General features: G+C 37.0%; 1 protein-coding gene, 1 non-coding gene and 2 pseudogenes across 3 annotated transcripts; 3 read left to right on the top strand and 1 right to left on the bottom strand.

The window, feature by feature from the left end:
- The first annotated feature begins 11,247 nt into the window (after window positions 1-11,247).
- On the top strand, window positions 11,248-13,488 carry LOC100950965 (annotated as a pseudogene). Its single transcript, XR_152754.2, has one exon. The product of XR_152754.2 is annotated as a heat shock cognate 71 kDa protein pseudogene (transcript).
- A 22,170-nt stretch (window positions 13,489-35,658) lies between these two features.
- On the bottom strand, window positions 35,659-36,883 carry LOC100950649 (annotated as a pseudogene).
- Window positions 36,884-42,373: 5,490 nt separating this feature from the next.
- LOC111725782 lies at window positions 42,374-42,508 on the top strand. The gene has a single exon (XR_002773761.1). It is a non-coding gene; the product is annotated as a small nucleolar RNA SNORA70 (small nucleolar RNA).
- A 24-nt stretch (window positions 42,509-42,532) lies between these two features.
- Window positions 42,533-42,937, top strand: LOC100941295 (60S ribosomal protein L10-like). The gene has a single exon (XM_012805375.1). The coding sequence runs from the start codon at window positions 42,571-42,573 to the stop codon at window positions 42,871-42,873; it is 303 nt and encodes a 100-aa protein (XP_012660829.1). The 5' UTR covers window positions 42,533-42,570; the 3' UTR covers window positions 42,874-42,937.
- The last annotated feature ends 29,152 nt before the right edge of the window (window positions 42,938-72,089 follow it).

Genomic DNA, 72,089 nt, shown 5'->3' with positions numbered 1-72,089 from the left:
CTGTATGATTCCACTGCATGAAATTAAGAACAGATGAAACTATTCTGGGCTGATATAAATCAAAAAAATATTAAAGAGGATGACTGGAAAGAAGTCCCATGGAATTTAGTGAAATATTATTGTTCTATTACACATTTTATTTTGTGTGGGGATGACATACATATTTAACTATCATTCTGCAAAGAATTTATTTGTGCTCAGTACATTTTTAGTATGATAAGTGCATTCAGTAGAGTAAATTAATATTGCTTAAAATATTTGTTACTTTGCTTGTATCCTGATAAAGACCAACCATATCTTTTTGTTTTTTCATGGGAACCATTGGAGGTGGAAGAGGAGATGACTCAGGTGGATTCACCAGGTTGATAGAGCAGAGTCAAATCGTATCAGGATTTGCTTACAAAAATTGTACCAGAAAAGATTGGGGATTGATTTATGAGGATTGGTTCCAAAATTAAGACTTTTGTTTCATTTCAAAATGTCTGTAAACTGCAATCAATTGATACATTTCTCCTCAGAAAATAACCTGCTTTTTATGCAAGAGGAGGAGCTAGAATTGAATCCACGGGCACTGCTGCTTTTGCTGACTTAATGAATACATTTGCTAGGGACTTCCAAAGTGCAAAATTTTCGCACTGTACATTGACTATAAATCTATCCTCAGAAAGTTTCAGTCATAGTGAAATTGAATTATTTCAACATATTCTTGGATCCAGGTTGGACATGAAACTTTCCATCTGTTTTGTGTGCCTCCATTCGTCTTCTCTCCATGCTTTGACTTGGGATCTCGCTGTTGATCTTCAAGTAAGCAATAAATAGTTGAAATGGCAACCTAAGTATTTGTGAGTTCTAGTTCAGAATCCGCCCTGGATCAGATTTCTCTACTGTGTAGCCCTCTAGAAATGCAGTAGTGGGGAAAAACTGTGTGGATTAGAGCGTTTTTTAATCTGACTTCCCAGGATTGGATCTACCATGTGGCAACCCTTCCATCCCAAAAGTACATCTATTTTTAGTTTTCACAATTCCTTCAGCCTCCAATTGGACAAGGGATCTTCCCCTGTACCTTTGCCTCAATAGTCTACTCAATGTGTGTTCTCTCTGAAGATTTATCTATTATTTCACAGAAAAAAAAAAAAAGATAAGCTTTAGGTAGAACAGAACTTCTCAGACTTTAATGCATAATACATACCTGAAATCATGTTCAAATGCAGACTCAAATTCAGCAGTTCCTGGGTGGAACCTGTGACTCTGCATTTCCAAAGCACTCTCGGATGGTACCCAGGCTGCTGGTTCATGGACCACATTTTGAATAGAAAGCCTGCAGACTTCCACTGTTACAGTCTCTCTTCTGCCTCCACACCTATTCCCTACCTGCATCCTTGTGGTCCCTAAAAAGCCATCTCAGCTTTGTCATAATATTCTCCACACCATTGTTTCCAAAAAGACTCTGTTTTCTGTATGTTGATAGATATCTTCAATGCCCGCAGCATAACAGGAGTTCAAAAAATATATATTTAAGTAAATAAAAAAAGAAAATAATAAATATAAGAATTTGTGTGAATTCTTCCAACGTCTTAGTGGAAAAAAAATTCTTAAAAAATGCTAGGACGATTGTGAAAGCACACGTACATAACCCAGGCATCCACACCCAGACATCACTTTGGGATAGATGAATTCAGACATTTTAGGAAGTTCACTAGAAATCTGCACTTCTTAGAAAAAGATCACCTCCTACATTATAAAATCAGTACTTTTTTCTTTTTCCTTCTTTTTTTTTTTTTAGACAGAGTCTCACTTTATTGCCCTCAGCAGAGCGCTGAGGCATCACAGCTCACAGCAACCTCCAACTTCTGGGCTTAGGTGATTCTCTTGCCTCAGCCTCCCGAGTAGCTGGGACTACAGGCACCTGCCACAATGTCCGGCTATTTTGTTGTTGTTGTTGTTGCAGTTTGGCCAGGGCCTTGTTTGAACCCATCACCCTCGGTATAGGTGGCTGGCGCCCTCCCCACTGAGCCCCAGGTGCCATCCAAAATCAGTACTTTTTCTTGTATTTTACCTTTTATCACAGAATAGAAGTGACTAGCAATGGTTATAATAGACACCTGTGGTAAAAGATGGTGGTGAGGTTATAAGCACCTTTGCCCCAAATCCAGTAAACTCTCTCTTTTCCTTCCTTTGAATTGATGCTGGGAGAGCACAGTATTTTGTTCATATTTATTACAGTGGATATTTCCGCTGTCTATGAAAGTAGCTGAATCGGGGAATATGTTATCTTTCTTCTATCTTTGATATGTTCCATGAAAAAAACGATTTTTTTCCCTCAGAGGAAAATAAAAGAAGAACAGCTTTACACAAAGATTTTTCACTGGCAAAGATGTTTCATCTTTGCAGAATGGTTAGGAGATAAACAATTAAATACTCTGGTCCCCAAAGCAAAGAATCTTCACTAGATTGACATACATTTATTACAAGAAAATTTTGTAGGTCCCCATTTTGTCTTTTTGAAAACAGTTTTCATGTTTGCATTTTTAGAAATGATGAATAATCTTATGTGAAAATATAGCATACATTGCTATAAGAATCATTTTGCTCACATAAATTTGGGATTTTGCCATTGTATACATGAACATTTTTAGATGTTATTTAAATAATGCCTTACAACACAGCACTTTACAAAATTGTAAGAGTTGAAAGCCGGATGCAGTGGCGCACGCCTGTAATCCTAGCACTGTGGGAGGCCAAAGCAGGTAGATTGCCTGAGCTCACAGGTTCAAGACCAGCCTGAGCCAGAGTGAGATCTTGTCCCTAAAAATAGCTAGGTGTTGTGGTGGGTATCCATAGTCCCAGCTACTTGGGAGACTGAGGCAAGAGGAATCGCTTAGCCCAAGAATTTAAGGTTGCTATGAGCTGTGACACTCTGGCACTGTACCGAGGGCAACATAGTGAGACTCTGTCTCAAAAAATTAAAAAAAAAAAAAAGAGTTGGAAGGGGCCATTAATAGTCCCAATGAAAGCCATCATTTTACTTACAGATGAAGAACTGATGTCCAAAGAATTTAACAACCTGTCGAAGGCCCCAGAATAGAGCTGGTAATGGTTATCTGAAATTTCATACTAACAAATGAACTGAGTTAATCAATTTCTGGTCACTTATATGATCTTTTTCTTTGCCTAATATGATATTTGAACAGATGCATTCTCTTTGGCTTTCAACTCTTAATTCATATAAGCAAGAAAATATGCCTTTTATTCTTTTTTCAAATCTGATGGATCACTAATAAAATAATTAAATTCATTCTCTATTTGAAAACAGATTCCACATCTTGCTTACTGTATATTCAGGGGTGTCCAACCTGACCCCAGGAGCTGCATGCTGATTTTGTGGGGATTTTTTTCTTGCTTATCTATAGTGTCAGATATCACGAAAAGTATGTACAGAACTTTTTTTTTTTTTTTTGCTAATCAGCTTTTGTTAGTGTTTGTGTATTTTATTATGTGGCCTAAGACAACACTCATCTTCCCTGTGTCCACTCTTGGTAACTTCCTTGACAGGAAGTCTTGAACTCAACTTGTTTTTGAGGTTCTGGACCCCAACACTCTTTTCTGAGGTCCTGAACTTGGAGTTACTTGGGAGATTGTATTATCTTTTTATATGTAAGCAAGACCATGCAGAAAAAACAGTACCCCAAGTTCATTTCAAGAAAGTTTTTTTTTGTTTTTTTTCTTTAAGGTAGAGTCTCAAGTTGTTACCCTGGGTAGAGTGCTATGGTGTCATTGCTCATGGCAACCTCCAATTCTTAGGCTCAAGAGATCCTCTTGCCTCAGTTTTTAAATTTTTTTTAGCTGTCCTGGGCTGGGTTTGAACCAACCACCTTCGGTGTATATGACCGGCGCCCTACCGACTGAGTTATGGGCGCCATCTCAAGAAAGTATTTTTAACCCTTGTTTATGGAGATTTCAAACACCTCCTCTCCCAAATGTTGAGTGTGGTAGAGTGACTTCTTATGTTAGTCTCATGGTTTGAAACAAGCTCTTCATGGCAGTATACCAACGTGGCAATGAGGGATCGTTTAAGTATTTTAGGAAAACACAATGACATATGTCAGATGCTGTGTAAACAATTAAGTTTGTGATAGTTCAAATTTTCAACATTAGATCATGCCACATTTATTTCAATGATGTCATATCTCTGCGAAGCTGAGTTTTCAGCGTATTGTCATGAAAAGCCAGCACCGCATCAAACTCAATGTAGACGAAGAAATGAGGGCAGCAGTGACCGACCTGAGTACAAGATTTCAAGACATTTTGACAGCACTCAGATTATACTAGTGCTATACTAGTGCTCAGATTATACTAGCATTACATTATGCTACTAGGTTGTTAGGATATATATACATGTTAGTGATTTTGATATAGGTGGGCTTTTTTTTATACCTATGGGTTTCATGAAAAGAAAAAAATTAATTAATGAGTTTCTAAGTGTGCCAAAAGGGAAAGAAACAATTAATTGATTTTTGCTGCATAAGAACCAGCACTAAATATCAGCAACCTACATGTAAGTAAATATTTATTCTGTTTAAGTGAAGATCTACAATTTGGTTAAGGTTTGGGGAAGAATTCCCACAAGTTTAATTGGGCTTGGTTCCAAGCTGCAAATAAGAATTGGCTCTGCTCTGCTGTGTCTGACACTTGGTCTCAAGTGAAGGGGTAACCAGTCGCTGAGACGTTCTTCCCATGAATCAAGGAGCACAGAAGGCAAAGCAAACAATACAGTCAATTAAACATTTTTCTCAAATCATGTTTTGGCCAAACCAAGTCATATAGACAAGGTCAGAATCAATGAGATGATGAGATGAGAAAGTGTCCCTAGTCCTGGATAGGAGGCAATCCACAGAGACTTGCCACAGGAGGGGATACGTGGGAGCAACGACCCCATCTCCTACTGCTTTATTTGCCTTTCATGGCTCCCTGTTTTGATGCCCATTGGACACCACCTTATCCTACCCCGGGACTGTTTTGATCATCGCAGACTTCATGGCACCAAGTTTGCTTTCTTGGTTTTGAAGTGCTGAAGTTGCCTGACTTTTCACATGAAATTAAAGGAGGGAAAAGGACCATTGAATTTTATTAGAAACCATAAAAGTCATAAAACAAGGGAATAGTGGTTTCTGTGTGTCAAAATAGTAGCATAGTGCTGAAACATGCTACTCAAAAAAAGGAAGAGGAAGGGAAAAAACCCTACACATCTTTGAACATAATGTTATTTTGTCTTTAAACAAAATCTAATTGCTAATAGTAAATGGAGGATATATCCTGTATTTTCCTGCCTGTCTACATAATTTGCTTCATTCTTTTATTATTAAGCACCGATGTTAATATAAGTTAGCACAAATTAAGAATTGTATAGTGCCCATTTATCTTTTTTATCCTTTATTGTATTTGCTACCGTGTAGTTGGTATCAGAAGTGAGATGCTCATTTATCTTTCTACTAGCATCCTTATTTTTTTTCAACCTGAAATGCTCTCCACTTTTGGTCTTCTCACCGATCTTCTATAATACATTTTAATGTTCTCTAAAAACCATTCCCTGGTCACTGTTCTTGACATACGCACACCCCCTAACGTGTGCTCTTAAACTCCTTTCTCCCTTTCCCTCACCCTCTGTTCCAGGCAGCAGAGAAGGTCAGCATTCTTCCTGTGTACAAACTCGGTCTCTTTTCTCTCTCTTTTACATCTCACTGTAGTCTTCATCGCATTGTATCACAATTAGCTTACATGTATATTCCTACACTATATTGCTCATTCCCTGAAGTCCGGGGTTATATTGTAGTTACATCTACAAATACCTACAAGGGAGTGTGAGATCGTCTATTAAGTTGAAATTGTGTTGAGCTTTGTCGCTCACCTCATAATGTTTTTACGAAGATCAAATCAGGGAATGGACTTGAAAATGCTTCTCTGACATACACAGGATGGATAGATTAGGAGGTTGTGGCACACACATGTTTTCATTATCTAATTGGATATTGGAAGCCACATATGGAAGAAGCAAGAATAAGAAGTGCTATTAGCACCCATTTTTGCAGATAAAGAAATTAAAGCTCATCGAAGTTGGAGCAGGGACCAGTCTCCCCTGAGAAAATATCACTCAAACTGTTGCCCTGCTTACCTACTTGCCATACCACATGGAAGGATCCTTCAGAAGTAATGGATGACATTGACTAAAGGCTGGGTTTTAGTTTAAAAGGAGAATTTGTTTTTACCAGCATTATATACTTTTTGTAAGCAACTTTATTAAAACTAATGCTAACTAAATGCTATGTCATTTTCAATGCTAGACATTTAACTAAGGCTTTGGGTTTTTTTTTTTTGTTTGTTTGTTTGTTTGTTTTTTCAGGCAGTAGGAGAAGAATGAAACAAATTATTCTGGATACCTTCTGCTGGTCACTCCACTTCCCCACTTCCCTAACTTCCTGATTCATTTGAACTTCTTAACATCTTCTTGGTAGATTATTACCATGGAAATCTACTATGCCTTCTTTCATGGACAGCTTCCAACACCGCTTTTGTTCATTACAGTTGGTCTATGCCAAGGTTCTTCCCGGCAATCCATACTTTTTGACTAAACAGACAAAAGTGTATAATAGTAAGGTAATGATTGCTTTTATCTTTCACACAGAAAGCTATTACTTCATTCTGTGTTGAAATTCAAGGAATCCTCACAGATGGCTTTGTCACCAAAGTCAAGATGATCCCTTATTGCCAAATGGCATACACCACTTCTGAGTTAATGATGCATTTTGCTCTTTAATACTCCAGTGACTAAAAGAACTGAAATGAATTCCTCTGACTTGAGTTTCAGGGCATGAACCTGCTAATCAATGGCTTGGAAAAGTCACCTTCAAGGTTGTCAAAGTGCTACATTATGCTTCATTTCTCCTCGTGTAGAAAGCCAGCTCTTTTCTTGCTCAGGATTATACTACCTGTGTATCTGAGAATGTATCAAAAGCTAAAGAACATCCTGGCATCATTTTCACAGAGATTATTAGCTAAATCCCATTGGATGCCAGTTAGAATAGCAAACATTTTTAATGCACATGCAGAAAAAGGGATGCACGCTTCTGCTCTGGTTGTTATCATGTTTTGGATTGAAAATTTCAAATATGGCAGAAAGCATTTGAGTGCAGAGCAATATCCAGCATGCCAATGATACAAATTTGCCTTTGTCATTTACAGTCCTCTTGGGAGGAGTATGTGCTAAGAGATAGCAGCAGTCCTAGATGTCATTGGGAGCTCAGGGACCTTCTTTTTTCTCTTCTTCTTAATTTGCATTAGTATTTAAATTGGACAATGTGCTTTCTGTTTAAGCTGACATACAAGTGTTTCAAGAGCCTGTTTGAAGCATAACATGCCGGTGTAGTGATAGCAACCCAGAAGGGACATAGGAATCTGATGTGTTCTGATTACTATCACTCTCCTATTTAGAAGCCTCTAATGTGCCCTTTACAAGGGGAGGGGGAAGGGTCCCTGTTCCTTTTCTGTCAGATCTGTCCTTCCTTCTCTTTCCTCCTATTATTTTTCCACTGTAAACTTTTACTCATATTCCAAAACTCAGCTCAAATACCAACTTCCTTATGAAGTTTATTCCGAGTCTCTGTGGCTGTTCTTTCTCTTTCTGTTTTCATAGCTCTTGACCACACCTCTCCTGTGCCACTTGTCACTTCATAGTGTATTTATTTATATGTATTTTTATCTAGACAAACTTGAATTCTTTAGGGCAAAGAATGTCTTATTTATGGTTGACTCCCCTTCTTAATATAGTACATGGAACACTGCAGGCACGCAAGCATTTATTGTATACATGAGTAAGTGTGTTTTGGCAGGAAAGAATGATCAAAGAGTCAGGGTGGACAGATTCTGACTATGTTTGAACAACTCTTAAATTATTTTCCCCTTCTCTACTGAGAAAGAAGAATTATTTTTAGGAACTCCAACATATCTTTGAAATAGTTTAGGGAACTTTCAGTTTTAACTGATTTACTAGTGAAAGCAGATTGAACCTGTTTAGGTCACAGCTTCTAAGGGATGTTTAATAGCTGGCTAAATGCAAAAAGAGCACACAGGCCCCAAGGCTGTTTTCAGACAGATATATTTTTATAAAGTGAATCCCCTTCTTAGGGGATGGCAAGCTTAAATTATAAAACTCAAAGTATTTGTCTGCTTTTAAGTAGTGCTATTATAGCAGACAGACCTGGGGGTATATAGATTTACTTCAAAGGTTACCTTAGTTGCTTACTAAGATTTAACTGATTTTAACTATAGTGCATTTTATTATGACCACAGTCCAATAGTGAGATCTCTGAGGCTCTGCAGCAGGGCCTGCTCATCACTTACCTGCCTGTATACTCACATTGCTGAGCTGAGCAGGGAATCACAGGAGTCTAATGAAAAAGTAATGACATGGCCTGCAGGCACAAATATAAACAAGCGATTCAGGAAAAATTGGACCAAATACGACCAACAAGACCAAGGAGAAACATTCAACATTGTAAATATTCAAAACTTGAAACTTAACAACAATAATAGGCCATCCCCCCTCCCATCAAAAATGTCACTATTTAAAGAATATACTGCTGCATACTAAGTCCTGCAATACACTATCTGTCCTATGAGAGGAAGTTTGAAACATATGACAAGGCTCAGCGCCCATAGCACAGTGGTAACAGCTCCAGCCACATATACCGAACTTGACAGATTCAAACCTGGACCAGGCCAGCTAACCAACAATGACAACCGCAACCAAAAATAGCCAGGCATTGTGGTGGGCATGTGTGGTCCCAGCTTCTTGGGAGGCTGAGGCAAGAGAATCGCTTGAGCCCAAGAGCTTGAAGTTGCTGTGAGCTGTGACATCACGGCACTCTACTCAGGGCGACATAGTAAGATTCTGTCTCAAAAAAAAAAAAAAGGAAAGAAAGAAACATATGACAAGAAACCTATGTTTGCATAACCTTGGATTCCATAAGTTGTGTTCCCAGAAGCTAGCCTAAGGAAATAATCAGAGATGAGCACACAGACTTTTTCATAAGGGTATCTGTCTAGTATTATAATAATAATAAATAAATACAAATATGGAGAATTGCCTAAATAAACCATCATTCACTTAAATAGTTTTATAAGATTGACTGCAATAAATCATGAACACAAATACAAAACCAAACTAAAAGTTTATGAGCAATGTATATTACAGGGTTTTATAAGTTGACATCGTGCAAATGCACATGTGGCTAAAAATCCTTGCAACAGGATTTAGTATAGTTTTGCCTTTCAAGCAAGGAAATTTTATTCACTAGGAATTATGGAAATGTGGACATTTTGTTAAAGATTTGATAAAATGTGTGTGTCAGGTGGTGGGGCGAGAGTTTTACACTCACAAGAAAAACACGATTTTCCTCTAAAATTTTTATTATTCGCCCTGAAGTCTACTCTTTCTCTACCTTGTACCCTTGCTTTGTTGTAGGAATTATATCTGTCCTCGCTCTTATCCTCAGATCTGTCCAGTCTGGTAGCTCTCAGCCATTTGCAGCCACCCAGCACTTGAAATGAGCATACCAGAGTTTGAATACTTAGTACCAATAAGATAATATAAAGTGTTAATTATTTTATATTGAAATAATATTGTAATATATTGGTTTAAACAAAATATATTATTAAAATTTGCTTCATCAGATACCATTCTCTATTACTTTATATAGTTTTTAAGAATGCAAAAGATACCATCACAAGTTTATTCATACAAAAGTGAAAATACAAAATACACAGCAATTACTATATCCCAATCACTCTTTTATGTTATACAGATACTAACTTAGTAATGTTTATGATAACTCTTTGTATTAAACAATTATTATCTCCATGTAGATCAGAAAGGAGTGGTAGGATCATTTAAAAGATCACCCATTTGAGTGGTGCCTGTGGCTCAAAGGGGTAGGGCATGAGCCCCATATGCCAGAGGTGGCAGTTTCAAACCCAGCCTCGGCCAAAAACTGCAAAAAAAAAAAAAAAAAAAAATTGCAAACAACTCACCCATTTGCCAAAACTTACCATTACAGAAGCTGATGAATAAATATAAATTTCCTAAGAGACATAATGTTTATCTTCCATATTCATGAAACATAGACTGATAGAAAACACATCAAAAATTAAAATATTAGGGTTCTCATGAAATTAAAGGTAAATATCAGTTCATTCTTTAAATGATTCTGTATTTTAAATTTTGCCAACATGAATATATACATTATTTAAAAATTATAGGCCTGGTGTGGTGGCTTGCACCTGTAATCCTAGCACTCTGGAGGCCAAGGTGGGTGCTCGAGCTCAAAAGATCCGGACCAGCCTGAGGAAAAACAAGATCCTGTCTCTACTAAAATACAAGTGAATCTTTCTAGAAGTAGAATATAAATGTCTTAACACAATAACTAAGAAAATGACATAAAGGCTATGTTAACCAGTTTGATGAAAATATTTCAAATTGTATATGAAAACACCACACTGTACCCTGTGATTGCATTAATGTACACAGCTATCATTTAATTAAAAAAAAGAAAAAAGAAAGAAAGAAAAGAAAAACTAGCCGGCATGGTGGTGCATACCTGTAGACCCAGCTACTGGGGAGGGTAAGGCAAGAGGATTGCTGAAGCCCAAGGGTTCAAGGATGCTGTGAGCTCTGACACCACAGCATTCTAACCAGGGCAACAGACTGACACTCTGTCTCAAAAAAAAAAAAAAAAAAAAGAGAGAGAAAAATATATATATACACATATGGGTAAACCAAAAATGACCTTTTGTGCTGGTGGTACGTTCATCATAAGGGATCCCTAAAGCTGTCACCAGTGTAATCCACGAACTATTACTGGAAACCTTATCATTTTGCTGAGATCCTGTCAGATTTGTCTCATTAACAGGAGAAAGATTAGGGAATTTATGAATAAGAGCTCTTCTCATTATCCTGACTCTTCCCACACAAAACTTTTTATAATCATAGCAATATAGAAAGCTATATGAACATCTAGAAATGTAACAGCCAGAATCCTAACAGGGGTTTGCTTATTTAAAGGAAATTCCTTTCAGTTTGGCTAGGATTTTTATTTAGACATAAAGAAATTTCTTGGGTCTCACTGAATGCGGTGGCAGCTCCTGGGTCTTCTGTGTGTCCTACGTAATCTGTGCCAGCTCTACAAGTAAGCAACCATGTCTAAGTGACCTGTGGTTGGTATTGATCTTGGCACCACCTACTCTTGTGTGGGTGTCTTCCAGCATGGAAAAGTAGAGATAATTGCTAATGATCAGGGAAACCGAACCACTCCAAGTTATGTTGCCTTTACTGACACCGAATGATTGATTGGTGATGCTGTGAAAAATCAAGTTGCAATGAACCCATGAACACAGTTTTTGATGCCAAGTGTCTGATTGGACACAGGTTTGATGATGCTGTTGTCCAGTCTGATATGAAACATTGGCCTTTCATGGTGGTGAATGATGCAGGCAGGCCCAAGGTCCAAGTAGAATACAAAGGAGAGACAAAAAGTTTCTATCCAGAGGAAGTGTCATACATGGTTCTGACAAAGATGAAGGAAATTGCAGAAGCCTATCTGGGAAAGACTGTTACCAAAGCTGTGGTCACAGTTTCAGCTTACTTCAATGATTCTCAGTGTCAGGCTACCAAAGATGTTGGAACTATTGCTGGTCTCAATGTTCTTAGAATTATAAATGAGCCAACTGCTGCTGATATTGCTTATGGCTTAGACAAAAATGTTGGAGCTGAAAGAAATGTGCTGATCTTTGACCTTGGAGGTGGCACTTTTGATGTGTCAATCCTGACTATTGAGCATGGAATCTTTGAGGTCAAATCTACAGCTAGAGATACTCACTTGGGTGGCGAAGACTTTGACAACCAAATGGTCAACCATTTTATTGCTGAATTTAAGCGCAAACATAAGGAGGACATCAGTGAGAATAAAAGAGCTGTCCGTTGCCTCTGTACTGCTTGAGAATGTGCTAAGTGTACTCTATCTTCCAGCACCCAGGCTAGTATTGAGATTGATTCCCTTTATGAAGGAATTGACTTTAATACCTCCATTACCCATGCCCGATTTGAAGAACAGAATGCTGAAATGTTCTGTGGCACCCTGGACCCTGTAGAGAAAGCCCTTCAAGATGCCAAACTAGACAAGTCACAGATTCATGATATTGTCCTGGTTGGTGGTTCTACCTGTATCCCCAAGATTCAAAAGCTTCTCCAAGACTTCTTCAATGGAAAAGAACTGAGTAAGAGCATCAACCCCCATCAACTGAATAGGAGCATCCTCCTTAACAAGGAGGCTGTTGCTTATGGTGCAGCTGTCCAGGCGGCCATCTTATCTGGTGACAAATCAGAGAATGTTCAGGATTTGCTACTATTGGATGTCACTCCTCTTTCTCTGGGTATTGAGGCTGCTGGTGGAGTTATGACTGTGCTCATTAAGCGCAATACTACTATTCCAACCAAGTAGACACAGACTGTCACTACCTACTCTGACAACCAGCTGGCTGTGCTCATCCAGGTTTATGAAGGTGAGCGTGCCATGACCAAGGATAACAACTTGCTTGGCAAGTTTGAACTTACAGGCGTACCTCCTGCTCCCCGTGGTGTTCCTCAGATTGAAGTCACTTTTGATATTGATGCCAATGGCATTCTCAATGTCTCTGCTGTGGATAAGAGTACAGGAAAAGAAAATAAGATTACCATCACTAATGACAAGGGACATTTGAGCAAGGAAGACATTGAACGTATGGTCCAGGAAGCTGAGAAGTACAAGGCTGAAGATGAGAAGCAGAGGGACAAGGTTTCATCAAAGAACTCACTTGAGTCCTATGCATTCAACATGAAAGCAACTGTTGAAGATGAGAAACTTCAAGGCAAGATCAACGATGAGGACAAACAGAAGATTCTTGACAAGTGCAATGAAATTATCAACTGGCTTGATAAGAACCAGACTGCAGAGAAGGAAGAATTTGAGCATCAGCAGAAGGAGCTGGAGAAAGTCTGCAACCAACCATCATTACCAAGTTGTACCAGAGTGCAGGCGGAATGCCAGAGGGCATGCCAAGAGGGATGACTGAGGGCTTCCCTGGTGGTGGTGCTCCTCCTTCTGGTGGTGCTTCCTCTGGCCCCACCATTGAAGAGGTTGATTAAGCCAACCCAAGTGTAGATGTAGCATTGTTCCACACAGTAAAATATTGAAGGATCCAAATTTGTAGCAAATTATGTGGCAGATTTAAAGTTGGGCTGCTATAGTGAATTACTGGGCATTTTCAATACTTGAATATGGAACACATGCACAGGGGAAGGAAGTAACATTGCACTTTAAAAGCACTGTATTGTAAGTGGAAAATGCAATGTCTTAAATAAAGCTGTATTTAAAATTGGCACCGTAAAAAAAAAAAAAAAAAGGAATTTCTTAAGCAGTTTAGAATCTGATATGCTGGACTTGATTTTCTCACATTTTTTTTTCAACAGTAATGACAGTGCTTCTTTAATTCAATAGCTATTTACAATGCGCCAACTATGTGCCAGGTACCTCTCTAGCTGCTGAGGTTACTATACACGTGAGAAAGCACAGTCTGTGTGTTCTCGTTCCTTCCACTGATGGAGCTGTTCTTTTACCCTCTTGCTTGTGTCTCTATAGAGCATCCTGCCTTCTCAAAGAGGTTTTTGTTCAGTCAGAATACAATGGGACTAATGTCTCGTTATTTATATCTCGTTACTCATGACTTGTGTCTCATGGTTTTTAGTGAGTTATAAACAAACAAATAAATAAATGAATGCATAAATAAATAAGGACTGAAGAAAGAACTGGCTTCATTTTACCCAAGGAAAACAGCAATGTGTGTCTGCTAAAGTGGTGCTTCTCATGCTGTCTGTGGTGCAGACCATGTTCTATTGATTTATCTTTATAATATTTTATTGATTTTTATAAAACATGATAGAATAAAAATGATTTACCAGACCAATGAAGTAAAGAATACTATCATAACATTTAAAGCTTGTTTTTGTTTAACTCTTGTATTGCCCCACAGTCTATACTTACCTGGTGCAGACCACCAACAAGAAGTGCAGAGATTCACATCACTCCGGGGACTACACTTCCAGGCATGGAACCATAAAGTCCCAGCTCGTCTCTGCCTTCCGGACAGCATGTGGAGGAGAACCTCTTCACCAGACAATGTAATATGCATTTTAGAAAGATGAGTTGCCCCATTCACAATGAGATTCAGAATTCATTCATGTCCTTTGATTCTAAAGATTATAAAGTGCCCGCTAACCCTGAGAAGTTTTTTTATTTTCTTTCCTACTATGCAACATTCCCAGCCACAGAGGGATTTTTAAAGGCTGGGAAGCTACTAATGTAGCCAACCAACCGTGGATACATCGTATCTCTCTGGTTTCCACATGCAGTTCCCTTAAGGGTGGGAAACTGTAGCCTTAAGGAAACCTGTGCCCTTCTGGTCCTTCATGAGGCCTTTTGGCAGAATCCAAATTTTACATAACAAATCCTTCTATTAAATGGGGGGTAGTAGAGAAAGATTAAGGTTTTTTTGCTTCATTTGGTGCTTAAAAAAGAATCATCTTAAAATCAGAAGGCTGCCTGTTCCCCATCCCTGCTGGGCAGTGCTGTCACTGGTGGGGCGGTGGTGGTGACTTAGAGTAGTCCTCAGGATAATGAAGGGAAATTGAATCTGAGCTTCTACATTCTGTTTTGACTTCCCCTTAGCTGAATAACTCTAGTGGCTTTTCTCTTGTAATTCTTCTCATTTTCCCTGTTCAACAACCTCTCTTTACCACAATCCAGAACAGATGGAGAGATGTAACACTTTCTATGCGTCGTATTAAGTAGGCTAGTAGGTCAATTTAGGAGATTATGTGGTAAATACTTACCACTGCTCTGTGAAGAGGGCCATCTGTGAACTATACCGCTGCTCCTGCCATTTCTTCTGTAGATTCCACTGCCATTCACTGTTGTGTAAGGCAGATTTTTACTGAAAACTGGGGTTAACAAGGAATGATAGAAAGACAACTTCACTTTAACATCATGCCTTATGATACCGTTGGTAATTCCTCCTAAAGGGGATGCTCGTGCCTGGTCCCCTCTTTGGCCCATCTTACAACCATCCTCTGAGGCCTCTTTTCTCCATAAGATGCCTGCACAAATCCTCAAGTTGCTATTAGTCTTGTGGGACAGTAAACTTCTTTCCAAACTACCTAGCTCTGTCCAGAGTTCTCCAGCCAGAAGTGTCTGTTATAAGTCATGAAAATGTATTGAGGTGTTTTTCACAATAACATGCCCAGCTGCCTCCCTCCCCTGTGATGCAGATATTCACCACTCATTTTATTTTGTATGTAGTTATCTCTCTTTCCTTGTGTGTTATTTAAACATCTATCAATGCAAAAGTCTGTGCTGGCCAGCTCTGCTCTGCCCATGCCCACTCTAAGTGCTTGGAATTACAACAGACTTCGGGGTGAATAAAGGATAACTTCAACAAGGTCAATGAGTCCTGGGGGGATGGGGACGGCAAGGCTGGACAGGCATGTAAGTAAATCCCAGTGCAGGGCAGTGCACAATCATGCAAGCATACACAGCAGGAAAAACCCACATAAAGAAGGAAGGGAGTAAATACACACTTGGCTGTGGGGTTCAGTGAAATCTGTAGAGAGTGGTAATTCTATAAAGCTGTAGCAGTAAAATCTTTCTTTAGGCAGATAGAAATGGGTAAAGGGCTGGCATTCCACATAGAAAAGCCAGCATGTGCCAAGGTACAGAGAAATCGACCCGTGATGTTCAAAGGGCTTTAGGAATTGGCACGACTGGATATTAAAACTCTGGAGGAGCACACGGGTAGACAAATCGGAATATGAGTGGTCATTAAGCCACAGTGGCAGGCGCTGTTGGCGGCCTACCCAGCAGCCATTTACTTCTAACATACACTCAGGGTGTCTAGCTGAGAGGTTGAGTGATAGTGGGACAAGACGGTCTGGGAGATTCTATTTCTTTTTGCCAGATATCGATCTGTGTTTTTGCATATGACCCAATTTGGCCAATAGAACATAAGAGGGAGTTATAGACATTTTGGAACCCTGAGGACAAAATCACAAAGATGACAGAGATATTAACTATAGCCTCAATGGCAGGGTCTAAATCTAGCTACTTCCATAGTCTACTTAAGTGATGTAAGAAAAAACTGCCTTAGTAACTTAAATAGAGTTATTTAATATGTGTAACCACTTGCAATCTTGTCGACATATAATTCTTAAGATGCTAATTATATGATGGACCAACTATAGATAGGGTATTAGAGAAAAGTGGTTGGGAATAGTCAGAAATGGATCTATAGAGGAGGTGTGGCCTCAGCCAAGATAATCAAAACTAATGACTGTGTATTACTTGTACTTAAAAAAATGATAAAGCACTATATTATATGGGTGGGGGTGGGGTGGGGTCTCAGTGTGTCACACAACTTGTAACCTCTATGAATCCCCAACAATAAATAATAATAATAATAAAGCATTATATTATATGGAAGGCAAAGGGATATACATGAAAGACAGAGTTCTCATGAATGGATAAATCAGTATACTGAAGGAGGTATATTAGAACAGAAGAAATGGATAAAGAGAGAGGTTTGGAACATGCCAGCTTAAAAAAATAAAGCTCCTAATTTGGAGGAAGCAGAAGTAAAATCCAGGTGCACCTTACTCTAGAACTCGTGCTTTTTATAACGATACCATACTGTCTTTGAAGGTGGATTGAAGGTAATTTAGAAAGAACATAGGAAAACCCATCATAAAATTTTTGTGATGAACCAGCTTTGGGATCATAACTTGATTCATTGCTCAAACCACAAATGGCCACTTCTTGGTTCTTCCAAGGAAACTATACTTTATATCAATGTTCTGTACCTTCTAGCCAACCTCATTTTAGCCATAATCTATCTCTACTTAAAACCCTTTGAATTCTTTTCATTATTTTCAGGTTAAATATATAACAACTTGACATGGTTTGCAAGGCCCTGCAGCTGTGACCTCCACCTCCAGTTTTCCTAACACACTGCTGTTTGACGTCTCTGTTCCAGCCACCCTAGGCTCCTTACAAGTGTTGCCAATACACTTTTGCCCTGTTTATATTTAACTTCAATGCCCTTTTCTCCTTTCACTTTCCTTGTCAATCTTTAGTTCTTCTTTATATTCTTCAAGTAAGAAGAAAGAAATGCTCCCCCAAGAAAGCCTTGCTTCAACCCAACAAATAAAGCAAGGTTCATTATCAGTTCACATACCAATGCTGCATAACAACCAGGGAACCTTAATAACATACAAGTGCAACTATTTATTTTTGTTCATGAAGCTCTGATCAGTGGGGCAATTCTGCTAATCAGAGAGGAGCTTGGCTGAGCACACTCACACACCCATGGTCAGCTGTGGGTTAACTAGATGGCTTTTCTGATCTTTCCTGGGTTGCCCCCTATGGCCAAGGCCTTGGCCAGGACATGGGCTGACTCCACCTTGCTCCATGTGTCTCATCCATTCAGCAGTGTGGCCCAGGCCTGTTCTCACAATGAAGGCAGAGGAATAAGGTCTTTGAAGCCTCAGTGTGAAAGGTGACTCTTCTGCCAGTTTCTATTAGCCTAAGGCCAGGACAGATTCAAGGAGTAAGGAAATAGATATGACTTCTTAATAAGAAAAACAATAAAGACACATTGAAAAGTGGCAATGAAAAAAAAACAAACAAAAAAAAAAAAACACAAAAGTGGCAATGAACTGAGGACGTCCTCCAGATCAATCCTCCCTGCTTTCATAGCATCTTGTATCTGCTCTTTATAACAGCAGATGAAATGTTCATTTCACACTTTAATTTATTCTTTGAGTAATGTCTGTTTGCCATCCCCCTATCCTACTAAGTCCATACAGGCAAACTCTCAGATCTTCACACACAAAGGAGTTGCTCCATAATTTTATTTTTTTTTTAATGAAAAGGTGAATAAATGAGTGAGTTATTTTCTTAGCTAGTAGCAGGAGGTTACTCTGAGTCCTGCCAGGACCGACACACAGGTACCTCAAACTGCCTTGTTCAACTGTATATATATATATTTTTTTATTGAATGGTAACTGTGTACATTGATGCACTTTGGGGGTACAGTGTGATATTTTCACACACAATCCAAGACACTTCCATCAAGACTAAGCTGGAGTAGACAAAGGGATCACAGGGATGTTTCCCAGCTTTCTCTTTGAGGAGACTGGAAGTAATGTAGTTTTCTCTAGGACTCCATCAAGATGCAAAACCCACACTTTTATTAAGACAACAATAATAACAAAATAAACAGCAGCTCTTCTGCCTGATGACCCCGTCTCAGGATGGCCATTAATATTAAACACATGTTCATGATTCGTCTCACTGACCTTATAAAATGATCAATAAAACCTCATTGTATTTTTGGTGAGCCACAAATAATATAGCTACTTGATACACTGATATATCTATTTTAACTTTGAAAATAAATTTTGGAACCTATTGAATTGCATTGTCTATTTGTTTCGATGAATGAAAACAGTAAAGGGAAGTAATTATAATAAAAATAAAGTTTTTGTCAAAACTGAATTTTCTCTTCTCTTTTAAAACATTCATCTTTATGATTAATGAACAGGCATTCTTTTTGAAGCTATGGAATTATAGTAGTTTTCTCACAGAGTATAAAGAATCAGGCTTTTTTTTTTTTTAAATAGCAACAAGTTTTGGCTATTTTTAAAAATAGTGACATTTTATCCTTGCAAGTATCTTTTCTGATTTTTGTCACTCATCAACTATAAGTCGTGCAAAATATGAAACATTTCACTGAACAACATTCACGACCTCTTACTCTACCTGATCTTTCTTTGTCATAGTTTTTAATTTCCCAGAGTAGTCATATTTTTTTTAAGCTTGAAAATCCCCTCCATAGAAATTATTAAATAAAAATAATGCTGCAATTAAGCTACCTTTAAAAAGTGGAAAACATCTGAGAGGCATGCAAAGTTCTTTTTAGTGCCATGGTAAAAAGGCGTGTGTTTTCTTTATTTTCATTTTTTAAACAATTATCGCTTTTGTGGCTTAAGAATGTATATTCTGTTTTAAAGCTTATCTTTTCAGAGCTTAATGATTTGATTTGTTGTGCCGTATTACAATGTGCAATCATGTTCAAGATGGAAATGAAAGTCATTTTTAGAAAACACAGCCAATTTACCTGCCCTTCTGCTGCTTAATAACATCAGGCAGTCACCTGATTTGCATCAGAAGCTTGTAAAAGTGATTGTGTTTAGAGCCCTTTGTGAAATCCAAAATGAAATGTCAATAGCCAAAAGAACAGCTTGTTCTTGCATTTTAGGAAAGTGAACTCATTTGTGGGATGAACCTCAAAAACTAAATAAAAAAAAATAAAACCTGCCATCATCATAGGCCTGAAATAGAAAATTTGAATATAGAGTATTTTTAGATTGAAATAAATACTTTTGGAGGGTAGTGTTACAGCTTATAAAGAGTTAAACTATGAAGCATTAGAAAACAACAACAACGACCTCTAAGAGTTAGAGGACTTCCGAGGTCCCTCACTGGACCTGCACAAATGCAGTTGGTATGAGGTATTTTATACGTTCCAATAAACCTGGTGCCACAGGTTATTTGGAGTCTAAGGACTTGAGCTTAAACTCTAACCCTGATATTTCCTATTTGTTTAACTGAATGTAAGAAAATTATTTTATATGTAGAAATTCCAAATTTCTGATACTTAATTCAGTGGCAACATCGATTTTACTTTTTACATATGTGGAAACAGTGAAGTAGTTTGATGCTTGGCACGACTGACACAATGAGAATAAGAATTTGTTGGGTAATTAGTTGTGTAAACTTGAACAATAATAAAACATTAGTGTCCTTTAAGTACCAATTACTAGGCTACACCCTCTCTGTAGAATTTAGATATTTGAAAACCCTAGGAAGTAGATATTGCCTCTAGTCCAGAAATAAAAACTGTGACATAGAGTGGTATAAAGCAATTTTCCAAAGGACACAGAAAACCATGATTGAAATCCACATCTGTGCACCTCACAAATACAGTCTTGTCTCAGTTTGCCATGTTGTTCCCAAAATCACTTACTAGTCTTCGAGCCTCAGAATTTACTTAAAGCTGAACGATTCCAGTTTGGGTAAGATGGAGTCAACGTCTAAAGCTGCTAAAGAAACGTCTTAACTCAAATCACTCCATTGCCTCCCTTCCACAGGGAAGAAAAGCCAACCTGTGTCACTTTTTTCTTTTGATGAGTCTTATCAAAGTAAAGTATTGATCTGACCATCTGTCATTTGTTACCATAAGAATAATGGCAAGCAAAAATAGGTCCCAGCTTGTGATATCTTCTGTCAAGGTCTCACTCAAGAAGCACCTTACTCTTCTCAGTAATTCTGTAGTTATCAATGCTCTAGCTCTCAGCTTCAAGAATGTAGCCAAGAAATATAATTTACCATAGTTTTTGTCCTGGTTTCTAGATAAATCTTTGCACAAAATTCATCAACTTGAGTGAGAAAAAAAATGCATCTTAATTTTTGAAAATCTGTATTTCGTACATAGTATGTCCTCCATTTACAATTAGACACAGGCCAAAAGTAATAAAAATAACATTGGCATCAAATACTCTCTTTGTCTTTGTCACCAGTTAAGTTACAGGTATTTCATATCACTTTACAATCATTGTATATATCTCAAAATAGTAGATTGGCTACTTCAAAATTATATTAACTGTTAGATCCACTGCCAAATCTTATTTAATGTGTTAATAAAGAAGTGTATGTGTTAATAATTATATATTAATTTAAATTTTAAAAATATTTGTATAACTACATTTGAATATAATTGATTTCCTTTATGACACTATTCACTTATTATATGCACTTTAACACATGATCCTTAAAAGAAACTTTAGACTATCGATGACAATGACAACATTTAAAAAAAGGAAAGTTAAGAAAAGAACCCTGAGTCATTGGTGACCCCAAACAATGGAAAGATAGCAAAATAGTCCCTAATAATTTACTTATTGCTTCTATTTTATTGATTTATTGATATTTATTTGTTTACCATAATCATTAGCACTCAGGAAGAGTTGGAGCTATCAACTACGAGTTGGATTGGAGGTAGCAAATAGAGTCTAGCTGTGTGTACAGCCAGTATAACATTAAATGATAATTCCAGAACTTTAGAAAATAGAGGTGAGATTATCAAGGAGTTCTTAAGGATAAACTATTTATGTTTTGCTGAAGCACATTATGGATGACTCAAAACAAGCCCACTTTTTGATGACACTTTGAGTTTTAAATGGTCTTCTCATTGCTTTCCCTTCCTTCTTACTACTACCTTAAGCAGTGTAAAGCGGCCATTGTAGATTTTCTAATTATGACAGGAAAAATTGTATCGAACTGTAAATATTTGAACCCTTTGACTTTTCTCTAGCCATAAAGATAAAGGATCTTTTCTTTGGGGCCCTGAACTTGTGCTACTCTTTGTAATGATGAAAACTAAAGAAATGTCTATAAGGAATTTAAAATTGGGGAGAATGAAATAGGAAAGAACAAGAAAAAGAAAGATCCCAGCACTGGAATAGCTGCCATGGGAAGAGCATTTTTTTGAGAGGGAGGAAAGGACTGTAACTAGTTGAGGGACTCTGGAAAAAGAGCGGCAAGAAGTAGCTTTTGAGGAAGGTCTATTGTGTATAGACAAAGTAATCTCTTTTGGACATCCCCTCAAAAAATTTCAAGTCAATTTGCTTTTCTTTTGAAGGTATTTTTACAGGATCCAGGTGGGCTTAAGGAGGGAACAGGAAGTCTAGTTTTATTCACATTTGTTAAAGGTTTCCACCAACATTTCGTGTATGTGTGTACATTCTAAGCATTTGAAAAATAATTTTGAGGACTACGTTTATCATCGCATCAAATACCCTTTATATCTCAAATCTCACACTTCCCACTTAAGCGTCTATTTTGCACCTTCAGATACTTTCTTGACAGCTGACAGCTCTATCTTGATGTCTTATTGATATGCAAAATGCTTACAAGTACATTTTCCATCCCTAAAACTAGTTTCTTTTTTATAATTATTTATTATCTGTACAGATTCTCAGCTATAACAGTATTTCTCTGAATCTCACAAGACAAACATCTGAGAACCTCTTTTTACTCTCTTCATGTTCTTGTCTCCCTCCAAATTCATTATTAAGCCCTTAACCATTGCTTGCAGATGCGTTGAGTCCTGACTGAGGTATTGGAAATACAGCGATGAAAAAGAGCATAGGCTCCCAGGTCAAAGTGGCCAAAAACATAGGATGATTCTCCTTTAGAATCTCTCACATCCATCTCTCTACATTCTTGTTCCCACAGTAATAATTTACACAATAATAATTTATCTATCCCTGGATAGTTACTGTGGTCTACAACCTAGATTCTGAAACTAGATTCACTCCTTCTCATCAATCTTCTATTCTTTTCTCAAAAGCATTTCATGATACCTCATCATCCACAGTATAAGTTCATTCCCTTTACTTGGCATTCAGGTATCATGTTTCCCGGAAAATAAGACACTGTCTTATATTCATTTTTAATCAAGAAGACACACTAGGGCTTATTTTCAGGGGATGTCTTATTTTTATTAAGTATAATGTAACAATCTACTCTCTGTGCCGAAATGCATGATGTGGCTATGCAGATACACTGCATAGCTGCACCCATCACTAGGTCTTATTATTGGGGTAGGGCTTATATTTAACAAATGCATAGAAATCCTGCTACGGTTTTGTAGCAGCCCATATAGTTTATGGCTAGGAGGAGTGAGAGTTACAAGAAATAGCTTAATAATGGAACACCTTGGTGGAAAGGGCATGGAGAGAGATTTAGCTCTCCTAACAAGCATGAGAGCTCGTGAGATGAGACCAGTGGTGAATTGGCAGTCTTTACACCTGTAGTGTTGGGAAGCATGAGATCAGCCTTACATTAGGCTGGAGGAGAAGGCAGCTGGAAGCGTGCACTTTCTATCATGGACTCGCTTACTCGCTTTCTGTCAGGGACTCTGTCTCTTCTCCTGCCTGCAGAACGCCAGCACGGCGTCTCTCTGCTGAAGATTACCAAGCTCTACTAAGGACTAAGATCTATGCTAAGAAGACTGCTTCACTCTCTCTAAGACACACACTCTCTCTCTCTCTTTCCAGCTAAGGTAGATAGCCCTCAGGCACCTGAGAGAAACTGTTCCTGAGCAAGGTAGGTTAGCGGTCCGCATCCAGGACCCACCTAAGCTGGCCCGAGACCTGTCCAATCCTGGGCCCTGGCAGGGCTTATTTTGGGGAAACATGGTACCTTAAAAAGTTCAGACCTGACACAACAGGTTAACTTCACCCCTTCCATGTCTCCCCCGACACACACTCCTCCATTCCTCACACTCTCAATGTTCCTACATTATTATTTTTGACACATGGAACTTTTTCTTCCCTTCTCCACCTTTATCTGAATGCAAAACTTTTCTTATTGTGCAAAAACCATTTTACAACCCATATTTATAAGATACTTTACATCTCTTCAAGTGTATTCACATTTTCTCATTGATTACCTCTGGTTTTCGGTTTGGAAAATTTATAGACAAGGAAGCCGAGTCAAATAAGATTATGAATGAGACCATGAATGAAAGGAAATTTAATCAGAAAATTGAGTCTTACTTTTTTTTCTAGCTTTTTTCCACTATGCCTTGAATTTAACCAGCAAAAACTTGCACTGAGGTTAGGATTCCAGCAACTTAACAAATGGCAAATGAATCCGTCTAATGGAAACTTACAGTGCTTGTCCCTGAGTGCAGATAATTTGGTCAATGAGGATTCTATGTGACACAAATGCTCTGTTGTGCGATTCACTGTGTCTCCTTGAGAAGCGCACAGCCTTTTAACTTCCATTTCATCTTCATCTCTTTGCCTAGGTGAAAACAATTGTAGATTTAACACCCTCAGACTCCTTTTAATTCTCAGATTGATGCAGCTGATGTTGAACCAGACTTGCCAACATCAGACTATATATTGAGACTCAAAGTGAACCCGTGGGACTCCTCAGAACAGTTGGTGTCAACCGGAATATGATGAAATCTTGTAAGAACTCAATGGGCTATAAAAACACTGCAGCTAGGCCATGGCAGCAGGGAAAACAGAAAAAAATCTTTTTAAAAAAGGGAGAAAGAAAAATATTATAAAAAGAAGAGAAACGTCTCTGTGTATACAACCAAACATTGTTGCTTGCCCAGTGTATCATAACTCTCTGACTTCATGCAGTTAAGTGGAAAAAAACTGACCCAGCTCAGCTTTTTTAAAGTCAGTTTTGCAGTTCTCATACTAACATGAGTATTTTTACATTTTAAATATATAAAGGGCATGGCTTTTTTGGTCAAATTTGCTCAGAAAATGACTATTCCCTTAATTACTGTCCCATGGAAAAAGTTATTTGTTTTGAAAAATGTATCTTTCTTATCTGAATAAATGAGAATCATCATTTATCTTTTACATGTTATTATGTAAAAATTTTGTATTCTGAATATAAAAAACCCTAATAGTGCAGGGCATGGAAGGTAGGAGAAAAAAATAAATGACATTCATGAGTCCTGGCTGCATGCACACAGCTTTACCCATACATCATTTTATTCAGCAACAAATTAGAAGTAGGTCTTTCAGGGACATTTTAGAAACTGGAGGTACAGAGAGATTAAATAACCTATCTGAGAGCTCTCAACCAGGAAGTGGCAGAACTAGAATTCGATATGGGTGCGTTTCACTCAAACCTGGAGCCCCAGTCACTTAGCACATATTTGGCAATACAAGGTGATCATCAAACTATGATCAAATAGAAACTTCTGTCAAAATGAAATTTTTCCTACCTGTAAAATAAGGAAACGAAAATAATCTATAAAGAAGTATGTATCTCTATAGACACATTATTAAAAAATATGAAATTAACACATAAACAATTACCTGCTCATGAGAACAATCAAACACTAATGTAGTCCAGTTTGGGAGGATAGGGAAGCAGGAGGAGGGAAGGAGAAAAGGGGAGGGTGACTGGCAGAAGGAGGGAGGGCATGAGGCTTGCTCTCACCTAATGTGAGGGTATATAACATGCCCCCTGGGTGAGGGGCTCCTCTACAAATGGAACTTTACCCTGGAAGTGAGAACAATGTAATCTAAAAATTGGACCCTCATATTCATTTGAAAAACATAAAAAATTTGAAAATTAAAAAGAGTTCCTGAAATATACAAAAATTGTATTCTTTCTGCTTTCATTGGAAAACACTTGGCAGTGAAAGAAATCAAATTAAATTTACTAATCCTTAAAGATTGTATTTACTCTTTCAAAGGGAGACATGGCAAGTAAAAAGGACATCAGACATGGAAATGAGTAGAAGTTTTCCATCACATTCCAAAGGAAAAGAAGCTGCTCTTACCGGATGGGGAAGAATGACATCAGTGAAAACCCATGCTGTTCTCTGCAGCCTGCTTTAACACTGGCCTCTACAGGCAATCATTATCCCAGCAGAACTAGCACCGTGGACAGCCGGAATTGTTGCTGTGAATGAAGCCTGGGGCAGCCTAGCTGGTTGTAACTTTGCAGCTTTAGTTTCGTCCTGTGTATTTATAACCTCAATGGTATCAGTGGATGATGCATGTTTTGTTTCTGTCTAAAATAATTCCTTGTTATATTTTCTATTTAACCATTAAACTTTTTCGGAATAGTATTTGGATTCCAGGAAGGAAGGATCTGTACTAACATTATTCGTAGTCTAAATATTTTGTTTAAGTTGGCTTTAAGGGAATGTTATTTGTTGCTTAAAACAATGATTAAAATGACAGACCCTGAAGTTAGACTCATGAGAGTCAAATTCTAGCTCATTAGACAATTGTGTATGTTAGAACAAATTACTTAAGCTTTTTATGCCTCTGCTTCCTTATCTATAAAATGGGACTAGTAATAATATTATGAATATGGCTTTATTTATTTATTATAAAAATTAACACACCCTTTTTTGGGGGGGGAGGTTGAGACAGAGTCTTAATTTGTCATCCACAGTAGAGTGCTGTAGCTCTGTAACTCACAGCAACCTCAAACTCTTTTTTTTTTTTTTTTAGCAACCTCAAACTCTTGTGCTCAAGTGATCCTCTTGCCTCAGCCTCCCAAGTAGCTGGGACCACAATGCCCAACTATTTTTAGAGACACAGCCTCCCTCTTGCTCAGGTTGATCTTGAACTCCTGAGCTCAAATAATCCACCTCAGCCTCCCAGAGTGCTAGGATTATAGGCATGAGCCACCTCGCTCAGCAAATGCATCACTTTAAAGCCAAGATGTGGAGAAAAGGGAACACTTCTGCACTGCTGGTGGGAATGCAAGCTAATACGTTCCTTTTGGAAAGAAGTTTGGAAAACATTCAAGGAACTAAAAATTGACCTGCTGTTAGATCTATTGTACCCCAGTAACCTGAAAGTATTGGCTTGGACCCCACTTAAGTGCAATTAATCAGAAATTTATTGAATCTGCGCTGGGGACTGTCTTGAGAGACAGTTCCATTTCAGTAGTGGGTAAGTTGCCTTATATAATTTTTGAGTAAGCATGTTACAGAAGTGAGACGTGGCTGTTTAGCTCAGGGTGCAGGGGTTACAGTTTGGGTAGTCACGGATACAGTTTAAGTAATGATGGTTACAGTTTAGGTTATGGATACAGTTTAAGTAACAATGGTTACAGTTTAGGTTATGGATACAGTTTAAGTAGGCAGGTTCCCACCATCCTTTGTCCATCCAGAACTTGGGAGGGTTTTCTGAGGGGGAAGGAGGAGGAAGCAGGTGGCCTGGAAAATTGCCTGAAGTGGGGGGTGGGCTGGGCTATTCCCAGAGTCAACTCCAGGGGGAGGGAGGAGGAGGGAGGCGAGCCTACTTCAGCTCCTGCAATTCCTCTACTAGGAATATAGGACCAAAAGACCAAGAATTACTTAGCAAAAAAGATATTTGCACCAGATTATTCATAGCAGTTCAATTAATCATAGCCAAGTCATGGAAGAAGCCCAAGTGCCCCTTGACCCATGAATGGATTAATAAATTGTGGTATATGTATACCATGGAATACTATGTAGCCTTAAAAATAGATGAAGCTTTTATCTCTTTTATGTTTACATGGAGGGATCTGTAACATATCCTCCTGAGTAAACTGTCTCAAGAATGGAGGAAAAAATATCCAATATACTCAGCACTCCTATGAAACCTACTTATATTTACTCACACTTTCTTGTAAAAAAATAGAACACAACTATAGCCCAAGATGGAGAGAAGTGGAGTGGGAGGGGGGAGGAGGGAAGTTTGACAGAAGGAGGGTAAAAGGAGGGATCACACCTATGGAACATATGACAAGGGGACAAGTCAAAACTGTGAAATGTAGAATATAGATGTTTTGGCATAATCATCAAGTAAATGAGATGAAAGCTATGTTGATTGGTTTAATGTAACCACGTCAGATTGTATAAAAAAAAAATCAGCACATTGTACCCCACATATGCATGAATGTATTCATGATCTATGTGTATTTAAACTTAATAAAATAAATAAAAAAAGATAAAGCTTGGAGTTCAACCTTTTTTTTTTTCAGCCACACACTGGAAAAAGAAGAGTTATCTTGTGCTACACATTAAATACACAAACACTAATGACAGCTGATGAGCAAAAGAAATGATCTATACATACTTTTCATGATATCCAACTCCGCAGACAACCAAAACAGTCCTCTGATAATCTGCTTGTGGCCTGTGAGCCACAGGGGTTGAACGTTCCTGCAAGAGAATTTAATAATACTTGTCAAATAATAAGCACCAATAAACATAACTTACTGCTATAGTTTGGATGTTTGTCTCTCAAACCTCATGTTGAAATTTGATCCTGACTGTTAGAGGTGAGGCCTCAGGGGAGGTATCTGAGTCATGGGGGCAGATTCCTCATTAAAAGCTTAGTCCTTTCTGCTCCCTGGTGATGAGTAGGCTGTTAGAATGATCATGGCACCCCCCTCCTCTCTCCCTGGCCTCCTGTCTCACAACCCGATTCCTGCACACATCAGTTCCTCTTCATCTTTCACGGAGAGTGGAGGCGGCACAAAGTTCTCACCAGAAGCACGTGGTGTGGTACCATGCTTCCTCCACAGCCTGCAGAACCATAAACCAAATGAACCTCTTTTCTTTATTAATTTTCCAGCCTCAGGTGTCCTTTTGCAGCAACTCCAATGGACTAGGACACATTAAACCACCCATTAAAATACTCAGCAGAGTTTAGCAAAAGAGAAATACAGAAATCTACTTGGAAAGTTGGTCAGAGTCTCTGTAGAAGGCCAGACTGTTCTCCCTTCTGTGTCCCGTCCCAGTAAGGCTGGTATGTGCATGTTACTAAACTTAATTCATCTCCATGATATTCAGCACTTTAATTTCATTCATCTGAAATGAAACAAAGTTGAATAGCATATGGGATGACACACTGTAACGGGGCGAAGGCCTCTGCATGGTGACATCGCCTCCAGCCTCTGCCTCATAGAAAGAACAATGAATTGACTCAAGGGCAGTGAATCACCAAATCAGGGTTGGTTTTCTATGTATTTTTAAGATGAGGGGAAAGTCCCACAACAACGTCTCTAAGAAATATAAATTATGAAGTTAAAGTAGAAGGGAGTGTTATTCAGAAAATTCAGGAAAATCACTCTATTAGTCAGCCCACGCTGCCCATAACAAATTACCGTAGACCATATGGCTTAAACAACAGGACAAAACACCATGGACCGTATAGCTTAAACAACAGAAATTTATTTTCTCACAGTTTCTTCAGCTGGAGAGGTCAAGATTCCGTTTCTGGTGAGGACTCTTCTCCTGTTACCAGACAGCAGCTTTCTCACTGTGTCCCACATCCCAGAAAGAGAGGCAGAGTTTTGATGTCTCTTTCTTTTTTTTATAAAATACGGGGTCTTGCCTTGTCGGGATTAGAACCACATCTTACAACCTCATTTCATCTTCCTTGTCTCCAAAAGGCACTATTTTTAAACACTAAGCCACATTGGGGGTTAGAACTTCAACAGATGAAATTGCTAGGGGAGGCTGGGGGATATAATTTGATCCTTAGCAAGAACATAGCTCTGAAGAAAACTTTGATTATGAAAATAGGGGAAAAAGTTTAATATTTGAGAAATCAGAACTGTGTTCCCCTGCAGGGAATAGAACATGCTGCAGGTTTTATGAAACTGGAGCAGGTGACCAGAAGCCCCAGACCAGCAGAGAAGAATGACAAGTACCATGGAAAACGAAATGGCAGGGCTAAAATCTTTAACCCGGAGGAATTCCAGTTCCCTTCCTAAATCATTCAGGTTGTCCAGTTGCTCCCGAGATCCTCAATCTAACAAAGAGGTTACGAGGACTAATGCATTTTCCTCAACACCTAGTGGCTGGTTTAACTGCAGATTTTCACAAAGAGAAAGAGGGTTTTAGAAATAGTTTTCAAAGTGAGGTATTTGGCATGAGAAGGGATGTAGAGAAAAGGAGAAGGGTAGATAAGTAGATAAATGAAAAAGAATGAAGAAGAAAGTGAACAAGGTATGATAAGTCAGAGACAACGTGAGATGAAAACACAGAAGTGGTATGAAGAAAGGGGTCTGGGGAAGAGCAGAAAGAAAGGAAATGATAAGGGAGAGGGTCCAGCAAAAGGATCCCTTGAGAAGAGCAGGTATTATCACGCCTTAAAACCTGAAGGATGATAAGGATTAGGGGAATAGTATAAATGGCAAAACCATAAACAGGTTCAAATTGCTTCATAGCATTTTAATGCCATATTGCTGTGTTTTATTCTGTACGTTAATTTAAGAAGGGCCTTTGTCTCACATTGCCTTTTATCCCCAGGAAGCCTCGTAAGCAGATAGCGTTCCACAAATATTTATGGATCTTTGAATTAAATGAATATTGATTATGTCCTTACTACCTATCAGATATAATCATCCCTAGGTATTTGTGGAGAATCCTTTCTAAGACTCCCCACAGATAACAGAATCTGTGGATATTCAATTCCCTTATATAAAATGGTGTAGTCTTTGCAAATAGTCTATGTACATCTTCCCATACACCCTAAATCATCTCTAGATTGATTATTTAATGCAAGGTAAGTGTTATACAAATAGTGTAATACCATACTGTTTAGGGAACGGTGACAAGGAAGAAAGTCTGTACATGTTCGGTACAGCACGTTTTTTCCCCTTAATATTTTCAATTCATAATTGGTTGAATCCATAGATGCCAAACCCTTGAATAAGGAAACCCAACGTATAAGTGCTGAGGATATTAAACATAAATATGCTTTTGCTTTCTGATCTCAAGGGATTATCAACCTAGTTTACATGAAACATAGATATCCAATATTTACTCTTACAGTAGAAGTGAAATTAAACTAAAACATGGAGAAGTGACAGAGAATGAAAGCTCTTATAATGGAGAAAAGATAAATTTTTTAAGTAAAAGTTAATTGTTTTTGAGACAGTCTCATTCTGTTGCCCTGAGTGGAGTGCAGTGGCCTCATTGTCTCTGTCTCACTACAACCTCAAACTCCTGGGCTCAAGTTATCCTCCTGTCTTAGTCTCCCAAGTAGCTGGGACTACAGGTGCATACCAGGCTAGTTTTTCCATTTTTACTAAAGATGGAGTCTCACTCTTACTCCAGCTAGTCTCGAACTCCCAAGCTCAAGCAATCCTCCTGCCTTGGCCTCCCAGCATGCTAGGAGCCACTGTAGGCATGAGCCACTGTACCCAGCCAGTGAAAATTAAAATTGTAATATCCATTTGAATTTGCTAACTTGAGATATCCTTCTCCATATTAGCATCAATCCTAAACTTGTACCATTGTTCACAACTTAAAGATCTTTAAGATATTCAGATTTCAGTGTAAACTGAATTTTTTCTCCAATCAAGCTATCACTTAGCTTCCTTTCTCCTATGTATGAACTTCATACATCTCATAATTTGACAACTCTTGAAGAAGAGTTGACATTCCCCAAGTCACAGAGCTAGTGTGAAATAGAGCCTGTTTAACAATTAAATTAACCCTATGGGTTCTCTCCCATTCTCTTGGAGAGAATAACATTGTAGATCATTCTCTATCATGTATTATTGGAATATGATGTTCTCTCTTCTATTTCAAGATAAAAATCAGAGGAAGCTCAGTTTCAGAATCCTGTAACATTTATATGTGGTAATCCAGCCCTACCCTCCATTTCATTTCACTTCTGAAAGGACTAGTCTAAGCTCTACAAGTCTGTTTTAGGGCTGGGATAAGACCTGGAAATGAAACACTTAAAGTGAGATTATCTAGTTTACGCAATTATAAATCCACCTCTTAATCCAGTTCCTAACAAGTCTTATCATACGTGTATAATTTATGCCCAAAGGACTGCAGCAAAAAATGAACGAGCTGCCAGAGTTCTCTGACACAGCACAGTTTATGTCTCTTTTTCAGAATTTTAACTGAAGCTTTTCAGCAGCTCTGGCTAAATCACCAGATGGGCTTGAAAGAATGTCATTACAAAGTCCTTATGTGAGTTGGCAAATAGAAGTCAACAAAAGCTTTGTGCTTTATCCAGACCAACCCGTGCAGAGGAGGCCAAAGTCTGATTTTCAGTGCTGAAATAGTTCTATCTAAAAAATATTTTCCCACTGAGCTCTGTAACTTTCCTCCCCATCCTTACTTATCTCTCTTTAAGGAAGAACACAACATATTTAAGCTTAGACCTCATAAGAACGAAATTTTTCAAATGAGTACACATTTCAAAATGCACCTCCTAAAACACTGGCAAAATCAAAGAGATTGGGGATTATCAGTACTTTAGGGAAGCTTGAAACCCCTGGGTATTTAAATCTATGCATAAATGGACGTGTGAGTTTGTGCGTGTGTGTATGTGTATATATACACCTACACAGGTTTTTTTTCCCCTTTTGTATACTACCTCTCTCGTATTATATTTGTTACATGAAACAGATGGTGGGTCCACCCTCAGACAAAAACGAAATCAACATGACCCGTTAGCAGCGCTGTTGGAAGGTTCTGTCTTCTGGATTGCAGCAGTTTCCCACCTGAAACTGAGTTTTGCAGGAAGCAAGTCACAAACATTTCCAAGAAGAAATCTTTTAAGTTCTATCTGTATAGGGCAGGCCACCGGGGTTGCAGAATGGCCCATCTGTTCACATTGGCAGGCTCTGAGAGAGGCACGGGTGGCTACTGCTAAATTGAATGTTGTGCAATAGCCTCCATGATGGCTGAGAAGGGGAAGCACCAAATGGCTCACCCACGCTGGGGCCCATTCATGTGAGAACATCGACGCCGTGGTGAAGAGCAAACATGGCAGATGTCCTCAACAGGGAAGAGCACGCAGCATATTTGCGAACTATGCTTCTGGTCACACTTGACTTGTGAGTGTTTAGGGCAAATAAGCACACAGAGTGTTGATGGAGTTAGGACTGGGGAGGCAGAGAAGCACACTATCCAGAAGGGACATTCACGCACGCATCGTATGTTACTAACATATTTAGTTATAACATTTGCTGTGTGTCCCTTATTGCCTCAATTCAGGGAGAAATTCTAAATTGCATCTTGGTCCTTTCACATCCCATTTTTCAAGAAAAGTGGTGTTCTGCCACCCTCTGTCAAAGGGAGTCTGCAGATACCCAGGCCTGCTGAACAGCAGAGCTGTCTATAGGGAAAGGGTAAGAGAGGCCCCACAGCTCTGGGGCTCTGCTTCCTACTACCTTTCTACCTTCCTAATAAAACAGCCTTCTCACCTCTCTCTCATCAAGGACTCAGGTCCCTTAGTCATATTCTGGGGATTTATCTGCACTTTCTCCCTTTCTCAGGCTCCTTATCATGCAATCTTTGAAAGCACAAAAACTTACTTTGCAAGTTACTTACTTTACTTAATTACATTCATTTTGAATCTTTCTTCTTAGCCCTTAGGGTAAACGTTTCTCTGAGTATTTGTTTCTGCCTTTGGAAGTGCTTAAAAACAAAAATGGCGTACAAAGGACCATTGGCCTGGTGGAAAGGGAAAGGAATATGTTCATACGTGTGTTTGTACTTCAAGAAATAACGTGAAAATTTCAAATATATTATCACATTGTCCTCAGAATAATACCCGTAGGTAGACATCATTAGCTTTCCTGTACAGAGGAGAAAACAACCACTCAGAGCTGCTAATTTTCTTATCCAAGTCTGTTCAGCTCAAAAATGAGAGAAACTGTCACACATGCAAAGTTTGACAAAAAACTTGAGCAAACACTAGCCAGGCCAGCTTCTCAAGTAGCCCTCGGCTCTGCCCTATAAAGACTTGCACAGACACTAACATGGTTTGTACCAGCTCAAGACCACATTCCTAAAGTGACCCCCTTTATAGTGTCTGCCTAAAAAAACTCAAAGCTATCAAAAAAATACATTAAGTTTATGAACTTGCCACTGTGTACTTACATTAGCAGCTGTACAAACAACTTAAAGTAAGGTTTCATAACTTGGCATAGCAGTTTCTTGGCTGTGTCTGTGTCAACGTGTGGCGGTGTCTTGCTGAGTGGTACTCACTATTGCTGTTGCCTGTTTCCATGTGCTTTCATGAGAATGTTGCAGCTTGAGTTAGAGCAATGAACAAACATTACATTTCTTGTTAAACTTGGCAAGAGTGGAAATGAAATCAGGGACATGTGAGTCTAAGTTTATGCAGATAATGTCATGAAGAAAAAGGCAGCACACACACATGGATTAAATGCTTTTCTGCAGCAAGAGAAAGCATCACTGATGAAGACAGGTCAGGGCAGCCAGAAACGAGTAGAAATGATTTTAAAAAATACAAAAATTTGTGGAGTGGTGTGTCAGAATTATTTACTGACTATAAAAAGCATAACAGATCAAGTAAACAGTTTAATAGAGAAGCAGTTAGGAAAATCTGAACTGAAATTCTTGATGTGAGAAAGGTATGTGCACCAATGGTCCAGAGGAGCTCACTGATGAACAAGAGCAAAAGAAAATTAAAATATGCCTGGATGTTTTGGAGCATCATGGCGGTGTTTGGGGCTGTGTTATCACTGATGCTGGACCGTGGGTGTACCGATACCACCCTGCAACAAAGCATCAAAGTGTGCAACGCAAGTCAGGCAATTCTCCATGACCAAAAAAGTTCTGCCAGTCCAAATCAAGAGTCAAAACAACTTTGCTAATCTTTTTTATATTAAAGGGATTATTCATTATTAATTTGTACCAACTGGAGGTTAACCAAGTTTACTATTTGAAAATGTTGAAAAGGCTGCATGAAAGAGTTAAACAAAAACCACCTAAATGTTTTGCCGACAGCACCAGCTCACACGGTACTGTCTCCAAGGGAGTTTTTATCCAGTAAACAACAGTATTGGAACACCCACCCTCCCTAGTCACCTAATCTGGCTTTCAATGACTTTTTCTTTTACCTGAAGATAAAGGAAATATTGAAAGGAAGATATGATTATGACAGCATTCAGGACACCAAGGAGAATACAACGACTGCTCTGATGTCCATGCTCTGATGGCCATTCCCGGAGAAGTGGTTTGAAACTGCTTTGAAGGGTGAACCAGGTGCTGGCATTGGTGCTTAGCCTCCCAAGGGAAATACCTCAAAGGTGACAGTAGTGATATTCAGCAATGATTCATGTAGCACTTTCTAGGATGAGTTTGTGAACTTAATTTTCAGAGCTCATATACATGGTTGGTCCCAGTGAAAACCTGAGAATGCAAACTGGAGCATCTATGTTAACAGTCTTTGTGGGAGGGTGAATCCTAACTTTGATCACTGCCAGCCAGCAGACACAACTGGCCGACTTGCATTTACACTGACTAACCTTTTGCAATTTTTCATCTCCCTAACTCTACGAAGCACCCATTTGCCCCTCTCCCAACTCCCTCATTGTTCCTTTAAAAGACCCTGTTCACCTCTACACAAATCGATGTTGAATTCATTTCATGCTGGGACTCTTTCCCTATTGCAATAGTTATTACTAATTAAATTTGCTCTTGCCACTTTCACGCCCAGCTTTGTTTATCTTTTATAAGCTATAAGATGATGTGAGTGCATTTTGAAATTTCTAATGAGATTATAATCCTTTAAAGTAAGAATTTACCATTCTTTAAAAGCTTCCTGAACACAGAAGCCAAATTCCTCCTGCTCACGATTGTAATCACTGGCACTTAACAGCCTGTGTAGCACATATTCAGTAAATATTTGTTTATTAGGATAAATAGACCCATAACTCATGTGTTTTCAATTTTTCTTTTTTTTTTTGACATGGTGGCTCTGCTTTTATTTGTTTTATGTGTTGAGGTTCAACCTATTCTTTAATAACCACTGCATTGCACCAGGCCCCCTTGGTAAGGTAAAGCTAAAGAATGTTCAGAAAAAAATTAGTTTGAAAAGCAGTTTATATAGCTGTATATAAAAAGTCAAAAATCTGTTCCAATAAAGTTCTAAGAAGCTGTCATCTCTTGCAGCAGCTGTTGAACCGTCTTAATATCTGGTCTCTTATTGTTCTTTTCATGCAGACATTGCCTAGAAATAGAGTCCTTAGCTTCAACTGAAGTGGAGTCAGCACCATTCATCTTTGTATCAACATAATCTTCAATTGTCTTTTCTTCATCTTCAATTTCTTCTTTAATATCTAGCAATAACTGAGGTTCACGGTATTCATCCACAGCTGGAAGTCCAGTTATTATTTCTAGTAAAATCACACCGAAGCTGTAAATGTCAGATTTGGGTGTTAATTCTCCTCGCAAAGCTTCAGGTGCCATATATGCTGTTGTTCCCACGATTCTGCTACTCATGACTGTCTGGGCAAACTTCTCAGAACCCCATACAAGCCCAAAGTCAGATATTTTGGCAGTAAAAGCTTCGTCTAGTAAGATATTTGCACTTTTAATATCTCTGTGTATATGATGGTTTTCGTGTAGCAAACCGATGCCATTAGCTGCACCCTGAGCAATCTTGCATCTCATGTGCCAAGTAAGTGGTGGGGAACCATCCCGGCAAGCCAGTCTGTCTAGCGGTGAACCATTGGGCATATAAACATAGACCAAGCGGAGATCATCTGCATCGCTTGAGAAATCAAGTTCTACTAAGTTTTCATGTCGACACTTTGCCATTACTTTTCTTGATCAAACTGTTGTTTTAGTTCTTCTTTACTGATGTCAACCATCGCTGCAAGTTTCTTCACAGCCCAGTTGTTTTGTTCACATAGACTTTATACACAACTCCAAATCCTCCCTCTCCCATTTTATTACCCCCCAAGAGATGGGTCGTTCATCAAAGTTATTTGTGACATTCTTCAGTTCATAAAATGAAAAACTGTGAAAACGTGTATCACTAACTTCTACGCTTGCATTGTCTGGACTCGAGGAGGCAGGTAGCATGAAGTTTTGGTCAAGATTCTGCACGGGTCTCACAGAGTTCTCTTTGTCACAGAAAGGCAAATGTGTCTGCTCAATAGTTGCGGCTTCCTTAGAAGGCAGCGTGTTAACAGTTTGGGGAATAGCATCTTATGTGAAACTGATTGTATCTATCATCACCAGATGGTGTTTTAATAGCTACAGCTAACTTCTTCCACCCTTCTTAAGGATCAATAAAATCTGGCAGCTTCCTAATTAGTCCAAGGTTGAGGCTGCCCACATATGTTGATGACATTATAGGTTAATTCATCTTCTATCCTGCCCTGGTGCTGAGCACCAGCGTGATGCCACCAAGAGGAGGGAGCCCGCAAACCAATTTTTCTTTTTTTGATGCAGATAAGAGTTGATGTTTACTCTTCAGCCTTATGATAGAGCATTAAACGGATCAATATGTTCACCCACATATACATAAATACTCCAGTGATTTCTGAGTTAGGTAGCATATGAGTTATTTGTAATGTTATTCTGTAAGTAACCCACTGTTAAATAATGGAAGTACGTAAGGAACAAGTATTTCACTATTTAGCTGTTTATCTGTGAGAAGAAACTACTTGGCACAGGGAGCAGAGAAAAAAGAGTCTACAGGCTCTCCTTTATTCTTCTCTCTTCCTAGGTTGTCAAAAGGTATATTTTTTACCTTTGTGTATTTTGTATACTTTCGTAAAAGTACTTTTATGAAAACTTTCACTGATGCTGAGGCAGTGGAAAGCTCCATAAAAGTGTTGCCTCTGATTATTGAAAAGGGAAGAAGTTCTTGCCAGAACCAATTTTTCTGAGACAGGTCTGGTTTAGAGAAAAAAAAAAATTGCCAATCAAGCGCGAGCCAGAAAAGAAAGAAAAAAAAAATCTCTGTCTCAGTTCAAAACATCTTAGAATATGGTCCTCTAGGTCTTTTGTTGAAGGGGAAATGAAGCAAGTTTGAAACCCAGTAACCTTTCAAGCACCTTCTCATTAGTTTTATTGTTATCTTTATTTGGTCTGCCGAGATTACCGCACTTTCACATGGGCTTTCCCCATTGACCTTCAGAGTGTCTTGTCCTATCAGTAGTGTTCTAGAGATAGAGACAAGAGTATAGATTTTATAGACATGCTGATATATCGTATTCACGTGTACATTTTGACATATATACATTTTGACTCAGGAAATTCGTGTACACAACAACTGTGTAGCTAAAAGTTGACTATATATAATACTGCATATATAGCTTCATAATGTCTCTTGATTATACACATTTTATATGCATTATACTTAGAACCTAGTGAAAAGCAGGTGGGTAAAATTTGTGAGGGATAAACAGCCAGGTATTACTAAGGTCAGGGTAAAAATCTTTGAGGGGAAATAAAAAAGTACAAACGGTCTCTTTATGTAGAGACAGGCTGCTCTATAGTTACTTACCGGAGTACCCTTGAAGATGACAGATTTAATTTCATTCAACCTTCAATGGATCATGAACTGTTCAAAGGGTTAATGTGAGGATTTATGTTAAGGACCGACCCCTATAAATACTCATCTCTTCTTATTCAATGAGAGGGAAGACACAGAATCAAAACAATGAAACAAATATTCACACACCTGTAAGAAGTGTAGGCTGCTCCCTTTATAGTATGTGGAGTGAAGTTTAATAACATGTAGTGGATACTGTGGTGATTCAAACAGATTCCTCTCTTCTGAATCAAGACACTCAGTTCCTCCCAGGAGCTGTGACCATGGCCAATCACAGAAGTGTCTCCCTCTGTAGGAGGGAATTGCCTCCACCAAGGCCGTACCCCTGCCCTGAGGACAAGGCAGTCAAGACTCGCTGCGGCAGGACACAAAGACTTGCTCCCTTGCCTCAACTCTGGGCATCGAATGGGGTCTCTTTCGCTGCCATACTGTGGGTCAGCTTCTCCTTCGGCATCTTCTCTGCTCCCATACGCACCGTTTCTGAGAATACTTTCCAAAAAACCACAGACATGCCTATCTCCAGCTCAGACTATTTCTCAGGAGCCCAACTCTTGGCATGTGACTTTAAAAGCAGCATTTACTGGGGCTGTTGTCTGTGTGAATATTTAATACAGTACACAATCTGATCCAGAGCTCTCCCCACCACCATTTGTTACCCCTCAACTCTACCTTCCTGGGAGAGAGTATTCTCAATTTATTATGTTCTTCATCCCAGCTTGCTGACTCGGCCCAATAGAGGAAAGACAAGAGAGTTTGCATCTGTCTTTATAAATCTTTCTTTCTACTTTCCAGGTTTGGTTTGGACCAGATATAAAAAGGCCAGCACTCTGCAAAAATGGAAATAACCTTTTCTCTTCCTTTGTGGTAATGAAAGCATACAGTACACATAACAACCAGTTTGGAAAAATGCTGAGTCTTTGCTTATTTTCTGCTTCAGTAATCTTTATTGAGCAGCAATCCTGTTCTACATGAATAATATTTGTTTTATTTGGGGGCCTCTACAATTCCTTATCTAAAATTCATTGTGAACCAGTCTCATCTAGACTTCCCCACAACTGTTCAAAAGAGTAAGCTGGCTCGAGGGATTAAGGGCTGCAGAGGAATGCTGAATACAGTGCTAATGTGTAGAGGTTTTCCGTGATGCAGAATAAACATGCTAGGACCCGTTTCTCCAAAAAGCGTCTGGGTAGATCACAGAACACTAACTAATACAAGCTTGTGAAATGATTGCCTGAAATTCCTCCTCAAATGCAGCAGTTCTATGTTCAGAGATCATCTAAGTGAGAAATACCATGTCTTCTGATTGCTATATTATGAGCAGGCTTACAGGGCTGGTCTGCCAAAACAACAAGGACCTATGTGCCCATATATGCATATAAAGTGCTGTATCAGATCAAATATTGAATAATTAAAATGCCCAATATTAGAAACCAAGTGTAGAAAAGGAGACTCAAGCATAATTTTCCCACCAAGTCCAATAGAATTCTCTGTATCTGCATCTCTAATGATGCGAAGAAAGGCAAAACTGAAAACTTGCCCATAATTATTTAACTTGTAATTTTTATTTGCACTTTTACAACTCACATTAAAGCTCTTTGAGAAGGACAGTAGTGAATCAAAAGAGAAAATCCAAATGCAAAACAAGAAAAATTTTTTTAGGGTGAAGAGAGACAGAGGGATTCCAGAAGCAAAAAGCAAAATTGAATCTAATTTTTCTAAGAAGAAACTCTGGTATGCGGAAACACAACTTCTCTGAAAGAAATGATCCTACCAGAGCAAACTATGGCAGCAAAAAAGAAAGAACAAAACTATTCCTTGCAATATTCTCTGTCCCTAGGAACATAAGATCATCCTACCACCTACCACACCAACTTGGCATTCCCACGGAGTTCTCTAAAGCACCTGATAACACAGATGAAAATGGATTTCACTACTCTACGTTTTAAGTTACTTTTCAGTTATTTTATTTCCAAACATTTGAAAATGTCATATTGCTGTATATATTTTTCTTTCTCCAAGGTAAATATTCTAGAATATGAGCAACATTCACCAGTCTGAAGAGTATCAGTGAATATAAACGAAAAGTGCCAAAAAAGGATTTGGAATCAATCACAAAACACTATACTCCCAGAAGACTTTTTCCACAAAACCAGTGATACCCTATAAAAAACTTTCAAATTTTTTAATTCTGTAAGAAATTAGGTGACTGTCCAGATAGTATATTTTAGAACTCTTCTTTTCCTAAAACTTATTTTTTCTTTATTGCAATGATTTCTTAAATAGAAAAACATCATTTCCTTAAAAACAAAGAGTAAAAAAGAAAATATCTTATGACTTCTTGAACTATGTGCTAGAATTAGAACTGGAATTATTTCATACATTATCTCATTGAATTCATTAGGAATAATAAATATTAGGTAATTTAATCATGATTTCTGTCTTACTTAACATCACTCATTTAGCCTACAAATATTTATTAATTATTGATTTTGAGCTAGCTACCATGTAAGGGCTTAAGAAACAGAAGTAGAAAACAAGTCACAGCCACACACCTTCCAGAAGGCAAAAAGATCATTAATTCAGAGGGATGCAAGAAAGAGATACTGGTAATTCTAGTTGGAGTCCTACTCTACATCACTCAGTCATCTTTCAATAATGCTCTCTTTTCTATTTATATATTTAACACATCATGTGAAAAATATCTCTACTCATAATAATTTAAAATCCTAAATGAACAAAATACAGTGGGAACAGAATTTGTAATCCCCACTTTATATGAAAATCATGATGTGAAAAGAAATAAAAAGGCATTTGCCTACAATCATGCAACAGGGATGTTTCAAAACTGAGATTTTAATCCAAATCCGTCTACAAAGTAGACCGTAGCACAACTCTGCTAACTTTTGAAAACAGTAAGCAAATGTGTCTCAAATAAAGGAATGGTGAATCAAAAGCTATCAAAATGTGAAAGACTTCAGAGTTCTGGGTATGATTGGAAGGGTAATATGAATAAGAAATGTTGACCACAAACTATCATTTTGTTCCATTCACAAATCTGCCTCTTCTTACTGTACTAGCCATGACACCATGACTTTATATTCGTTCAGCAGTTGAAGGGTCCATGTGTTATGTGTGGTGTTTTGGGTCTAGGCAGAATGTTGAGCTCTAAATTTACATTTACTTATGAGAAAATTTTTGTAAAACTTGAGAGAACATTTTCAGTTATAATTAATTTCATTTTTAACTAATTGGCACCGCACCAACAAATCTCCTCAAGACCAGTGGCCATATATTATAATTATTGTTTCTATAGAAAATCATCATTTCCTAGAGAACTTTAGAGTTTGAAAGGGGCTTCAAAAATTACCTAGTTTGGCTCTTTGGAGAACAGTGTTCAGTGGATTCTTATAGAATATATTAACCTCAAGCTATTAATTAGTTGATATATTAACCCCAAGTTACTAAATAATCTGAAATTATTGATTAGTTAAAAAACGGACATAGGTGGGACTCATAATATTAAAATTAAGAGAATTAAAACAACAAATTTATTATATTTTTGAGGGTCTCTCCAGTTTGACTCGGCTTATTTTGTAATTTCTTGCTTGGCTCTTTCATGAAATCTTTCACGAGGTGGCAGAAACTGGAGTTGTCTGAAAGCTCAACTGATTCAATTAATGCTGGCTATTGGGCACTTCATTAGAGAAACTACCGGTAGCCTCTATGTGTGGTTTGGGCTTCTGACAGAATGAGGTGTGCGTTTTAAAAGGAAGAATCTGTGAGTCAGCTTTCCAAGACATAAGACAAAATGTTCACGGTGTCAAGTGATTTGACCTGGGAAGCTGCTGCTATCATTTTCAACAAGTTCTATTATTCAAGCAAGTCACTAAGTCAACCCTACATCCAAGAAAAGGGAATACAACTTTTACACTATCCTTTAGTATGAAGGACAACATGAGCTCATAAGGAGGGAAAGGATTGATGGTGGCCGTCTTCAGATGATATTCACCTAAACATCTCCTGTTCGTATGCTGTTAGATCAGTGAGGTTTACTTGGTGATTGTATTGCTTTCATTTCCTCCTCCTTTTTCTATCTTCTCTTGTGGTCATAAACAGAATGTTTTGGGATGGGAAATTATGCATCAGAGGTGATTTTGTTCCAGCTTTGTCAATTCTGGACATAATCAAAACTTGAAATTGAACAAAATAAGCCTGATTCTTTTCATTGAATCTCACAGAATGTACTAAACTCTGCCTTCCAAAGAGCTAAAACTAAATAGTTTTTAAAATCCTTTCTTGCAACTAATTAAGCTGACCGTGCTCCTTTCCTCATGGGGGCCTGGTGTGCATTGGCTGCAAATAGCAGCCTCCTCGGTAGTGTATGCAGCCTGTTGCTTGTATAGGTTGCTCTAAGGGACCTTGGAGACATTCCTTTCCAATACATGTTCATGTTTTAGAACTTGTGCTGTCCCCAATCTAGGTTCCAGACAGGTATGCGTGGTGCCTTTGGAAAGCCCCAGGGCACTGTGGCCAGGGCTCACATTGGCCAAGTCAACATGTCCATCCGCACCAAACTACAGAACAAGGAGCATGTGATTGAGGCCCTTCACAGGGCCAAGTTCAAGTTTCCTGGCCGTCAGAAGATTCACATCTCCAAGAAATGGGGTTTTACCAAGTTTAACTCAGATGAATTTGAAGACATGGTGGCTGAGAAGCAGCTCATCCCAGATGGCTGTGGGGTCAAATACATCCCCAATCGTGGCCCCCTGGACAAGTGGTGGGCCTTGCACTCATGAGGACTTAACACTGTTGCCTACCAATTGCGCCTACCAATAATAAATCCTACTTCCTGTCCACTTAAAAAAAATAATAAAATAAAATCCTTTCTGAGATTCTGTAAGATAAGATGATTTTCTATAGAAATATCTGCCTCCAGATAGACAATAATAGATTATTATATAAGTTCTCCTGATAGAAAAAACTTCATTATCAGCGGTATCATTCTTTCTCATCATTTAGTAAATTTGTCTTGTAGGAAATCATGTTTTACATGAAGAACTAGGAAAACCCTTTTGTTGTTATACCATAATCCCTATCCAGTATACAAGTGCCTAAGTTTTGACTTCATTCAAGTGTCTAGAATGTAGTTATTACTCAATACCTTTTTGTTGAAGCTGGAATGGTTGAAAGAATGCATATGTACATGCTACAGTTGGCATCTTCTGAAATAGCACATACATGTGCTCCTAAAATCCCAGGAAAGACATTATATTTTATTGAATTCTGCTTGCATGGATATAAACATAAAATAACAATATACGTGACATTCCTGTAGCGTAGTGTAACTAGATTCACTATTTCTGATCTGCATTGCATGGATGTGTACATAATACTTACTCATAACTAAGATCCCAAAGGAGATTTCCTAATTGTATGCAAGAGCTTCAACACTAGATGCCTGGAGTCAAGTAACAAATCTATGAACTCTATAAATAATGGAAAGATCAAGTCACTAATAAAAACACACCAAAAATCTTTCTAAGATATAATCTCCATTTTGATCCTGTTTCTGGGCAAAAAAATATCCCAATCTTCACTGAGACTGGAAGCCAACACAGGCACAGGCTGCCCCTGTATCTCTAAGGAAGCAAGGCAATGCAGTTTGAGTTGGGCAGGTGCTCCAGCATCTATGCTTCCAAAATGATTGTGAACGTTCCAGGTAATAGGCAGCCTGATGGCTCTGGCTCATGTCCACATGGTCTGGAGGGCCATGTGCTCCAACACTTTCTGAAATAGTGTCAGTAAAATCCTGACACTCCTTCTCCTAATCACTGATTAAGAAACTGCAATTGATTCAAATATGAAATTATGATTTCACAAGTCCGTCTATTAGCCTGGGAACAGATGCACTGCTACTTTGCCAGAATTAAAGTGGTCTGGCTTTGCTCCAAGCTGTGCTTTGCACACACACCAATTTTGTTGTAGAAAACCTTTGTGTACAAAGAATAAATTCCTTAGGTTATACATCTCTGCTTTCTCTGTAAGAAAACCCTTGCAACAAATATTTTCAAAAATATGTATGTGCTTTTATGTCTCATGTTTCCTTATGCATGTCTTTTTTTCTCCGAATTACTCCAAGGCACATGCCTACTTCAAGGTCAAGGGCTAGGGATGTGCCAAAGGAGGATAATAGCAATTACAGCATGACTTGAGTTAAAATTTGATTTTTGTCATTTACAATTGAATTTTAAAGTCTATAGCAAAACAATGGTGAAAAATAGGGTTTATCTACAAAATGGTTTATATTAACTTTCTTATCTTTTATTTAAAATAGAAAGAGGTAATTCTTGTCAACTTGATTATGAAGCTTTGCAAAGTGGAATTCTTTCCCAAACAAAAAGAAAAATGAAAGAAATCTATTTCAAGTCCTGACTGATTAAAAAGATGGAAAAGGGAGAAAATTAAGGAAAAGAAGGAATGAAAAACATTTTAAAACTTTGTCTGTCTGGGCTTAAGTCCTAAACCAAGTGTCTAAGATGAGTAAGAAGAAGTCTCAGAGTAGATAAGTATCTATTTTGCTTCTCATTTGTACTCAGGGAAAAGAACTCTGGGAAGGGTATCCCAATAACCTCATAAGATAATTCCAAATAAGTAATCAAAAAAGAAGTAATGGCATAGTCAGATTGACAAGGGAGCCTAGTTATAGCTTGAGAGCCACCGTGAGCCATCAGCAACAACGTGATGGAGGTAAACAGAAGCTCATGCATACTGCCTACCTCTTAAAAATCAGAGAGTGTAGCAGGCAGCTTCAAAGGTGGTCCCATTGATCCCCACCTCTGGGTATTAATAGGCTTATGGAATTCTTTGATTAACTTCACTTTAACCCACAAAATTAAATGAGTTGAAGGATATGTCACTTCTTTGATTAGGTTTCCAATATTAAGACTTCTGTCTTGCTAGCAGATTTATTAGGTTATAGATCTTTAGATCTATAGATCTGTGTGCATGCATTAATGAAGCAAACTGCCACGTTGCTAAGCTCAATTACTTCCTTAAAGGCCCTACCTCCACATATAGTCACATTGTGAGTTATGGATTCAACATATAAATTTGAGGGGATAAAATTCAATTCATACCTGTAGTCTCTGTCTAATAGCCAAGAAACATCTTCAGCCTCTGTCCATTAGCCAGTAAGGAACCTAATGCTGCCAGCAACCAATGAGTGAGCTTGGCATCAAATCTTTTCTCAGTTGAGCCTTCAGATGAGACTGCAGACCCTAGACCAATACCTTGATTGCAGGCTTGTGAGAGAATATGAAGCTGAGGCCATAGATAAGCCATGCCAAGATTCTTGACAAACAAAAACTCTGAAATAATGTGTGTCACTTTAAGACACTCAATTTTATGGTAATTTGTTGGGCAACAACACAAAAGTAATACAGAGCAGTAACTGCACTTTAATGCACTTTACTGCACAGCCAGTAGGTCATCCATAAAGGCCAATAATCAGGCAAACAAATTGCTCAGGAATGCAGTGAGTAATTTTGCTGAAGCAAACCTTCCATATCTTTTCACTATGTTAGAAAAGCAGAGATGTTTAAGTGTGGGTAAGAACTGTGGGTTCTAAAATAGGACAAATCCAAATTCTAATCCCTGTGGCAGTCAGTGCACCCTCAGACAAGCTACTTTATAGCAACAGGGAATGAAAGTGACAAATGCAAAGCTAAGTGGTTTAATGTTTAAAATAGTTGTAATAACTGTACTGAGAAATAAATGAAATAAAAGTAAATTATCTGACATATAAAAAGTATTTAACTTACATTAACTTTTATTATTAATGTGCAAGTAGGGAAAGAGAATAGGGCTTGGGCTTAAGCCCTTATTGAGCTTCCAATATGTGCTACGTGTATGTGCTTCCAATACATGCTATATATGCATACAAACTACATGTATAAAATATATATGATCTTGCACCTGCTATGTATAATGATCTTTATAGTTGATCTTGAACCCTCTTTTAGAATCCTTCCAACTAGTTACCACCATCTTTATTTTGCAACAGTAATCTTAAGCACTGTAAATAACTTGGCTAGAGTCATGCTGGTTTCATAGGAATTTGAATCTAGGGCCAAGAGTTCTGAGAACTCTGGTCCTTTTAGTTATAAATGATCTCCAAATGATGATAAAACCCTCACAAAAAAATCTGTGGAGGTTACTCAGTATAGTACAGAATTGAGTACCAGCCCCTTGAAAAACAAAAAAAATCGATAACAACCAAGTACTCATTGGTTCAGACTGCTTTCAATTTGGACTGAATCCTTTTTTCTATCATTTCTGCTAATGCCATGGCACAGCAGAAATATATTATCATTGGCTAATTCAGAATGACTTTGTTCAATTTATCTGATTTACTTCACAAAATAGAGAAATAGCTTTATATTTTCTATTGTGTATGAACAAAATGGGGTCATCACCCTTTGCATTGCATTGATTTGATTTTTGTTCACATCTTTCTAACATACTCCATTAGTTGCAGCTGGATTATTACAGCTTCCTGAAATTGATCAAGTTTACATTGGGAAAGATGCTTTTTGAGAGAGAAATCAGAAACACAAAAAGCTTTTCCTTTCGTATTAATAAGACAGAAGTGCCTTCTTCAATTGGCATGTTAACCTTCTATTTCATTGCACTCTCATGGAACAAATCACACTGTCACATGCATAAGTTTCCTGTGACTTCTCAATATGCTCTAAATGTTGCGTCTGAAAAAGACAATGGTCATGTTCCATAAGAGCATTCGTGTCCTGTCAGGGCCAGTCCATAAAGAATGACAGGAAGATAAGAAAATGAGACCAACAAGAAATACACTAGATAAATAACATTGAAGTGAAATGTGTTGAATATGAAGAGGCTGGGAAAAAAAATTGGGAAATGATCCTACTGAAGACATTTTCAGATGCTGTGTTTCCATTAAATGCAGAAAATTGCCTATTAAAATCACTACCAAAAATAGAGGAGAGAGAGGGAGGGAGCGATGAAAGAAATTTGAGTTGTGCTTTCCTTCTCCCAGTCATTTATTACATATTCTAAAATTGGGGGAATATATTCAAGGACACATTGACTATGAATTTAACCTTTATCCACCTTGGGTGTGGGGGGAGAAAGATATTTGACAAATAAAATGACCAATTATGGTGAATACAAAGCAAAGTGGCTTCAGCAATTCTCTGGTGCCCTGTGGGTTTCTTTCAATCTTTATAGTCTGTTTTGCTGTTCTAGGGGTGATTTTTTTCCACTCTGCATCTTTTCTCTTTTCTTGTTCTTTATTGAGTTTAATTACAGTTACTGTTCACGGGCTGTTGAGCTTAAAAATCATTTGCTGTCTTGTATATTTACCCTGCACTTGATTCATTCACAGCTGTTCATCAGTGCCATGCTATTCAGTGTGGGGAGTGAAATCGCTTATCTTTACAGAGCAAAGCAGCATTTTTATTTACTCAAGGTCTATAAAGGGAAGAATAATAAAATGATTACAGTGGTAATTCTTTAGTCCAATTTATTTAAATTTTCTTTTATGTACCAATATTGTGGTATATTTTTGATGATCCTATTAACTATTTTAACTAATCCCCGGAGATATGTGAAAGAATGAAGCCATTGGCACCTTTTCTAGAGAGATTAGGTCAAAGCATATTGACCACAAGTGAAGCCATTTCTACCTCAGTACTGATACACACATATATAGATTGGATTTACATTGTAGGCATAATTTAAATGATATAAAATAAAGTTTCTTTGCACAAAAGTTTTGCTAGGGTGCCTGGCACGTCCACATTTTAACTTTGTACTATGTAAATGCATTATCTTTAAGTAATTTCTTTTAATATGCAAAGTGTTACCTGGGAGAAATAACACATTAGCTATCATCAGCACATGGAATTTGTTTAAGAGATGACAGAGCTTCAGATCATTCCATGGAATAAACTTCGTTTCAGGAAGAAGCAGTCCAGTAGTCCTCTTCGCAAAATTGGCATGACAACTTCCTCTGTTTGCCACTAAGTCACCAGCTAATCCACACCTAAAATGTATGCTTTGAAAGTTATTGAAAACCGTAGATCAAGTTATTGGAAAAAATATTTGAAAAAGTATCATAATATAGAAAATCATCTACTATAACTAGCTTTTATTTAAAGGTGAAGAGTCAACACACACGGAGGTTTTAAATAAATTGATGGCATAGCCAGTTTCGTAGCTTGTTTAAAAAGTTCAGGAATGATTTTTTATCATAGCTCAATTTATAATCACCAAAATGTGGAAACAACCTAAATGCCCATTAACACCAGAATGGATTAATAAACTGTGGTATGTGTATACCATGGAATGCTATTCACCCATGAAAATGATGGTAACTTCACTTCTTTTCAATATCTTGGATGGAGCTGAAACACATTTTTCTTAATAAAGTATCACAAGAATGGAAAAGCAAGTATCCAATGTCCTCAATACTAATGATGAACTAATACACACGCACACAAGAGAAAAACTCAATTCAGTTCATGTTGGGAGAAGAGGACAGAGGGAGGGGAGGAGAGAGGGAGACTGGCCTGGCATGCTGCCACCTAGTGGGCACAATGTAAGGGTATACGATATGGCACACCTCCCAGGTGTGGGACACAACTACAGCAGGGCCTTTACATAACAATGCAAGCCTTGTACCCTAATTGTTTGTACCCTCATATTAATCTGAATTTTTTTAGAAGTTCAGGAAAGAAAAAATTCATATAAGCAAATAACAACTGAATCTGTCATTTGCCATGAAGGCATGTGCCAATCCAAGGTGGCCTACACATTTGGATTTAAATGGCTTCATTGGGACAAACATCAAAACTTGGGATCCTGATTATGATGAAAATTTGAGTCAAATTTACCCACATATAGACATAAACACAAGACTCTCCAAAAGCAATACTTTTAACTTCTTTGGGATGAGATGGGCTATTTAGAAGAGAGAGAAGGAAGTGGTATACTTGCCTACCTTCTTTAGAATTAAGAAACATTTTCCTGAAAATTTCTAGCTATGTACTGGGAAGAGGCCAGTATACACACTGTGTGGATTTCTCAGGCTACCCCCAAAAGGAAGTAAATTTAAATTAGAATAGTTCCATAAATTCATTTACAACCTCTGTGTAGGTGCCGCTAGGAACTTAGCAACAGTAAGAATAACTTGCTCTAGAAAATCATACTTTGACCACACCTCAAAATAATCATGCTGACAAAACTATGTGAAGAATAAAAATCTTGCAATAAAAAATTATCATATAACCAAAGAAACAAATTAGACCATACAGAATACAGACACAAAATCATCAGATACAGAATAGTAAATATTTGTAAAAGCAGCATTCTGTAAAGGAATTTAAAGATGTAAAAGACATAAAAAACAAATAGTTCAATTTGACAAAAAACAATTTTTTTTATTTTTCGAAAGAAAAATAAAAATTCAATGTTTGGATACACAGCAAATGAGACACAAATAAAGAGGTTATTAGTGAATTGGAAAATAAAAATAAACATCTTGAAAGAATTTGCAGGTGGCAAAATGAGGGAAAGTAGGGAAGCTGAGAAATGAGGATAGAGGGGTTGAGTCTTCCATATGTCTGATTAAATTTATAAGAGAAAAGTCAAAAAATGAAGGGAGAGGAAATATTTGAAGAAATGAATAAAGAGTTTCTCATAATTAATGAAAGTCACAAATATTCAGATTGAGATAGCCTCCCAAATGTCAGTATATAGGCAAACTCTCATGTGTTTACAGTAGAATAAGACTATAGTATACTAAGAAAAAAATACCTTAAAAACAGCCCCTAAAATAGAACTGTTAACCTACAGATGACTGAAAATTTGACCACAGACTTCATACTGGTTGCTAGAAAATAGTGGAATAATATCTGCAAAGTGAGACTAGAACTATATACATGCATTGTTACTATTTTTAAGAATTAAGGAGGGCAGCACCTGTGGCTCAAAGGAGTAGGGCACCAGGCCCATATGCCGGAGGTGGCGGGTTCAAACCCAGCCCCGGCCAAAAAAAAAAAAAAAAAAAGAATTAAGGAAAATGAAGACAGTTTAAAACTTATACAAAATCATTGAGTAAGCTTTTCACAAATAGATCCTTACTTAAAATAATGATAAACAATATACTTAAGACAAAGGGCAAATCACCTCCAAAAGTTCATATTTTATACATAAAACAAGAAAGGTAAAATTTTCACTTTTTAGTAATCACTAAAAAAAAAGTCATTATCTGTTTTTTGAAATTATCTCTTACTTTTATTTATAATTTTTTTTTTATTTTTTGAGACTTTGAAAAGAAAAAAAGAAGTTAACTGATGACTCCATACTGAACCTCAGAGTCAAAGCATTCTATGATAGACATACTCTTGTTTGACAATGTGAATGTTACTTTCTTGGCATTATTATTATTATTATTGCTTAATATTTTGATGCAGCAATTGTCTGATTTCTTTTCTGAATGTATTTATCTTAGTTCGTTTTTTACGAGGTTTTTGTTTCTAGTCCTTATCTTAAACATTGTTATTGTTATTAAATTTTAAGCCTTTTTAATTTTTTGAAGACAAAACATGGAAACCTAATAAACACATGTATATGTAAAAAAAAATACTTAAAATAAAAAAATTCATGAAAATTTAAAGAATAACCATGACTACTATTGTAACAACAAAACTCAACTAATACTAAAATTTTCAATTGGATAAATAGCAAATTCATTTAAAATTTCTGTGGGTTTTTTGGTTTTTAATTTGTTAGAGAAAGGAAAAACAATCAGAAAAAGCAGAAGAAATAAACATTATCTTATAAATTTTTAAAAATTCATATCAAAATAAAGATAAAATGGTTTAATATGTATTCATAAACATAAATATTTTCAGTCTGTGAATTTTTAAACTCATCTATATTTGAGAACACAAAAAGGTTCTAAAATCCCTAAGAATACAGGAAGTTTGAAAATAAAATAATGGAAAAGTATGCTAAGAGAATAATAAAAAAAATGATTTTTGCTTTATTGCCATGAAAAATAAATACTAATGCAAAAGCACTTACGATACAAAAGACATACATTATTAAAAGTTTTAATGAATCGAGAGAAGACATTCTAAACATGTATGAGCATAATTACATAATCAAAATACTGTATATGAAGCCAAAATTGGCACTAATACAAGGAGAAATTAAATTGAATTAAGTTAAATTAAAGTAAGTCAACAAAAAGAACAAAGTTGACTTAAACTGCATAGGAACATAAAATCTAACTACTTATGCATCATTGATTACGACAAGTCATATTTCATGCATATGCTTTAGCACAGAGTAAGTCTTAATTTAAACAAAATAATAATTTGACATTATAAAGATCACATTCTGTGACTACCATGTAATACACTCACAATAAATTTAACAAAGTTAATTCTTGAGACCCAGGCACTTATAAGTTAGAAACAAAACCTCTGAATAACGATTTTGATGTCAAAGAATAAACAGCTTTACAAGTTAAAAATATTAGCAATGAACTAGAAAAGCAAAAATACCATCAAACCTTTAAAATGATTTTTTTAAAGGATAGGGTTAAAAACAAAGTGTAGGATTATTTTTCCAGACCTGCGAATATGACATTGGTATTTTGACAGGGATTGTCTTAAAAAGACAAAATCCCTGCCACTTTGGGTGGCATGGGCATATTAACAATGTTGATTCTACCAATCCATGAGCATGATCTTTTTTTCCATTCCTCAGTGTTTCTTACAGATCTTCCACCTCTTTGGTTAAATGTACTTCTAACTTTTGTTTTATTCATTGCTATTACACATAGTATGATGTCTTTGATTTCACTCTCAGCTTGACTGCTACTGGTGTAGGGAAATACTACTGCTTTGTGTACATTAATTGCATAACCTGAGACTTTCTGAATTTATTTATCAATTCTAGGAGTGTCTTGGTAGAGTCTTTGAGATTTTCTATATACAAGATCATACTGTCAGTGAGAAGTAGTGGTTTGACCTCCTCTTTCCCAATTTGGATACTCTTTGTTCTTTCTCTTGTCTGATTGCTCTGGCTATGACAACCAGTACTATGTTGAAAAAAAATGCCAGTGGACACCTGTGACTTGTTCTGATTCTTAGCAGGAATGCTTTCAATTTTTCTACATTCAATATGATGTTGGCGTGGGTCTGTCATATTTGGCTTTTATAATTTTGAGATATATTCCTTCTATGCCTAGTTTATTAAGGGTTTTTATCATGAAAGGACACTGGATTTTTTCAATTGCTTTTTCTGCATCTTTTGAGATGACAATATGATCTTTTCTTTGCTTCTGTTTATGCAGCGAATCATATTATTGCTTTATGCATATTGAACTATCCTTATATCCCTGTGGGAAAGCCCACTTGATTATGACTTTTTTTTATGTACCATTGAATTTTGTTTGCTACTATTTTGTTCAGAATTTTAGTATCCATATTCTTAAGGGATATTTGTCTGTAGTTTTCTCTGTGTGTGTGTGTGTGTGTGTATGTGTGTGTATGTCCTTTCCTGGTTTTGATTTCAAAGTTATACTGGCTTCATAGGATGAATTGGGAGGATTCACTCCTTTTTGATGTTACAGAATAATTTCTGCAGTATGTGTACCAGGTGGTTTTTATAGTAGAATTTGGCTATAAATCCATCTTGTCTGGGGCTTTTTTGGTGAAAAATTTTTTATTACTGCTTCAAACTCCCTGACAGTTACTGGTCTATTCAGGAGTTCTATTTCTTCCTGATTAAGTCTTGGAAGATTTCTTCTTCCAGGAATTAATTCATCAATTTTCTCTATTTGTCTGGGTCACTTGTATAGAGATTTTTATGGTATTCATAGTGACATGTTGTATTTTGTTGATGTCAGTTGCAATATCTTCTTTTTCATTCCTGATTGAGTTTATTTGAGCTATTTGTTCTTTCTCTTTTATTCTGGTAATTCTACTAAGAAGTCTATCTATTTTGTTACCTTTTCAAAAAAACAACTTTTTGTTTCATTTATCCTTTGCATTGTTTTCTATTTTCCATTGTGTTTAGTTCTGCTTTGGCCTTTATTATTTATTTTCTTCTATTGGCTTTGATTTTGGTTTCCGCTTCCTTTTCTAGTTCTTTGAAATGTGTGAAAGAACAAATCTGATAAAATCACATTCCAATACTTCAAACTATACTGCAAGGATGTGGTAACCAAAACATAATGGTTTTGATACAAAAAGAGAGCCAGAGACCAATGGACATAACAGAACACCCAGATATAAAATCATATACCATAAATCAACTGCTCTTCAACAAAGTAGACAACAACATACACTGAGGGAAAGAAGCCCTATTCAACAAATAGTGCTGAGAAAATTGGATAGCCACATGCAGAAGAATGAAACAGGATCCCTACCTATCTCCACTTATAAGGATAAATTCCAGATGAATTTTATTTAAATAAAAAAAATCTAGAAGAAATTATAGGAAAATTTATCTAGCTATGGGTCTAGGTAAAGAATTTATGCCTAAGACCATAAAAGCAATTACAGTAACTATAAAAACAAATAAATTGACTTGATTAAACTAATGAACTTGTGCACAGCAAAGGAAACAATCAAAAGAGCAAATAGACAATTTGCAGAATGGGAGAAAATGTTCACAAACTATACATCTAATAAAGGGCTAATATCCAGAATCTACAAAGTATTCAAACAAATCAGCAAAAAACAAACAGACATTAGTAAGTAGGCAAGACATGAACAGAAACTTTTCAGAAGAAGATAGACAAATGAACTACAAACATACCCCAAAAATGTCAACATCCCTAATCAGGAAAATGCAAATTAAAACAACAACAATATATCAACATTACTCCTAGAATGGCTGTTGATCAGAAGTCTAAAAACAAATGTTGATGGCGTGGATGCAGACACAAAGGAATGCTTTCATGCTGTTGGAGGAACTGCAAATGAGTACAGCTTCTATGAAAAGCAGTATGGAGATTTCTCAAAGAACTACAAGTGGTTCTTTAATGTAGCAATCCCATTACTATATATCTACCCCAAAGAAAAAAAACTCACTTTATCAAAAAGATACTTTCTCTCAAATGCTTAGTGCCACATAATTCACAATTGCAAAGATGTGAAATTAACCCAATTGCCCATCAATTTGTGACTGGATTAATAAAATGTGGTATATACCATGCCATATATACCTTATCATATGAGCCATGTCATATTATTCAGCCACAAAAAAGAATAAATTAATGTCTTTTGTGGCAATCTGGATGAACCTGGAGACCAATATCCTAAGTGAAATATCTCTAGAAGAAAAACAAATACCACATGTGCTCTAATAATATGAAACTAATTGATGATCACACATGGGCACACAGAGAAGTACAAATCATTGGAAATGAAAAAGAGTGGGAAGGGAGGGGTATAAACTTTTCTAACAGCCATAATGATACTTTTGGGGTGATAGGCACATTTATAGCCCTGACTTAAGCATTATAAAAGCTATTAATGTAAGAGAAACATTTGTACTCCCTTAATATTTTTAAGTGAAAACAAATAAAAGGAAATGTACAAACTTATAATCAAATATTAAAAAATAGATAGCCTAAAATTTAATGGGCTAAGCACCTCACATAAGATTCTAGCTGTCCAAAATGAAGTAGTAACTCCCTTCTCTGGGAAAAGAAGATAAAATAAATAATAAAGATAAATTCAAAAATAATAAAATAGCTATTCTTTAATATAGAAGATAAATAAAATTGAATATTGATTTTATAATGGACATAAAAATATACAGAGATACTAAAGAAATATTAAGAATACTATAAATCATGTATGCAAATAATTTTTTTTTTTTTTTTTGCAGTTTTTGGCTGGGGCTGGATTTGAACCCATTGCTTCCGGTATGTGGAACCAGTGCCCTACTCCTTGAGCCACAGGCACTGCCCATGCAAATATATTTTCATGGTAAATGGAGGACAATGACTTTGAGATTTGGGTCCTGAGAAACTGAGTAGAACATGGTGCTACTCAGCTCTGGAACCAAGAGATTATGCAAAATGGGGAAAAGTTGAAGTGTTTGGTTTTAGATAAGTGGAGTCTGAAATTCCAGAGGCATGGCCAAGCAACTTAATTTTATCCAGTCTTAAGGTCAGATTGGACCTGGAGATAAAACGGTAGGCACTGTCAGTCTCCTTCAGATAATTGAAGGTAAGACACAGAATTTTAGGAGTTTACTCATGGAAATTGTGTAGCTATAAAAGAAGCAAAGACTAAAATTCATAAAGAACCCAATATTTTTTAAAGTGGGCAAAAACCAGATCCTCCTATATAGAAAAACAAAAGTGCAGGGAAAATGGAAGGAAAACCAAGAGCTTGTAGGTATAGAAGCCATAAGATCTGGTGAGAGCGACCAACAGAAGTAAATTCTATAAAGAGCCTAGGTTAGCTAGATAATGACCAAAATTGTCAAGAAAGAGGTTTAATAACTGACCAAAACTACAAGGCCAAGGATAATGACTGAAAGAATGGCCAAAAACCATGTAAGCAATAACACAACAAAATAATATGTAGAATCTGGTAGACCAGTATGCCACGTAGGATACAGAACAAAAACTACGAAGGATGCTGTCTCACTTATTTGGAATCTAAAGAATGAGAAAACTATGGGGAAACATATGGTTATTATCTTCTATCTTCTTTTTAAAATTACTATTAAATAGGTCCTGTAGGTTATGATCATTGAAAGATATTAATAAATTTACTTCACTATACTTTAGCACTTCAGGTCTGAGATATAATCTGGAACTGCTGGTCAGCATTTCAGTATATAGTAGACCCTCTGTAGTTGACCAATTCCTTACATTTATCACCTCCTTAAGTTGACCTAATTTTCATAGACCAGATGTGTACCACATGTAATCACAATGGAAGACTGAACTTATATAAGGTTAATAAGACTGACCACCTCTATAAGTTGTACTTTGGCCACTTGGACTGTAACACACAATGCACTAGAACCTCTGTAAGTAGACGCTCCAAGGGATGTTGTGTCAAACTGGTCAACACATGGAGGTGCTCAACATGAGAAACTAGGCTTCCTGCACTGATATGGGTATGTGGTGCTACCCGATCTATGAAAATCAGGTCAACTTCAGTAGGTGAGCAGTGTAGGCAGGTGGTTAACTATGGAGGTTCTGCAGTATTAATTTAGACACTATAGTTTGACCAGTTGAGTCCAAAATGTGGGCTTTGTACCTTAGTAGCATAATTTTTCTTTAGCATAACTTATTTTTTCATGTTTTGTTATTACCAAATGTTGAACATTCTATGGTTTACCACATACTACAGAAGATTTTCTCAATATGAAGGACTGATTTGAATTGTAGATACATCCTACAATTCCTGGAAAATTTTACAGTTGACTGAGACATCATGGCCCAAAGTAAAGAACACAAAGAGCTGGCATTGAAGAAAAAGATTAATCTAGATTTTCTGGAAAGCAGTAGCCAAGGTAAGATGGTGGAACATTCTGGGGTTTGTGAGATCAGTTAGCAATATCTGAAAACATAGACATGAGTACTTGGAGAAATATGGTAAGAAAAGCGGAGACCCTCAGTAAAACGGAAGAAAACTTCCCCTGACAAAGTCAATAGTCACATTAGGCTTGTTTAGACAAACAAGGGCAGTTAATGCCTGAATCCCCAGGCTGATGGTCCAAGAAGCTGCTAAAAAATTCACATAGAAATTCGGGGTGACAAATTTACAAGCATCAAGTTTTTGGCTGGAGAAATTTTAACTGAGACACAACATCTCCCAGAAAGTCTTCTGTGGTGATTCCAATGAAGTTACAGTAGAAGTTATGGAGAGTTCGTCAAAAATTCTCAGACCTCACCAGAGGCTTCAAAGATCACAACATCTTTGACACTGACAATTGCAGATTCTTTTTCAAGGTAGTGCCAGAGAGGACCCTCATCATAAGAGGTAACAAATGTAAGAGCAGAAAACTTTCCAAAGAAAGTTTCAGCTTCACAGTTCTGCTTTGCATTAGCTCAAATGGAGAGAAATTAAAGCCCTTGGTGATCAGTACAATTTGAAGGAGTAGATTTTGAATGTTTTCTTGCAATGGATGATGAGGTGGTAACCTGTAATGCATCTGACCCAGAAGCAATTTTCCAAGCTATATTGACCAACATATAGACCAGCATAAATGTGCATGAAGCAGCAGATGAAGTGGAAAAAGCAAATGAGGATGACACAGAAATGACAAAAACTCCAAAAGAAGAGGATGTCAGGCATCTGATAATGCAATTGATTTCATTTGCGGTGGGAAAATGCTCGGGTATGCTGAGTGGTGTAACCAGCACTGAGAATGCTTTCTCTACTTACATTTGTAATAAGAATAAGAAACAGATCTAATCTGATTCTTTTTTTTTTTTTAGAAAGAGTGATTAAACCATAAGAAAACAGTAAATGTATTGATTTTGTATCATGCTATACATATGATTTTACTGTGTTCTGATTATGTATGATTTTGTATGATATTCTTTAATAAATGCTATACAAGAAAGTAAAGTACATGTGTGTGTTAGTATAGCAGACCTGGTTCCTTATGTTGAACAATTTTACAGTCCCTTGGGTGGTCAACTTACCACTGTAAGTTGTATTTTCACTTTTTTTTTTTTTTGCATTCTTTTCATTTTACCTATCTTATGAAGACAACTTCTCAACTATTGAGGAAAATCTAGTAAAAAATAAATTTACAATTTTAAAAAGTTAAGTTTCACTTCTGAAATCATTGAAATAGGGTTTTTTCCTTAGTTTCCCAGAAGTACACCAATGAATCAACCTAGTTTACATTCCATGTAATTGCAGCTAACAATTAGACCAGAGTGATAAATGACAATACTGAGTTTACAAATAACCTGTTGACTTCTGTAGCAAATATAGACACATACATTAATGGAAGAATCTAATTATGGCAAAATAATTTTGTACCAGCATATTATTTTCAAATGGCTCATAATCAAAGCTTGTTATACATAATAAAGAATGGCATATGGGCTTCCCATCACACTTTTATCCTGTACAAATGATTTTCTCTCAATTAAAGATTCATGGCACATTTTAAGTCATATCTCCTCAAGTTTATACATAATACAGAAAACTCTTTACCATGAATCATTTGCCAGTAGCAATCTCTTTTATATAATATTAGCATAGGCAATTCCTCCCCTGTGGTATGTTTCAGGATATCCTATTAATTTACTAGTAGGTAATATTCTCATTATAGCCATCTCTTACGATAACATTAATTAGCATCCAGGAACAGGCCCTCATAATCTATACTATTTAACTCAGGTTTCTGCTGTTTTATTAGCATTTTTTGACCTTGCTTTCACAATAGAAACTGCTCAATAAAACGAAAGCAGCCTTATCTTCTCAGACCCACTGCCCTCATGATATCTGTTCTGAGCACAGCTCTCTGTGTTAAAGAGAGTAACAGACTATTCCACTTCACCTCCTTCTCTATTTGACTTTTGGGCATTCTATAAAGTATATTATTCTTCATTCCCAGATGACTGAATTTTATTGTTCACAAAATCTCTTTGAATTTACCTTGTGCCAGAAATCATGTGCTTGCCAAGTGTAGGTCATTCTGCATTTCTTTAAAGGAAAAGAGAAAGAGGAGATTGTGCTTAGAAAATGATTTGTCTTAAAGAATTGGCAAAGTCCTCAGGATAAAAAGAAAAAAATAGGGGAAAATAAAAAACATCACTAGACCCAGTCAAACCCCTATGTTGACTGTGGGATCATGGGATAAAGTTGAACAGTGTCTAAATATTCATCTAGTCTAAATGCTCTTAAATGTAACAGTCATTTATCTGAATTCAGACTTTGTGGTAATACAAATCCTGCTTGAATACATCACAGAAGAGGCTCTTCCCACTAACTGCTTGTTCAGGAATTTAGCAGCTCCTCTTCTCCTTTGCCTCCTCAAATGGAGTCCACCCAAGCTAAGCACATCCTTTCCTTCTCCACTCAACCCTAACCAGGACAGCCAATATCTCATGGCTACCATGCCCCCAGAAAATAACATCTGAGGTTAATTGCACCAATATGAGTTTAGTATAAGCTGGACCTGGCATAAGACCTAACCAGCTGGTTACTTTTTTGAGGTTCAGGCCTCCACCAATCTCTGACTTACTTTTTTACAGCCATTACTAGGCTTATCCCGGATGCTCAAGAGAGTTTCAATCTTACATAAGGGCTGAAGCTCTTTCCTAAATACAGGCCATTTACATGGAATCCAAAATGTTTAGCTTCTGGTAAATACTTGACTCTGGGTGTCTAAATTTTGTCTCAATGACACAAAATTAACATGATCTAGTTTATTTGGCTAATTCCTATCTGACTTCAATTTTCTCCACTCTAATATGAAAGCAAAACAACTTAGCTAGTTTCTCTTAAAATGAGATGTCTACAAATGTACAAAAGTGTTATGTTCTTCTAAGAACAGAAAATTAATTTATGTTTATGTTCCAAGTAACTTCATGTCTATTAGTGTAGTATAAAACAATATTAAACTTCCTAGATGCTTTTCCATACTGTTAACTTTCAAATTCAAAAAAGGTGTCAGTTCTGCTAATAATAGATATTCTATAATTGGTTAGTCATTTTCTATAACTGGATGGATTTGGTCTCTTTTCACCTGCTTTTGTGCAAAGTCAAAGATTTTAGGAGCTCCAGGAAAAAGATCTGTCTGCCAAATTCCTGCCCCACTTATGCTCCCCCAAACCTAATGGGACTACCTATATTCCTGTGGTGAGGAAAGTGCAAGTTCATGTGCCTTATAAAAATGCACGTTAAGCCATTTCACACACTAAAGTGTTAGTTGGATTTTCACTTCATACTGGCCCTAAGTGAATTATCCCTGAGGATGACTCTTCGGGAAGGCAAGTATTAGGTATAAAAGCCCTAGAGGCTGCCTGTCACCTTTATCACACTCCAAAGTGAAACACCCCTTCATGTGACAAAGCTAATAAAAGCCTTTGGCAAAGTTTCACAGAGACAATCTATGAATGGGAATACTAGTACTTACCAGTTGTTGATTGTTCAGTGTACTACTTTACAAATGAAACTTATTTTTCCTTGTGACCAGTGAAGAAACAGATGTTTTGGGAGGTTGACTATGCAGTTTTAGGCTACATAGCAAGCTAGCACATAGTAGAAACGTTCACACGCTGATCACACCCAGAGTGTTCACACCCAGGTCAGTCTGGCCCTATAGCTTATGTTTTTCCATAGTAAGATATGATCTCCTGTAGTATCTCCTCGTACATAATACGAATTCTAGTGGATTTCACCACTGCCCATGCAGGATGCAAAGATCTGAAAACCCACTCTCTCTGGGAAGATAAATAGCAATCATTATTAGATTTTATGCTATGGTCATGGAGAATGAGGAGGTGTTTAAAGGATGTTGGTAGGTATTGCTTGAGCTCAGGAGTTCAAGATTAGCCAAACAAATGCAAGACCCCATTGCTACTAAAAATAGAAAAACTAGCCAGGTGGTAGTAAATGTCTCTAGTGCCTGCTGTTTGGGAGGCTGAGGTAGCAGGATTGCTTAAACCTAAGAGTTTGAGGTTGCTATTAGCTATGATGACACCATGGCAGTCTATCTAGGGTGACAGAGTAAAATTCTGTCTCAAAAATAAATAAATTAATTAATTAAATAAAAGGGTGTAGATCCCAGGAATGCCATCCTTGTTGCTGTTTAGAAGAAGAAAGTGAAGTAAACAAAAATTAAGACCACGAGTTTATAATTCTATTGTCAATAATTCCTTTTCATGATTACCTAGCAATTTCTTTTAATTCCTCACAACTATATTTCATAAGTTAGGTATTTTTATCATTGTTGTTAATATCATTTCCACGAGATTAGAAGAGTTCAAATGATCACCTGAAGCAATAGATTAAGTCCAAACTTCAGATTTTCTAACCCCAAATTTCAATTCTTTCCTTGGTATTATGCTATCTTTAGCTAACTACCATTGAGATATAGGATCCATTTGCATAATAATAGAACTATAAAAACTCGCTTTGGATGAGAGGGATAAAAGCTAAGAACTATGAGTGCAGATAACTTGGAGTAAGGAATCAAAGAATCAGGGAGTTGTTTACAAAATTGCAGGATAAGCTTGACTGATGACACAGTTCAACTATCTTGGATTAGACTTTCTGACAAGCATTGTAGAGAAGTGGGTGCACTATGTTTTGTTGTTGTTGGTTCCTCCTCCCAGGAAATGACCCCAGTGTAGGATCTTTATGGGTAACTTAATGTAGGGGATGAGGCCCAAGACTGAAGCAATAAGGCTGGTTATCAGCTCTTAGGAGACAAATGAAAGGCTGTGGCCAGAAAATTACCCCAGAGGTCAGAATTTAAGGATTCCAGAAAGAAATTAGAAAACAAAATGCTTGGTGGGATGATATTCAAGAGGCAGATCATGTCTGAAGCCGGGAAAGAACTCTCATTGTGTAACAGTCATGTATCTATAGGGCTGCCCTGCTTATGGACTGAAGGGAGAAGAACAAAGTGTGCTTTAGGAAATAAATGTTAGAGATTTCTTTTTATTAAGCCATTTTCCTAATCATTTGCAGCCGCCAAATTGTGCAAACCTAACAGACTAGCTTATTTTGCTATCTTGTAACTCAGAAATTGGAGATCCCGAGCTATCCATTTACTTAGAGCTATTCAATCCCATACCTTCCCAGTTTACAGGAGTGACAAAAGAATTCTAAAGCTACATGAAAAACATTTTCTGGTCCTGACACAAGGATGCATACCTATGACATCTGCATCCTCAATGAAATAGGACTGACAGTGAAAAAGTATTCTTGTTTTCCTATTTTCACATCAAGAAATACATTAGAATATATTTTTCCCCAGGTCTTCTGAAATGTATTTTCTTTTTTGTACAAGGAAAAATGTGAATGGACAGGTAACGAATCTCAGGAGGAAAATCATGGCATTAACGTTCTCTTAAAAATCACCAAGGGTATCAGCAGAAAGAGATTTCTATTTTTTGCATCTAGCATTTGGACATACAGGCCCGATGTAGCATATGAGCTATATACATATATAGATGACTCTTCCGTAGCATCTATAGAGTAACATCACCTTCATTGGATACACTTGAAAAGAGTAGACATTCTTTATCTAACCCCAGTCACTTTTTTGAAAAAAAAAAAAAAAACAACAACTGGGCAGGCTTTAGGAAAAAAATCACTCAATCCTGAAGTAATGAATAATTATTCACACCATATATTTATCAGAAGTTAGATCCAAACGCAGTGTACCTACCCACCAGCTGCCAAGAATGACTGACACATTTGGTAATTATAATACAATTTTGAAGAGAATATATTACCAGTTTGACACCTTGAAATAGGAAATCTAAATACTTACGCACATCTCTAGTGAAGATGTGTCTCGATTCGCTTTGTGTCATGCCTTCTTTATGCCATTTTTAAAGTCATTTTCCATTTTTAAAGGCAGCGTTGCTAACTCTGCTGTCACTGCAGTTTGGTTTCCTGCGGGTCTGTAAGTGGTGCTAATCTAGCTGGTCTAGAGTGTAGATCTCATTGTTCAGGGATAAAATAATAAACAACTAGGTAGACTCATGAGAATAAAAAGAAAAAAAGAAAGAAAACAATATGTAGTTAGGTCATAATTCCTATGCCTGTTAATCAAAGAAACTATGATATAACTTTAGAAAAATAAAAGTTATAAATCCACAGACTTCTGTTTCATGCCAGAAATACTGGTTGTGTACATTTGGGACAGATTAATTGGTAAGAAAATACCAATAGACTAGATGATTTGTTTTGTTTTTTGTTTTGTGTTTTGAGACAGAGTCTCACTTTGTCACCCACTCTCGGTAGAGTGCTGTGGTATCATAGCTCACAGAAACCTCAAACTCTTGGGTTCAAGCGACTCTCTTGCCTCAGCCTCCTAAGCAGCTGGGACTATAGGTGCTGGCCACAATGCTTGGCTATTTTTAGAGATGATATCTTGCTCTTGCTTAGGCTGGTCTTAAACATCTGAAAACAAGCAATCCACCTGCCTAGGCTTCTTGGAGTGCTAGGTTTACAGATGTGAGCCACTGCACCTGGCCTTAGATGATGTTTTAATTGAACAAGTGATAAACAGAACGATATATAATTATAGAACTCACTAGGGACATATGTCTAAGAAGACGTGATATTATTTCTTTTTACATAAGCATTCAATTGTGGTTTTAACAATGGCAATTTTAAAAGTAGAAAGCATTCACATACTAGGGATGAGCCCTTTATTCTAATCAACATTTTGATGAAGCCCTACTTTTTAACAGGATTATGTCCTAGCATGCTCAGTCTCTTCATTTTGAGATGCCAAACTAATTGCTGTCTACCACAAGAAAGAAATGGAGGTCTCAAAATTTAAGTACTTGTTAGAGACCTGGACCAGAATTGCTTCAGACAAACTTTCTTAAAAGATTCTATCTCAGTAAAATCCCTAAAGAATGGGAATCTTTTTACTTATCAAACTCGAAGAATAGCTTAGGTCCACCAAAATTTTAGTTAAAGTACACTTTTAAATGTACTTTATGAAAAACTAGTGTAAAAGCCTCTGTCGTGAGGTTAAAGAGAGAAGTAGTAGAAATTCGTGAAAGCATGGTTAATTTCCAATTTTTGATATGAAATCAATTAAAAATGTATACACTAGACTGCTAAATAGATACACCATTGTGTGTGTTTGGAAAAATATACATATTTTGGTTAAACTGAATGAGGCCAAGATCCTTTGCTCAAACAGTAAAAGACAATCACTAAGTCGTTACCTGCATTATGGAGGATCATAGTAAATAGGGGTTTGTTTATATTTTTCTAAGTATATAGATGACTGGACTATATCTAGAGTGGTAGCAAAGAGAGAGTAACCTTTTTAACAAGGTGCAGGGGAGAGGAGGAGGATCAGGGAGAAGAGGTGATGGGAACCTGGAAAGAAAAAGAAAGGAACTCCTTTGAAGACAAAAACTAAAAGCTTTGGAATAATAAAATGTTTGCTTGATGTGTGATAAAAACCTACCCTTATCTGCTCTACAAATTCTCTGATAAATAGCCCATTCCTCTCTCACACTGCACTGTTGTGCATATGGAAGCCTTAGAGAGAGAATCTCAAGAGGTTCCTCTTTGAATCTGGGTTGCCACCTGAGAGAACAGAACTGGCACGAGCAGTCTCATTGGTAGGGAGGGGCTGTCATCTGGGTCCAAAGCAGGCCCAACGTGGCCCCGCAGAAAAACAGGATGAGGCTGCAATAATATTATTCACAGTTATTGCTTCTCACTTCTTCCGCTCTATTGTTTTTTATTAAGCCATTTTCCTAATCATTTGCCAGCCACAAAACTGCGCTTACATGCTTCACAGCTCTAGAACATCAAACACATGGTGTGTGTGCTGTCATTATTTTTGAAGAGAACTACTAATCCCCTCTTTGTTCTGGAATAAATGTTGCCAAAATATATTCACAGAAAATGAGTTCTGTGGAATATGAATGACTCTTAGATAAATATTTTGTGGTCAAATACACTTGGGAAACACTAGGTTAAGAGAATTCTTCTCTGCAGGACTTTCCCCATAATGAATGTCCTAGAAAAGACCACAGTGTGGGCAGTCCCAGAATCTTTTCCTCTCTTATCATCCCTTGAAACTGTGTTGGGAGGAATATTTTCTGAAAAAACACTGCCAAAAGGAAAAAAAAAAAAAGTACTACTTTTCTGTATCTTCTGATGCTTAAACAAAAACACATCATACGTTCCTATCTTTCAACAACAAATATCACTTAGTTTTCCTTTTAACACATGAGGAATCTCTGACACAGATATTAATTTGACCAAGTTAATATTCTTTTACTTGCAAAGAAAAGTAAGTGGTCAAGTCTGCTTGTGGGATTTGAGGAGTGTTTGCCTGAATTACTCAAGCCTAAAGTAGGACCCCAAGTGCAAGAAAGCAGACCGATTCTAGATTATCTGGGCAATAGAGCTTGCTGATTCTAGAGTATTTGGGGACTTGGCTCCCAGAACTTAGTTCCTTCTAGAGCTTATAGTTGTTATCACCCCTTCTAATTACACATGCCATGGCCCAAAGACTTCCAAAATACTGACAGGTTTCCTAGGTCAGAAAAGCAAAGCTATTTGCAGAAAAAAGCTCAACAATGCATACAAAATTTGAAATTGAGAGGTTCTGAAGGAAATGATCCTCTTAGGACAGCTCAGTCACCATCTAGAAGAATATGAGCATCTTTGGGTTCAGCCACTAGTCTCTTCATGGGCAAGAGCGAGAATAATTTATTCAATACCTCATGCCCAACCTATCCACCCCTTTTACTACCACAGGTCTGCAAAAAGGCAGGAAGGTCCAAGAGGAGCAGCTAACACATGGCTTCTTTGTGAGCTTCCACAAGATGATTGTTGTGTTTATCACACTGTTACACACACACACAGAGTGTGAGAGGCACTGTTTTTCCCTGCAGCACAGGAGCTGCTGCAAGGTACTAAATATGTAACTGATGAATCAATATATGACAATGAGAGAGGAGAGCATAGCCTGTACAGTTTTTGTTTCTTTTTCTGAGACGGGGTCAAAAGGGCAGTGGTATAATCATAATTCACTGCAACCTCAAACTCTTGGGCTCAAGTGATGCTCCTGTCTCAGCCTCCTAAGTAGCTGACTATAGGTATATTCCACCATATCCAGCTATTTGTTTTTAATAAATGGTGTCTTATATCTTGCCCAGGCTGGTCTCAAACTGCTGGCCTCATGCAATTCTCCAGCCTCAGCCTTCCAGAGTGTGAGGATCATAGGAGTGAGCCGCTGCACTTGGCCCATAGCCTTCAATAGAGCTTAAGAGTCTGACTGCCTAAGAGTTGAATTTTGTCTATGTGACATGGACAAATTACAGAACTTCTCTATTCTCAAACACGTTTAACAGTGTCCCACTTCATATTTTATTTACTCTTTTTGCCTTTCTTGAAAAAAAATTCTTCATTTACCATATTTTCTAGGCTTGCCTTTTCTTCTAGAGCCATATTGGATGTTTACTCCTTTTCAGTGCTTTCCATGATTTCTCATGAAATATCTTCTGTTTCCTATGGAACTCCATAATATTTCACCTGTAATAGAAAGTTATATAACATTTACCATTTTTCCCTCTGAAAGGTGTTTTCTTTTCCCAGTAAGAGCTGAGTTATGTAAGACAAGTTATACATTTTGCATTTTATCACATCTCCCTCAATGCTATTAAATGAATACTGCTCTGTGTTATAATTAAAAGTTTTCTTGGAATGAATGTTTAACAATAATCAAAAAAGAATTAAAAACATTTTGGGGCAGCACCTGTGGCTCAAGGAGTAGGATGCCGGCTCCATATACCAGAGGTGGTGGGTTCAAACCCCTCCCAGGCCAAAAACTGCAAAAAAATAAAAAAGAGAGAGAGAGAGAGAGAGAGAGAGAAAAGAAAAGGAAAAAAAAACATACTGGGAACTATAAATTTATATAGTTTTAATTTTAATAAGTGGTGCTTAAACAGGAAAAAATTTAGGAATAAAAACTACTTAGGAATAAAGTGAACAAAAGAAATATAAGACTAGTATGCTGAAGACTATAAAACATCATTGAAAGAAATTAAAGAATGCCTAAGTAAATGTAAAGCTATCTCACATTCATGGATTAGAAGACATTGATGGTCCATCTTACAAGGGTACATGTGAATCTTTCTAAATGTAGAATATAAATGTCTTAACATAATAACTAAGAAAATGCCATGAAGGCTATGTTAACCAGTTTCGTGAAAATATTTCAAATTGTATATAAAACCAGCACACTCTACCCCATGACTGCATTAATGTACACAGCTATGATTTAATAAAGAAAAAAAAAGAAGAAGACATGGATCTACACAGTCATTCTTTTTCAAAATCATAGCTGACTTATTTGCAGAGATTGACAAGTTGATCCTAATATTCACATAGAAATGCAAGGGATCTAGAATGGCCAAAATGATCTTAAAAAAAAGAACAAAGTTGGAGACTCATATTTTCTGATTTCAAAAGTATAAAGCTATAATAATTAAGACTGTGTTCTATTGGCATGGGGTAGAAATACAGATCAATGGAATGAAATGGAATGGAGAATACAGAATTGATTCATATCTTTATAACCCTTATGGTAAATTTATTTTCAATAAGGATGTCAACAATTCATTAATGAAAAAAAATCTTTTCAATTGTTTTGGGACAACTGGATAACGACAAGCAAAAGAATAAACTTGGACCTACACCTCATACTATATACAAAAATTAACTCAAAATAAATCAAAAGTCTAAATTAAAAAACAGAATAATAAATCTCATAGAAGAATAAAATCTTAGTAACCTGACTTAGTAAATGGCAAGTAATAAAAGAAAAAGAAAAGAAATTGGATTTCATCAAAACTAAACACTTTTGTACTTCAAAGGACGCTATCAAAAAGATAAAAAGACAACTCATGGAGTGGGAGAAAAAATGTTTATAAATCACATGCCCAATAAGTGTCTAGTGCCCAGAACACATAAAGAATTCTCACAACATAACCATAAAATGACAAATAATCCAATTAGAGATGAGCAAAATACAGTAGAATCTTGACCAACTTCCTACATTGATCACCTCCTCAAGGCGACCTAATTTTTCTAGTCCAGACATGCACCCACATGTACATATCAGTACAGTAGGCCTAGTTCCTCATGTTGACCACCCCCGTATGCTGACCAGTTTGTCACTATCCCTTGGGTTGTCAATTTACAGAGGTTCTACGGTATTTGAATTGACATTTTTTTGAGACAGTCTCATTCTTTTACTCTAGGCTAGCTGTGACATCACAGCTCACAGCATAGTTCATTGGAGTATGAGATCCCATCTGAGACCTAGTGAAAAAATTTTCTGGGGTGGAGCCCCGGAGCTTCTAGCTTGGAGTGAAGGTTACACAAAAGGCTGTAGGGTCTTTCTTCCAGGAAATTTTAATTAAGGGAGTGGACTATATGTAAATTTAACTTAGATATTTTGTGACTAAAGAAAAGAAGAAATGCAACCATTTCTGAGGCGTCTATCCACCTTAGAAATCAAATGTGGCTTTGTGTGGGAACTATAGCTTCTTCTTAGTGAACTGGAGGAGATTGAAATTATCCTGGACAAGTTCCTTTTTTATCTCGTATATTCCCACTGAATCATCTATTTTGCACATTACTTTTGATAACTGAATTGTGTTGCAGTTCCCATTTTCTTTTACTTTCCTGAACTTTTCAGGGCTCACACAACAAAACAAAACAGAATTGGCATTTAACATCTCAGTGTGATAAGTGATTGTATTTGGCAACATACTATTTTAACAAAAAATTCACTGTCTATAAGAACATGAACTTGAAATAATTCCACATTTAAGCGATAATATTTTCAACGTGACAACATGTGTTGTAAAAATGTTTCAGTGTCTGTGCTCTCAAGCATAATCATAAAATAAAACAGAAATTTGGCTCAGACAAGACAGAACAGGAAACAAATGGATGCTAGTCTGAGGAGGGAACATGTGATTAAGCAGCTGAATAATAATCTAATTTTGAAAGGAAATCTGAATCTTGAGTTACAGATGCAAAGTAGGTTTATATCTTTTAGAAAGCTTTGATCGAATGACAAAAGTTGAATTGATGCTTACAAAAGGATGGGTCATTCCAGAAGGAATAGGGGGTTAGAGTGCTTCCTTGTGAGAGAAACAGACCGAGAAAATAAAAACTCTGAAAAAAGAGGGTGTCTGTGTATATTAAGATTTACTGTGTTATAAACTGTGTATATCTGAGAGGTTGTTGCAGTTGGGCAGCGTCCATTTATCCACATGAGTGAAGTCATGACTGTGTAGAGGGGAGGAAATAACTCATAGACAGAGAACGGGCATACACTAAAAATCACCATATGGATTTTTACTACAAAATAAAGTTTAGTGAATTTTTCATTGGCATCATTCAGGGAGGCACTGCATTAACTCTGAAAATTCACACTGGCCCACAAAGTGTCAAATTGTGAATTATGAAATCAGCTCAGTGTTAATAAAATAATCATGCTTTGATGCTTACAATAGTACATGAAAAATAAAGATGCTATACCTGAAAAATAAAGACTTCGAAATGATGGTTGATTCACTTTTATTTTCATTTTCAAGGGAAAAATGTTTTCATGTTATCAAAATAGGTTTTGGCTGGCAGAGATACTTACCTGTAATTGAATTAACAATTGAGCTTATATATACCAACCTTTTGTATGCTGGGGGATCATGGGGGATGGCTATGGTGAGGGAGTGTTGTAATATATATATATATATATATATATATGTTGGATATAATGATACCTATCCTATTCTAGGTGATCAGAAGATTCTGTGAAGGCCTATTCATTGGAAAAGTTGAATGACACACAATAAGTAAATTAGAAGTGTACTACTCAAAGTATTTTCTGTGGGCCAGTTATTATAAGCAACTTCTGGAGCTCATTAGAAATGCAGACTATGAGATCCCACCTGAGACTTAGTGAATAAGAATTTCTGGGGTGGAGCCCAAGATTCTGAGCCTTAACAAGGCTTTCAAGTGATTCTGCATGTGACAGATTTGGGGAAGGGCTGAAGCAGAATACAGCAGGGCCTTCAAAAATCAAAATGTAGATTCATTCTACTTTAATAGTCGTTCATTATTTCTTTCCATTACTCTCTGTACCATCAGGGTAAGTTATGTAATGATTCTCCCCATGACAGAAGCTCCTACAAACCCAGATTTCTCCCTTGGCCTTGGAAGTGCCTGTGGTTCCAGTTTCCATTGTGTAGCCCAGACCATTGACATCTCGCACCATTGGGTAGCCCAGACCATTGTACATTTGCTCTTTCCAGTTTATAAAAGCTGATTGATTTCTTATTAAAACTTTTCTCTGAGTTACCGCACTATCCACTGTTTGGCTCCTTAACTCTCCCTGTGTAACTCCTGCCTTGTGTTAAATTCTGCCATTTTTAAATACTTCAAGTGATTTTTCTTTTCCAAGTCAAACCCTTAATTTGTGATTTAATGTTTTTTCTTCTATCCTGTCTCTTCCCTCTTTTATTTTCCCCTCATCTATTTAAGTATATTTAGAAATCTGGACTTTGGGGCCAAGCTTTGTGTATCCCAGTTCCACCACTTCCTATCTATGTGACCTTGAATAACTGGCCTTTCTGAACTAGTTTCCTCAAATGTAAAATAGGGATAGTTTCCCACATCTTAAAAAGTAATGTAAGAGTACAATGGTTAACCTGAGTAAGCTGATTTAGAGACAGACCGCAGGACTTACATCCTGTTTCCATCCCTTTCTAGCTATGATTTTTATTCAAGTAATTATACATACATGTGTGCATATAGACATATATGTGCCTCAGTTTCCTCCATCAAATATAAATAATTATTATAAAATTCTCATAGGACTGTTTTGAGAAATAAATGGGATAACAGACATGAAATACTTGGTAGAATGCCTGGTACCTGCAAAATGCTCCATAGTTGTTATCATCAACATCATTATCATGATTATCATAGTAATTATAAATTAGAGAGAACATTGCAGGTGGTACCTCCTTTATTTTCTTTTATTCCCTTTTCTCATCCACTTTATAAAAATTGTTTCCCTTTCTGTGTAGTACTTTTCTGAACTAGTCATAAGCAGTATTCTTCTGAACTACTTATAAAAAATGTAACAAAGTTGACTTACACCTTTTTATCTTACCTTGTTAAGTATTTTTCTGCATAATTCCAAGTCAGGCAAAGCAGACCAAGCATGGTGGCTTACATCTATAATCCTAGCACTCCAGGACACCAAGGCAGGAGGATCCCTTGAGGTCAGGAATTCAAGACCAGACTGAACAAGAGTGAGACCCAGTCTCTGCTAAAATAGAAAAATTAGTTGGGTATTTTTATGGGCAACTGTAGTCCTAGGTATTTAGGAGGCTGAGGCAGGAGGACTGATTGAACCTAGGAGTTTGAGGTTGCTGTGAGTTAGGATGAGGCCACAGCTCTCCACAGAGTGCATTAGAGCATGACTCAGTTTCAAAAAAAAATCAGGCAAAACAAAAGCTAGTCCAATATATCTACAATGCCACTGATCATAGTCTGAAATAAATGCTTATCACAGTAGAAGAAAAATAACTTGTAACACACATAATGAAATATTAATTACACAACAATGAGAACAAATGAACTACAACTACATGCAACAATATGGATACATCTCACAAACTTTATGTTAAAAGAAATTAGATAAAATATAGTGAGTGATTCAATTTATATCAAGTTCAACAACAGGCAAACCAATTTGTGATGCGAGAAGTCAGAGCTCCATGTGAAAACCTTTTGAAAAGGGAGTGTGCTGTATGGATCAAAACCTTACCATAGGAACAAATGTACAAACGTAGGACCCTTCACAACATACTCCTTCCTTACTCTTTGTATTTTATAGGTGCACACCTTATTATTTCTTTATTGTACTCACATCATTTATCTAACTCAAATATCACTTCCTCTTTATGTTTTCATAAACCTCCAAGGAAGAATTATTTTCTATATGTATATTCTTAAGGCAACTTGGGCACACTTACATCCTGAATGAATAACTTATTCCAGTTCATTTTTATGGCCTGCCTCTGTGACTTTTTTTGCATAAGGAATTGGGCTTTTCATCCTAAAAAGGGCCTTACAAAGCAGTCACTATGGACTTAATAAATGTGGTATGGAGATAGTGTCAGAATTCCTCAGAGTTTTTTAAACACTTACCTGACTTGCTTCAT

Source organism: Otolemur garnettii, unplaced genomic scaffold, assembly GCF_000181295.1.
Source record: "Otolemur garnettii isolate 467f Iridium unplaced genomic scaffold, OtoGar3 scaffold00002, whole genome shotgun sequence".
Taxonomy (NCBI): domain Eukaryota; kingdom Metazoa; phylum Chordata; class Mammalia; order Primates; family Galagidae; genus Otolemur; species Otolemur garnettii.
This window is presented reverse-complemented; position numbering and strand designations above follow the sequence as displayed.

What these genes read in the sequence shown, in the direction of transcription:
- LOC100941295 (XM_012805375.1), top strand. Translation starts at nt 42,571, where the DNA reads ATGCGTGGTGCCTTTGGAAAGCCCCAGGGCACTGTGGCCAGGGCTCAC.